At 37.4% G+C, this 72,089-nt stretch overlaps 3 protein-coding genes and 1 long non-coding RNA gene across 4 annotated transcripts in view; 3 read left to right on the plus strand and 1 right to left on the minus strand.

Moving 5' to 3' along the window:
- Positions 1-3,913: 3,913 nt before the first annotated feature.
- Positions 3,914-10,991, minus strand: hormad1 (HORMA domain containing 1). Its single transcript, XM_008430876.3, has 16 exons — positions 10,696-10,991; positions 10,395-10,455; positions 9,444-9,588; positions 9,283-9,346; positions 8,979-9,015; positions 8,796-8,816; positions 8,609-8,635; positions 8,463-8,530; positions 7,970-8,124; positions 6,774-6,931; positions 6,559-6,627; positions 6,388-6,448; positions 5,972-6,024; positions 5,625-5,702; positions 4,423-4,476; positions 3,914-4,336 (listed from the first exon to the last, which is right to left on the minus strand). The coding sequence occupies exons 2-16, from the start codon at positions 10,425-10,427 to the stop codon at positions 4,241-4,243; spliced, it is 1,119 nt and encodes a 372-aa protein (XP_008429098.1). The 5' UTR covers positions 10,428-10,455; positions 10,696-10,991; the 3' UTR covers positions 3,914-4,240.
- Positions 10,992-11,152: 161 nt separating this feature from the next.
- Positions 11,153-18,680, plus strand: ensab (endosulfine alpha b). Its single transcript, XM_008430877.2, has 3 exons — positions 11,153-11,357; positions 14,437-14,559; positions 15,484-18,680. The coding sequence occupies exons 1-3, from the start codon at positions 11,301-11,303 to the stop codon at positions 15,655-15,657; spliced, it is 354 nt and encodes a 117-aa protein (XP_008429099.1). The 5' UTR covers positions 11,153-11,300; the 3' UTR covers positions 15,658-18,680.
- Positions 18,681-19,368: 688 nt separating this feature from the next.
- On the plus strand, positions 19,369-21,296 carry mcl1b (MCL1 apoptosis regulator, BCL2 family member b). Its single transcript, XM_008430879.3, has 3 exons — positions 19,369-19,980; positions 20,270-20,520; positions 20,605-21,296. The coding sequence occupies exons 1-3, from the start codon at positions 19,518-19,520 to the stop codon at positions 20,719-20,721; spliced, it is 831 nt and encodes a 276-aa protein (XP_008429101.2). The 5' UTR covers positions 19,369-19,517; the 3' UTR covers positions 20,722-21,296.
- A 50,079-nt stretch (positions 21,297-71,375) lies between these two features.
- The window catches only part of LOC145555341 (uncharacterized), a 1,698-nt gene continuing 984 nt past the window's right edge, over positions 71,376-72,089 (plus strand). Inside the window, exons 1-3 of the long non-coding RNA XR_014083858.1 lie at positions 71,376-71,463; positions 71,685-71,831; positions 72,075-72,089. The exon at positions 72,075-72,089 is cut by the window's right edge and continues 86 nt beyond it. This is a non-coding gene — a long non-coding RNA (uncharacterized LOC145555341). The remainder of the gene's footprint in view (positions 71,464-71,684; positions 71,832-72,074) is intronic.

A 72,089-nucleotide genomic window follows, 5' to 3' on the forward strand; every position in this document is an offset into this window, starting at 1 on the left:
CATGAGAAAGAAGATGCTTTATGGAGGAGGGCACATGATGTTATCTATGGAGTCCATCAGGCTGATGTATGGCTGCCTGTCGCCCCCTTGTGGTTACTTAAAGTATTTGACTTCCTCCATCATAGGATGACAGATTTTAATGTTCTTATCCTTATGTTTACAAGCAGCTTAATGTCCTGCTTACAGTCAGGTTTTATTTTGTATGAATTACAAGATTTTAACACAATAAAGCTTCTTTTATTGTCTTTTCACATTAAAGACTATGAACAAAATACCACTTTGTCTTATTATATCACATTTCTATTGCCTCTGGTGACATCCTATTCATTTTGTTTTGCTGTAATATTAGTTATGTGGTAAAAAAAAAAAATGCTGTCTTTTTGGTCAAACAAAACAAAAAAAGTAGAAAATATATGTGTATGTAGAAAATTACCTGTTTTCAAGATGTAAATGTCCTGATATGTAAATAGTTATGTCCTGGAAAAAGACACTGACGAAATGGTTGCTGCCATTACTATGCAATTGCTTAGAGTTGCTTTGGTACCATAATAAACGAAACACTATACCAGAATCTTGATGTGTAATAATGGCACTTGGAAAAATGTAATGGTTTAATGTTTGTGTTTGTATGATGTAAAGCACTTTGAACTGCCTTGTTGCTGAAAAGTGCAGTACAGATAAAATGTGACTGATTGATATGTTAAACTTCTTGTTTTCTTCTCACAGAGTTTAGTGCCTCAATGCTTCCCTGATTGCCTCCTTGATGGACCTCCTAACAGAGCTGCGGTCCTTTCATCTGGTCACTCCTTTTTGCTTTAACATAGAAAGTACTCTTGGATCAGTGTCTGTGTTTGCTCCTCTGTCTCTTTTCTGTCTTCTCAACCCCCAGTCAGTTGTGGCAGATGGTGGGTCGAACTCAGCCTGGTCCTGTTGAAGGCTTCTTCCCCTTGAAAGGCGGTGGTTCCCTTTCAGTGCCTCCACATGCTTGCTCATGATGGATGATTGCCACAAAGTTTACATCTTAATGCAGTCAGCCGTTCACTGTTGACATATGCTTGCTCAGGAGGAGAGATGACAAAAAGTCAACAAGCAATCGACTGGGCATTATATGATCAAGTGAATTTGATTATACCGTATTAATATTACAGTCAAATTTCACAGCATGTAACTGAATGTTAATGTGATATTATGACTTTAATGGAGTGAAAATAAACAAAGTTGCTCTGAATCTGGAGTGATATGAGATTCAAACTTGAGATTACAGATTAAATCTGTTGGAATTTGGTGCTATATAATTCTACATAAATGAAGTGAAATTAATACATTTATATTTATTGAAAATGTCCATTATCGAACAATAGCATAAGGACATATTATTCAAAAAATCTGCACAATCTTGAATAAAGTTGTGTTCTATTGCTGACTAAAATCCAGTAAAGAAGAAAGTTTACTCCAAAATGAAAAGAAGATTCTCTTAGTAAATGTTTGTTTTTGTTGCCGTTTACCATGTAAAGTTTAATAAAAGACACAAAAAAGTACATTTTAAGTGTAGTCTTCTTAGTTGCTCTAACTGCACAAAAACTAGATAAAATCAGAATTTCTTTTCTGCATTTTCTGCCCGCTATCTAATTCCAAAGGGTTAACAGCAAGTGGGATGCTCTGCTGGGGAAGCACTAATCAGCTCGGAAACATTTGCCAGCCTTCTGGCAAGGTCACGGGGTCACCGTCTTTGGGCTGGATGTCCACTCGGCTCCTCGTTCCTTCCCCCTCTCGCTGTACAGTCAAGCCTCCCCTTGGGCCCTATAGGCCCTGCAGGCACAATCATCTCATCGCCGCTATAGGCTCACAGAAGCAGGCTTTAATCTATACAGAGCCCTGGGATGGATTGCGGCTGTCTGTCTATCAGCCTGTCAGTGCGTCTTGCCTTAAAACGTACAGAGGTGGCCCCCAGACCAACGCAATTGACTCAGACGGGCCGGGACTCGGCTCGCTGATTGGTCTGCAGAGGTGTCCGGCAGGAGTCCCTCCTGATGTTTGACCAGCTGATTGATCTGTCAACAGCAGCCGTCCGATGTGTGTCCCTGAATTTAATTTTGGAATTCATTTCTGGGAGGCGTGTGTGAACAAAAATGATGGACAGTCCCAGGATCTGAGACAAGGATTGAGGGTGGAGGGGAAGCAAAATTTATATTTAGATTTCTTTCTACAGTTGCTATGGTGCTCTTGTTTTTCTTCTTACTTTAATTGAAATTTTAAAACTGTTAATGTTTGGTTTTAACTTTATTGCAGTCTCCGGTGCTGAACTGTTTTTCAGTATTTTTCATTCTTCTAAGCTGATGTGTGCATTGTGTTATTTCACAACTTGTATTATTCCGTCTGGTACAAACACATTTTTGACAAAAGAAAAAGAAAAATCATGACTAGACTTGCAAAGGGAACTTTTAATTTCCACATTTATCAATACCCTGATAACCCTCTGCTGTTAAATTAATAGAACGTGTTAAAAATGCCACTGGAGTCAGGCTGTGAGGTTGGGAAACCCTGATTCATTTCACAGCTCATAAAGAGCATCAATGCTCTGCTGAGTGGGGATTGTCCACTACAGATTTCCCCCACCGCTCTGCTTTATGCCCTTCTGTTATCCGAAATGCCCATAAAAAACACAGACTATGAAACAAATGTGAACACAACCGCTGCCAGGAAGTGAGGACTGATTTGATGGGAGTCTCTTTTTTTATTTTTTTTGGCCCCTCTGGCCTTCCGCTGCAGACATGTGGAAAGGAGGGGCTGCTTGGATATGCATCACAAAGGCTTCCTGTGGTATTGATCTGCAGTGGGTTAAGGCAGTCTATCAGCAAATGTCCCCCTCTCTGGGAAAAAACAATAGGAGATTAAAAACACACAGCTTGCCGGGCGGGAGGCTGCTGATGGGCCTTTATCTGGGCCCAAAGGTCACTGTGTACAGATTTAATCCACTTTCACTTAACAGCTTCATTTAAGGCACCTCTCATGCAAATCGTGACATTTGAGAAAAGGGGCTTTTTTTGGTTAAAACAGGAAGTTGAAACTAGCATCTATATTTAGTTTTTCTAAATAAATAACCAATTAAAGGCATACTGTTCTGCTCAACAACTAGACTGTAAATGAAGGTTTATCAGCTAGCTTTATTATAACACCAGGGTTGTTAAGTCAGTTAAGATTGTGTTTAGATGTAGAAATAAAATTCTGAAGTAAAAGATTCAAACAGTGTTCAATGCTTAAAAATAGAATCTTAAACCAATACTTTGCTGAACCACTTTTCACTTTCCACATCTGGAGACTGAATTTTCTGTCCACTCTTTGTGCAGAATGGTTCAAGTTCATTAATTTATTTGAAGAGCTTCAGTGAATTGCAATTTTTAACTCTTTCCACAGAAAGAAAAAATGTAAACCAGGATGTTATAACTTTGGCTGTGTGTTTATTGCTGCAGTTTTGCTAAAAGGTTAAGCTCCGCCCCAGTCTGAAGTCTCTTGCACTATCCAGTTCTATCCTGCCATTGATTCTGACCAGCTTCATTGTCCCAGTTGAAGAAGAGTGACCCAGTGAAATGTCTGGTGGGTTCCTCCATCCAACTGTTCACTAATCTTGTCTGCAATCTCTGCAAATGACTGTAACGCAAATTCTTCTTAACATGAACATTACATGCGCTTAATTGTAGCACAGTGCGCTACAATTGTAGCACAGTGCGCTACAATTAAGCGCACTGTGTGCATCATCTTCATCAAACTGTGACATAAACAGTGATTTCAGTCAGAGTCTTCTTCAGATTCGCTGTAATACAAACTGCTACAGGAGTTCCTTCCTGCATCCTTGTAAAAATGCATGGAACAATTTCCAAACTTATTTGTAAAATAAAACAGCAAACAAAGTAAAGCATCTTTATATAACACTTTTACATTTTATTAAAATTTGTAGCTCAATTCTACACAGAATTATTTGTTGCTTTAATAATTAAACACACAGTTCTTATAAAGTGGCTGCTGCACAGCTTTGTTGGTAAATAATCATGGATGCAACACATATGACAGTCAAAACAAATACTTTAACTGTTGTAGTCTTAACTTCAAAATGCTTCTAAAACATGTTCCTAAACAGATCAGTGTTCTTTTCTTTAAAAAAAACTAACTGCACAACTCATCACAGAAATGAAAAACATGACTTTAAATCAACAAAGTGCTTCAGTTGCACTGAGGTCAGAACTCAATAGTGATGTCTAGGCTCGCTGAACTTGCGCTTCTTTACGGCTGCGGAGGCAGATGATGATTCCTGGCTGCTGAGGACGTCATACTGAGAAACCTGAAATCAGCAGAAATTACTTTTTAAATGCCACATTCAAAGTTAATAGGTTGTACTTTAATAAAATGAATGATTGGGTTTCTCACTGTCTTTTCTTTTGCTGCTGTTGGCTGCGTATTCTTCACAGTCACATTTGTCTCCTGCCAACAGACACACACACGTTATTTATAAAAAACAGGTAAAAGTGTAAAAAAAAAAAATGTATTCCTGAAGCATAATCTTAAACCGAAAAATTCAACCTTTAAGAACTTGGATTCAGTGGGGGGCTGGGGGGAATACCACATAAAAGAATAACTGTTCTTAAAATCCTTTGTGCCACCCTCAACAATTTAAAAAAAATAAAGATGTTTATAATTTGATCAAAGGAAAATTTAATGGATAATTTACCACTTCCCGTTTCCCTTGGGTACAATTATAAGTTGACACAGCGGCCCTTTTCTTTATGGCCAGTCAGGAGGAGGATAATGAACCATTAGATCCTACAATTAAGCCGTCGTTCAGGAAAAGTGCCAAGAATCCCTGCACTCATATTCACTTTGTCTGATCCGTGTGCTATAGGATGTAGCTTTTCTACAACACTTCAGATTGATCTGACATGAAACAAAAGATGAATATATGGAAAAGCAACTCTGTTAAGTACAAAGGATGATCTGTGATGAAGTGGGACAGTTTGTCTTCCAAAGGCCTGGTAAACTATGGTTAAGTATTAATACTGGTTATGTTGCATCTAAATATTCTATTATAGACAGGCAGTGCTGCAAATGAATTCACTTTAATAAAACCACATCTTCAAACTTAATCAAGTTTTAAATATTCACTTTTGTGGCATACCTCCACACATCCAGGGGTTCACTTGGGATGTTAATGTAAAATAAGACAACAGCTGAGTTCAGAATAGTTTACAAGTGAATTGCAGAAGAAGAAAAGCAATATCACATTTGATGTAGCTAGTTAAGATAATCTTTCAAATGTTCAATGTAACAGAGCTCCAAAATCTAAATCATTCTTTATAAACACATTTATATTGTATTTGCAAAGTTACATATTAATACCATACATCAGCTATATCTACTTACCAAATATACAATCTACACTAATGAGGAATGAAATTTACCATCTTCATGGTCTAATGATCTAATCTAATGATGAGTTTTTTCCTGGTAATTCCTATAAATTCATCTGGGAGGTTTTTAACCCTGAGCATTTTTTTAATTTTCAAACTTTATCACTAGCTGGTAAAGAGCAACATGAAACCTGTCGGTTGATTAGTTGTAACTGGATGACCTACCGTAATGGACTTGATTATCCGTCCACTCCTGGTTCTCTTCACACCCAACTCCATGTCTGAGGCTTCCACTATCATAATCTGACACAGGGTTAACAAATGTTTAATGGCCTTCAAACAAAGATTTTTAAAACTATTCCCTAAAAGGCTAACATCACTGTGGACTTCTCACCATTTCAGCGATGTTTTTCTATCTCAGAGTTTCCACTTGGCAATAATGAAAGTGCATCAAATGGCACTATTGTGTTACACAATTAGTGCTTTTTACATGTGCAATTCTGACTGAAAGCAGCTCTGCATAATTAAACATGCATGATGTGTGGATTAAGTCTCAGGGAAAACAAACATACCTCTGGGACTTCTGCACTTCTCTCATTCTTCTCATGGATGTTCATCTGGATCTCTGGAGGTAAAAAAAAATTGAAGTTATTTTAACTACTTACAAATCAAACTATGTTTAACTTCAAAGTAAAATAAGTATTTCAAGTAAAAGTTAAAGGTTCTCACAAAAAAAACATGCTTATATAAATATAACTGAAGCATTTTATCCATCAAGGTGGAAGATAAACTTTATGCAATCAACCGTTCAGAAAAATAAATGTATTTGTTCTCTTATCTAGGTGCCTGCCCATTTTCATTTCAGTACTGTTGTATTTCAAAGCTATTTTACTGTCAAAGCACAGGATTTATTTTCAGCATAATACAGATTTTTTTTGAGACACAATCCAGACCAAGTTTGACTCTGTAGATGTAACTGAATTATTACCGGTGATATCGACGTCTGTAGCGTAGTTCTCCACCTCCTCCACTTGTTCCAACTCAGGACTCTAAAGGTTGAAACAAATTTTCTGAACACCGAGTTTAGAACTAATATTGCTAAAGCAATTGCAGCAGAAATCTTTGTCTCAATTGTTTTAAGAAATGGATGTGCTCAGACCAGTGGTTCGTCTACTTGTTCTTCTATCTTCACAATCCATTTCTCCTTCACAGAAGCACTCTCTTCCACCTGCAAACATAAAAAAATAAATAACACAACAGTCCACTGGAGGAAACCTTGACCATGAAACCACAATCCCAAAACAATGTTGCAAACATTAGCCTTTTCTGTTGAGAAAACGAATTTTCAATCTATCTATCTATCTATCAGTGCACCTGCTCCAGTCTGTGTCTCTCTGTGGCCATGTCGAACTTCACACAATGGTAGGGCGTGGCAACTTTGCCCATTGTCAGTTTGACTGGTTCCTGCACAAACTCTATTGTGTTTCCTACAGCCTCTCTGAAGCCTGGAGGCTGGTAGTCCTGAGGAGTGACTTCAAGAAAAAGGAACAAAATACATGAAAGTCAAACCTTTAAACCATAATCAAAAGAGAGTGAAAAAGAAAAGAAAACGGTTTTGGACATTTTTGCACGTAAATGCTGTTGGAATAAAGGATCTGGTGACATCTAGTGGGGCATTTGTATGTTGCAACCAAATAATTACTCATGTCCCTTGATTAAAAGCTGAAATGGTCATTAAAGGTCTGGTTAATAAAAAAAAAAAAAACTCAGTGTAAAAATGAAATATTTACATCTATTTGCACAGCACATTAATTTTGAAAAGTGCTTTTAGCATATAGTGTGGGGGATGGAACCTATATTCAGTGGTGGCGCTTAGCAGGTTCAGTCATTGTCAGTGACTTTGTCTTGTTCATTTCAGAGATCAGAAAGCAAACCTGTCAGTCAAAATCAAAAACTCATTATGCTCAAGAAGAAGAAATGCTGATTCAGCATCTGGGATTGAAAATCCAGGGCAGTGCCACTCTGCTGCCTACAGTAAAACACCACTGAGATTAGATGTGTCTAAATTCATCAGATCAGTTCAAAGTGCAGCAGCTGTAAGTTTTCAAACAGAACAGTGTATTTATGATCATGGAAAGAATTCTACTCAACTATATTTTAGTGCAACAAGAAAATTGTTTTCTTGGTGCACTAGAAAACAATTTTCTAGTGCAATTGTATTGATATTTAGAAAATACACTTATTATTCAATTTACTAACTTTAAATACATTGCAATGCACTAAATGCAGGAGTTCAAAAGGTTGCTGCTTAAGAGTCTAAATGCTTCATCAAGATCTGCAAAAATAATTGCTGAAAATCACATTCAAAAATAGAATATACATTTGGATACTACTAATGTAGGAACGCTGACATCAACAAATAAAAACATCAACATGCAGGCTACACAAATCAAAGCAAAAACCCTAAAACTTCATAAGATAAAGCTTAAGAAAACAACGCTTAAACCTGATGAGGTTTGCTACTTCCATGCTGAGCTGGAAGAATTTTTCCTTTCTTCAGCTTGTCTTACCTTCGTCATAGTAAGCCAGCTTCATGTTGAGGCAGACATTGTCTGGCAGAGGACCCAGACTCTGCATCAGGGTGTAAAGCTTCCTCACCAGCAAGATGCTCGCTTTCCTCGTGTTTCCGAAAGACGTCGTTGACAACTTCTGGTTGTTGTTTGTGCTAAAGAAAAAAGAGGAAAACACTAACAGAATGACCTAAATGTGCATGGCCTCTGAAATTTATAAGTGGGATGTTTGAACATGCACAAACCTTCATGCCGAGGTCACAGTGACTAGTCACTGTGCATGTTGGGAAACAATTTTCTAGTTCAATTGTATTGATATTTATGTACTAAATGAAAATACACTTATTATTCAATTTACTAACTTTAAATACATTGCAATGCACTAAATGCAGGAGTTCAAATTTTATTCCAACCAAAGATAAGAAGAGTTTGCAAAAAACTGACTTGAACATAAACTTTCAGAAATTTTGTGGACCCAGTTACTACAGTTTACCTTTCAAAATCCACTTGTGTTCCTTCTGTAGTGTACTGGATCTTAAACTGGTAATACTCAGTCACTTTCTAAAAGAGAAGAAAATATGAGTCCCAAAAAGTACAAAATACTGGTGATCAGTGGCAGGAAAACCTTTTGAGCAGTACCTGAGGGTTGCTTGGGTCAGTATAGATCTAGAAAAAGCCAAAAGAATAGAACATTTTAAAAATATAGATTTATTCGACTTTATTTGCAGAGAAAAAAGAACAAAATGAAACTTGATACAGTGGTGAAGTCGCATAATTTGATGTTCAAGTTCTCTAATGAGGAGGTTAAAATTTTCATTATACTTACAGACATTATGGCCGCTCGCAGCTAGTTGAAAACATAAATAGGAAAATATTTTGTCCACAGTAGTTTTGATATGAAAACATACTATGTTGGTAAAAATGAATTTATGTTTATGATCCAAAGCGACTGAACCAGATGAGCATTTCAAACAATCTCTCTGTGGGTAAAAGACTAAACGCGACTCACATATTTCTTCTGGATGGCATCAAAGCAACCCTGCATCCTGGAAGAATTGACAATCAATCTGTTATTCTTACTGCAAACATAAAAAGGTTGTAGTTTAAAGTCACAAGTTCTGTTTAGAAGCAAATCAGGAAGTATATTAAAAACTTGGAAATTATTTCTGCACTCATCTGCAAATAGTAAGCATTCTTAACTGTGCAGCATCAATGAGTTTTTATGACCCTGAGAGATTACAAAAATAAAATCTAAATTATTTAAATATGCTGCTCATCCTGGAGTGTTAATTTTTGCTTTGTGTATATTTTACCACTGATGTATCTGAGAAGTTCCAGGACAGTCAAGGTCCCCTTTCAGGATCATCACTTTCTGATCTGCAAAAACAGAAGTGAGAACTTGTAAACATGTCCATATAATAAACTGAAATGATTGATGCTGTGAATGGCAGAAACGTTTTCAATGTGGTCTAACCTTCGACATATTTGCTTCCATAGGCTCTCCCTGGGAATATGCCCCTGAGGTATGTGATGCCAGACACAGCGATGGCCAGAAGTCTCTTTACAGCAATAAGCGACTGTTCCTCAGAGGCAACCTCATCAGGGAGTGCCTGAGCAGCCTGCAGGAGCAAGACAAACAAGTTTGGCTTATTTATCAGAGGCAGTGATGCATTTGACATAATTGTATCAAGAACAAGTCAAAATTTTGACTAATTTTAATTTGCTATTGCAGATTTAACACTTACATATTTCAGGTTAAAATGTAAATGAAACATACCAAGAATATAGTTTGTTGTCTATTTTGTAATAGTGAAACTTCATAAATATATACTTCAAACAGTGTCTATTTTATTGAAAAATACCTATACCTATAATGATAAATTGTGCTACACATTTGTCCTATTCATTGCAGTTTACTAGCCAACTGTATTTGTAAAGGCCAACTGTACAAGAGTCTAGTAGTTTCTGAGTTGGACCCGTTTGTGGTCCAGTTGCAAAAAAAAAACCCACTATAACAGCGCTTGAATTTTTACAAATAAAATAAATGTTTCACAAACAATAAACTGAAATATCTTGCTAGCAATGTTGAATAATCTTGTCCAGGTTTGAAGAGTCTAATTGTTGTTCCTGAGAGTTCTAAAGTGGTCTAGGTGCAAAACCGTGCTAAATCGCACTTTATTGAACTTTCGCGAATCAAATAAAAGATTTCACAAATCACAAACTGAGCTTGAATGATTCTGCTTTTAATGTAGAATCATCCAATCCAAGTTAGAAGAGTCTTTAGTATTGTGGTTTTAAAATCAAAGCACATTTAAGATTTTCAGTATGTAAAAAAAAAAATAATAAAGAAAATGCCGTTTACGACTCAGAAGCTACAATGGGAAACACTAACATATTTATTAATTATAGTTAAAAGTAAAATTACCTGTGAAGGTCTCACTTGTTGAGCATATGCCATTTGGTAGAAATTATAAAACACAAAAAATCTGCAAAGATAAAATAAAAAATAAATACATTAGGGAAATATGAAACGAAATCTATTAATCTGTCATTGCTAAATGATAATTTAGCTAGCAGACATGTTAGCTAGCTAGTTATCAAGAAACAAAAAACTTAAATTATTTCAACATAGGTTGATGTGAATTTCTTACAAAATGATAACACTGAAGCTAAATTAAAACAAAAGTAGAGCTATGTCTTTTAAGATAAAAGGAGTAACAACTAACTTTTAAGTATTAGCTTCAGGGGTCATCAACGTTAAGAATACCCTCCAACGCTTTTTTTTTCTTTAATTAAAACTCAGCCAATCACAGAGCAGGAAGCAATGACTAAAAATTATGGCACAGACGGCTTTCTAACCAACGCTAATTTAATCACCAACAGATGTTGCGAAACTATTCAACAATTATTATTCATATGTTTAAGTTATTTTATAAAATTATTTTTAAAAACACTACACTTTTGTGTTTCTTATCTATACTTTGCGCTGATGCAGTGTAGCGCGCTCCCCCGCATTGCCCCTGGAGGCCAAATTGAAAACCCATTGGAGCGTTGGCTGTCAATCACAGCGCGTGAAGAAAATAGAGATAGTTCATTGGCTAAGAACAAAGCACTGTTAGCACCCTATTGGCTAAAGTGCGTGTCAACTTATAAACAGGACTAGCCTCAGGTAGTGACGTCACATCTCGTTACGCCATCTTTGTTGGGGAGCTGTCGTGTTTAGAAAATCAGGATTAGGTTCAGTGCAGGTTTATCTAACGCAGCCTGGTTTATTCAACCCCTTGTGTTGTGTGGCAGACGGGACTAACAGCTGGTCCACCGCACTCAGACAATGTCTTCGGAAAACCTCGACTCGGACACCCAGGTGGAGTACGAGGACGAAAAACAGGTGGGTTTTCACTGTTAACCGCGGAGGGTGCTAGCGAGACATGGCTAAGATAAAATAGCTCAAGTGAAGTGTTCAAAATGCTTAGTGCTGGATACGAAATAATAATACTACCAGAGGACACGTACAGCTGTTATAAGCGGTTTGCTGTGTTATAAGACAGCTATGTACATCAGCTGTCAAATGATTCGGTGCATCCAGCCTGTGTGTCACTTTGTTTTGTCCCGTTCTTGTGTTATTGGTTGAAGACTCCACAGTAGCTCAGGCCTCTTTGATTTGTGCTGCTAGTTATTCACGAAAAACCACAAAACTTGACTTTCTGCTGTCTGTAGTTATACATATAAACAATCAAATGACTGCAGTTTAAAGTAAATATCTTAAATGTGTCCAACGGACCACTGCTCCTCCTTAAAAATGCTGTGGTTTCCGGATTACGAATTTATTCCTAAACTTAACTTTGGCATCCAGTTATTGTTTTTCTTTCCATGTGTGTGCTATCCCACAACAAATTTGTCAACCCATGGGTATGTAAGCAAAAAATTCAATTTAGAAATGTATGTGTCAAAGCAAATGACATCAGTATTTTGTATTCAAGTTATAAATTAATTGTAATGGTTGAGAAGGTCTTGGAGTATTTATCTCCCTCGATTTACATTGAAACTAGTGAAAATGCTTCCAAACATAAGCATACCACAATAAAATGTTCCCATAAATCTTTGATGAATTTATTACTGTTTACTGGTTTGAATAAGGCAGTTAACTGTATTGTTTGTTATTCATCCTAAAGGACATGTTTGTTACTGCTGAATATGATTCTGGCACTGTTAAAGCAATTACAGAGAATAGTCAACCTTTAAACACAAGACATTCTTTTTGTATTAGTTTTTAAATGAAACATGATAGCTAAATCCTAAAATCAAGACAATAATTGTTTAAATGTTTAATAGAATTTGTACCTTGTATGGACTAATCAAGCGTGTGTCTATATATGAAATTAGCTGAATTTAGGAATATAGTTGAAAACAAGACCTTACTCTTCTCATGTTCAGATAAAATCAATCAAGTTTTTATCTGACCAAAACATCAGCAATAAATACAGACTGAGAAATTCTCCAAACTGCCTCCTTCAAGCAGTATTTGAAGGGATGGTTAAGTCAATGCTTTAATTATTAATCCAACAGTTAGAGCACAAAGCAGCCTCAGATTTGCTGGTTCTAACAGAGCTGCTGAAGTGAGTGTTTTTGTGTTGTAGTATTGAGATGTTAGCTTCACTTGTCATAATCGTCAAATTTGTTTTTATGTTTGAAGGACTGAATGCTTGCAGTTTGAAATTGTTCTTTTTTTTATGCATAATAAAAGTCAAAGAAAGTGAAGGATATATACATATTCAAAGAGAAACATATGTTTGTGTCTATACGTATATTTCACCTATTTACAACTTGATTGGTGCATCATTGCCTAGCCAAACGTAGATAACCTAGGTGCAAGGTTCTCAAACCTGGTACCAGGGATGTCTCTAGTGGTGCTTTTAACATTTTGGTGTCAGCCGTTTACAAGATAAACACTTAGATAAACTGTATTGTAAAGCACAGACAGCCAAGGTGAGTTTTTTAAACACGTTGCTCTGTGTTTCAAACGGTCTACTCAAAAGAGAATTAGAGTGGGAAATGTTTTGAGAACTGGAGGATTACTTTAAAGGGAACAAGAGTAAATTATGCTGCACTCTATTTATTCTATAGTTATAGCATGAATCTGTAAATTAATTGCAAATTGGACAACCATAGCAATTTACTAATTCCTGTGCTTACGAATGGGAATGGGTTCCCATTTGGAAGTTTGAAATTAACCCTCATAACATAAAAAACAAATGGCATAGTATGTATTCTAAGGCCTTAAAATATGCTAAAACTTCTTGCCGTTTATTGTTTAACTCTGTGACACCAAATTCCCTGAGAATGATGCAGAGAGAAAAGCAGATGCCATGTTTAACAACTGCACGCTGTTAAATTGTCAAATCAAACTTGGGTGCTGGTCGAGTGGAATTTTACAGCTTTCCACATACAAATACAGAGCTGTAAAAGCAGTCTCACAGAATGTGGTGTGGAATATGACTGTTTCCCTGCATTGGGACCAAATATAGTAGCTCATAAATTTCTTTCCATGGACCCAAGTGAACCAGTATCCACTGAGTCACACTCCCACCCCTCCTCCTAAGGGAATCTGTTCATCGGCTTCAGCGTCCTGAGTCACATTTTATCCCTGGCCCAGCAAGCTTTGCAGACTGAATGCTCTATCTCATATCCATAGTTCAGGTAGAACCAGAATTTTCTGTAAGAGCGCCAGACACAGATTGCTTAAATGACTTTAGTCCTATTTACTTTTCAGAACTTTATAACTTCCCTTTTTTCTGTGGGGTTTGAGATCTAGGTCAAAGTTCTGCGCATTTCAGTCATAAAGGGTGAGGCATATTTTCATGGCCTCAATATTTTACCTTGACTGGCACTTGGATTATAGTCATCTTACCTGACGGACGTGTATAAGCCTGCAGAGACATCTCTGTTGTTTGCATTGTGTTTATTACGCGTTGTACTTATCTGTTCACTGTTCATAAAATATATATATAAAAAGAAGAAAAACATACTGATAATGCAAGAAGGTATAGTATAAGCTCCACAAAGTCCCTAAGTTTTCTCTTTAATGAAATGTTTGTGGAAATGTCTTCTTCAGCTGTTAATTCTTATGCATGTTGGTTATATGAGAAAGAGGACTAAGAGTTCATCCTGTGACTCACATTGTTATGAAGTATCTCCAGCTCCCACCAGGCTCTATCATAAATCTAAGCTCACTTTACAGAAAGTAGGTTACATTTTTCAGCAGCGGTTTTTAAGTTGGTTATTCAGGTGAACTTCTCCTTTTCAAAACATAATATTTTATTTCTTGCTTGGTACTTTTTTAAACCCAAAAATAAATAGAAATTGGAGTTTATACAATATTACTTGGTTTCATGGTTATGCTTCTTCTGTCCTGATGTTTTTTTATTGGGTGACATGGTTACAGTTTTTTTTTTTTTCTTTGTTCTCAGGACTTGCAGGAGAAAAATGCAAACCCAGTAAAGGCAGAGGAGGCCAAGCTGAAGGCTAAGTATCCTGCTCTGGGCCAGAAGCCTGGCGGGTCCGACTTCCTGATGAAGAGGCTACAGAAAGGGGTGGGTAGCCATCGGTTGTTAGTGTAAACTGGTCACGGCTTTACTGTCTGTCAATAAGAAAAACTGATTGTTTCGTCTTGGTGATGCTTTTACTGTAATCAATCCAGTCCCTTGCAAAATCAATTAAAATCTTGTTGTAACTAAATTTCCTAACATAACATTCAGCTGTTTAAAACAATGACAATACATCGATTTTCATTCATTCTTCCTTTCTTTTCTGTCTTCCTTTATCTGGGTCCTTTCTGTCTGTCTTTTATCCTTTTCTATTTCTGTTTTTATCTAGCTTGTGTCTTTTATATCACAAAATGTTTAGTGATGCGCCCACCTTGCTAATGTTTAATTGCAGCAATGTTTGCATGGTACCTGTATAAATCCTGACCGCTGTAGAAGTATCTGCAGTGGACAGGCTCATTCACTCTTAGATCTGTAATGTTGGTGACTGGAAATATAAGGAATTTGGAATTAAAGAATGATGTTAGAACCCTGGAGATGCATTTCTTTGCTGCCGAAACCTAAACTTGCGGTATATGAACGGATCACGTCTATCTGGGTCCTTTAATTTGTATTTTAAACAGCAAAGCTCTCAGGTTTTATTCCCTCTTTGCTATGACTTGGTAAGCTCTTACTCTTTCCACCTCCACATAATGTAAACCACAGAAAGCTCATACCTCTGGAGGTTGCTGCAGGTCATTCTGGGAGATGTGGGAAATCTCTGGCTAAGAGTGGGCGTAGCCAGGGCAGGCCATGGGAGAATGCAGCTATTTTCCATATTACAATTATGAACACCAACAGGGAATGATTCATAGATTAGTGTCTTTAAACCAGATTAAACAAATTCTAAACTTGATGCTTTTCAGAAGTATGAACCGAAGTGTTGCAGTTGCTCCAAATCTGATTCCAGGTCTGCTCTTTGATTTTACACAGCAAAAGTACTTTGACTCGGGAGACTACAACATGGCCAAAGCCAAGGTGAAGAACAAGCAGCTTCCTGTGGCCGGACCCGAGAAGAACCTGGTAACCGGTGACCATATCCCAACGCCGCAGGATCTACCGAGAACGAGGAAGTCATCCTTGGTGACCAGCAAGCTAGCTGGCTAGCCTTCGCCATCTGAGAGGCATCTTCGACACCATCCCCCCAGGACTCCACCTTACCCCGTGTTCCCAACATGTCCACTCCTCTCCCCTCTCTCTCTTCCTTTCTCATCCCGAGGCACCACTGGCTTTAACATATTGGGCAGAGTTGTATAAGTTAAAACTCCTGTTGTGCTTGTATGTGGGTGGTCTGGGCTTGGGCGGTGGTTCGGGTGGCCACAAAGCCGCAGCCCTCTCTGCCTTTGCACCACGCACAGCTCTGTTCTGTCTGCGCACTCTGCTCCACCGCCTCCCTTATATCTTGGTTTGTAGTGTTCCAAGATACATTACAGCAGGTGTGTGTCATCAGGCAGGGTTGGAGGGGCGGATTTAATGCACTTTGTATTCTGTATAGTATGTTTATTTCTCTTTTTATTGCATCCTGAACGACACCAAAACAATGTGTGTGAAGGCGTTAGGAGCCGTGGCTGCAGTTTGTTCTTTGATCTTTGCGTTTCTATCCTTTGCCGGTGGCTGATTTAAGCAGTGGGGAGGTGTCGGAAGAAGTATGTGAATAGTCGCTTGCATACCAAATCAATAAGAGGGGAAGGTAGTTTTAACTTTTGGGAAAAGAATGGAGCATATGAGGCATCTCACATGTCAGTCAGTTTTATCCAATGGAACCTGAGGTCATCCGCTGCAGCTCAGGCAAATGAGAACTGAAAACTTTAGATTTTTGTCTCTCTGCTGATGTTGTCCCACCCCCTCTGCTCTTGTTCTCGCTAAATATGCTGCATGATTGTTAAAAGACACGAAATCTAAGTATTTTTAACAGCAGAGGGGCATATGCTTATTGATTTAGGTGAAATATCAAAGCAAACCCTGTCCTGACAATCCATTTACATGCACACATATTTGCATCTAAACAAAGTGTTTACTATAACCTAAAAGATTTATGTGGGGGTGGGGGGAATAGAGAAGCTCTGTACAGAGTTTATGCTTCGGTAAATCAACCTTGCACAAGCACGTAATTTGCGTTAACCGTGGTGCTTTGAGGACTAGTCCAGATAGCATGCCTTAGAGAATCAGGAGCGCAGAATCAACTAATTTGGGATTGTATTGTTGAATTTTAGGCTCAAAGTTGCTTTGCTTTAAAAATAATAATAAAAAAAACAACATAATAAAGATCCATACTTTAGCTGACCAAGCTAAGCCTTGAATAGACTCTCAAAAGTGATGTTTAATTATCTGTCTTGACACTGCATCATGATGGGGCAGAACTTCAAAAGAATTAGAATTTTTTGCGACCAGCAAAAAATTCTAATTTTGAAATATTTGATCTGGATTTTTTTCTCTTATTTATCCATAAAAGTCATTTTTGAAGTGACAAAAGTAAGTCATTAGTTTCCAACTGATGATGTGGAGCGGCTCCCGTGCTTCATTGGACTGACGAGAGTGATTTTGAAGGCCATTCGTAACACTTTCAAAACGTGTGTCATGCTCATTCATCGCAGGCTAACAAACTACCAACAGAAAACACTAATAAATAAACTATTTTGTTTACTTTCCTACATTGTTGCTGGAATATAGATCTACTACCTGCACCTTGCAGATTTTTCTTCCCAAACTGACTCGATTATTGTTATCAGGGCGTCTGTGTTCAAACAGCAAGTAACCTGATAGGCGAAGCTTCAGAAAGCATTGCCGGCTTTTTCAAGTGGCTTGCTCCGTGTCTACAAGAGCACATAGCTAAGCAGAGAGGTTTTATAACACATGATGAGGGGGCAAAGTGTGAGCATGAACAATGTGCCACGTCTATCTGGGATACAGCCTGTAAAACAGGTTAATAGAGCGATTGCAACATCTCCAGACTTTGAATGTGCACCCTTACACGCAAGTCAAGAATTTAAACTGGATATGTGCACTTAATCAAGGAAAAATAGTATATATTACTGCTTCAGGGAACTTTCACCAACTTACACTACTCCATCATGTAGGCGAAACCCACCACATCTGCAACCTCACTTTTTAAATGTGTCAAATTTGCAGTGTGTGAAAGAGAAGTGACCTGTGCATATGATCTTGTTATGGTGCTGTATGAATGCAACACTTTTCTTCGTCTCATCTATTGTAAATAGACTTCAACAGGATTTGACTTTTGTTGTTTCCCACCTGCTTTTTGGTCTTTTTGTAGCCTGAGCTATTTCTGATTCAGTGGTTCCTCTCTCCTCTCAGTTTTAACACTACTTCTGCTGTATATCGGTGTTTTGCGGAGGCTCCATGAATCTGTTTGATAATGTGTGTAAATGCTGCTGATTCAAGGACAAATCTGAGGTGATACGCTGTAAAGAATGCCTGTCCTTCTAAGTTTGCGTAATTTTTTTTCTCTCTCGCAGTATTTCCGTTTCATAATTGTTTAGCTTCTGAGGTAAAATCTACTGGATATAAGACTGTTTTTAATTACCAATGATTAGTGCTGAAAAGTTTTTTTTGTTTTTTTTTGCCACGTTGATTAGCAAGAACTCACGATTTAGCATTACTTGGTTTTAAATTTAACGTTTTGTGCTTTCAGAAAAAAAAAAAAGACTTGTTGAAAATCAAATTAAAATCCATAAATGTTGATGCACAGAGCAAACCAGAGGAAATTGACTAGGTATGTTTTAAACCTCACAAACAGGGTGTGTCATTCAGAAGAGAAATACATGCCAGAATGTATAAACAAATGACAGGCTATGTATTCTGATACATTTGTGCTGCTTTTATCTTTGTGTTTTTCTTGTTTTGCAAGCAGATGTTTCCCATTTTTTGTTGTGCTCTTTTATTGCATAATTGGTGTATTTCATCCTATTTCTGGCCCAAGATAGCTGCAAGGAGGTCAGAAGGACCCTTCCTTCTTTAAAGAAGGGGGGGTTTACATGATGAGGATCACTGGAGAACAAAGGAAACATTTTGACACTTCAGAAAGTACAGGGCTATTTGGAATGTTTGTTGTGTGGAAGATGAGAGGATTTTTGTCAGTATTTGAAATAAACTTTTACATTAATAAAATATATAGTTGGATTTTATTTTATTTTTTTTATTTTTTTGCAGTTGAGCAATAGATACAACCATAGGAGGTTCTATGCCTCAAACCTTAGAAGCACACGCACCTTTGTAAAAGAATCTCAAACAACACGTTCGAGAAAATTCACCAAGCCTTTAAAGGTGTATGAACGTATGCTGGCCAGTAGGGGGAGCCAGAGCAGTATATTGGCTGGTTACAAAACGGTGCACCCAGCCAATAACCCCTCCAGTTCCGGTGAAATTCCAGTGAATTCCAGTCTCTGCCACAAGTGAATAGAAAGCGCATCCCGAAACTGAAGCAAATAAAATATAGTATGGAAAATTCCAGATATTTGCACAAGTGTATAGAAAGTATATCCATAAACAGAAGCGAAACTATATAGAAATGAGATAATTATTTACTTTTTATATATAAAACAAAGGCTACGTTTTGATTGTATTGGTTTTTACTCGATTGTATTGATTTTCGCTGAGAAGATTGAAACTGCTAATATCAGTCAGAACACAGCTGAGTTTTAAGTGAATATCTAGTTTCATGAAATAGCTCTCAACTACAAATTATTAGTTTGTGAGCACAAACTCGGGAGTAAAGCAATTTTTTTAAACGAGTGTTTCCTTTGGAGGGGCGTGTCAAGTGACGTCAGAAGGGGGCAGGGCGTAGAGTTCATATACTGGCTGCATTTCCTTGTATTTCTTCTCGAGGACCTGAATCTGGCAGAATGAGTGGAATATAGTGAAAGGCTGGCTTATTTTACTAATTACCTAGCCTTTTCTATTAGCTGAGTCTTCTTTGTTAATCAGTTAATCCCAATTCAAAGGAAAATATGACGGCTAATTCGACAACCGCGTTAAACTATCTAATTTTTTCACAAAATGGAGTCGGGAATGGACAAACACACTACGACCAGGGGCTCGTTGTGCCTGAAGTCGCAATGAGCTCCCGTGTAGAATCTCTTCATTCGCCTATGGATCCCTTCAAGAAACGCCCGACGAATCTTGCAGTGACTGCATCGAATGGATATGTTGCAAAAAGCCTCCCGGAGAGCAGCGACGACAGCGACGAAGGCTCTCTGCCATGCACCCCGGCGCAGCAAGACGGTGAAACCGACGCGTCTGCTGTACGTGCGAGCAACCAAGTGCTGGATAACGACACAACGGAGCTTATTAGCAGTTTTCTAAGAAATTTTACTGGACTTTCAAAGTGTCGGTGGAGTCAAAATAAAGCTCTATCTACGATGAAAAGGGTGGTGGAGGACGTTTTGTCGAAGCACAGATATGCATACAATGGTAAGTAGGCGCCATTGTAGGATTTTTCCACAGTTGAGTCATAGCCTGCCTCACCCACAGGAAATATTTAAAGTGTGTATTTCATAAAACAGGATGCATGCTTAAAACGGCTGCTTTGGCCATTGTTGGCCTTTGTAGCCCTTATAGACGTTCAAGGAAGTGATACTTCATTTAAAATGTACCCCTTCTACTTGTTATGCAATTAAGCGGAAGTAAAAAGTAACGACATAAATGCTTCTCTGGACGTAATCGAAATGGTTCTGACTCCCAAGTTATTTCTCTTCCTCAGGTATGCTCAGCAAGCTTGCTCTGGATAACCAGCCGGACAATATGGGGTTTGTTACGGAAGTAGCAGAGAGTCTCTTTTCAGACGGGACCACCAACTGGGGTCGGATCGTCAGCCTGGTGGCGTTCGGGGCTGTAGTGTGTCAGCACCTGAAGGAGAGGGGCAGAGAGCACTGCGTGGATCTGGTGAGCCAGGAAATATCCACGTATCTCCTGGCAAAGCAGCGGGACTGGCTAGCAAAAAACAACTCATGGGTAAGTTATTGCAACAGTCTGCTGGCTCGCTTTGAGAACCTTCTGTGGATTTGAAACTAATGTATTTTTTGGTTTTGTTTTCAGGAGGGCTTTGTGGAGTTCTTTAGAGTATCAGACCCTGAGTCTACAGTGAGGAACACGCTGATGGCGTTTGTTGGGGTCGCTGGTATTGGGGCAACATTAGCCTTTCTCATCAGGTGAATTTGTTGGACTTTGAGACCTTAATGGACTCTCCCGTCACCAATTTCTGTTTTGGACTCTGAAATGGAAGTTAAACTTTGTGAATGTCATGTTTGTTTTTTTTCTTTTTCTTTTTTTTTTTTTTTTTTTTTTTTTTTGTAAAATATTTTTGAAACTTATTTAAATATGAATAAATTTATTTTTCTAATGAATATATTGTATGTAAAATTAATGATTATGCTACTGTTTAGCAAATTTTTTAATTTAAATCTTTTTTTGGGGGGGTGGGGGTGGGGCAATCTGTTTACAACTAGAATTATTTGTGATTTTATTAAACCTTTTTAATGAAACCACAGGCCAAACCAATAGAAACTAGCCATTTATCCATAACATTTTGCAGGAATGACACCCATTCCTTGAAAACTTTTATGACCATTTGGACTTTTGTCTGGATAGTTCACAAACGTTCGGGGTAGAGGGATTGATTTGCACATAGTATGTCATTGTTCAAATTGCTGTGTCCAAGAGGCACCAATGGCTACGTTCACATTTAAGCTAAAAGCATATGTACAGATCAATAAAGCAAATTAAACTAATTGTTTGAACTTTTGATATAATGTCTTTCTGAACAGGGAGTCTTGCTTGATCACATTAAACAACCAATAGGATATGTGCTGTAAATTTCTGACTTAATGGATCAGAAACCTCTGTTTATTCACACCACAACCAATATAGCGCTTGCTTCAGTTTCCTCGAAATTTGAGCACCTCCTATTTGACTGAGCTCAGGGTTGCATCTGCAGTTTTGCACGTTGCAGAGTTTTTCATGCAAAGCTGGTGCACAAGCTCAAAGTGCTGAACTGGGGTCAAAGGGGTTCAAAACATCTTCAGAGTTGCATAACATCCACATCCTGATTCAGACAGGCTTCAGCTACCTAGAAACCGATGACTTAAACATGTTTTATTGGTTCCAACCAACGATTGACATTCTGTATGGCACTGTTAAGGCCATAAATATTTAGTTTCATCCACATCAAGCCTCTAGCAGGGAAAACCATGGTGATTATTTGGGACTTCACCTTGTTTTCAGATCCTGCTGTAGTCTATGGTTACAGAACAAACATGACTGAGGAGGATATGAAGGGGAGACTCTCCATGGAGACAATTCGCAGCTGGCCTTCTCTGGTTTACTCCTGTGAATAATGTTGGTTACGTTCTTAGTTACCTGTACATGGCTCATTGAAGAATAGGCTGTTTTGCTCAGGGGAGATCTAAAGGCTGAGGCACATTCAAATTGTTGTTTGCAGCATTTACCAGGAGGATTGGTCGTACAGAAAGCAGGGAGTGCCATAAAGGAACAGGAAGTTATCCAGGAAGTTAACTCTTTATTTTTGTTTGCTTGTTTGTAAATTAAATTTCTTCTGTGAAATTCTTACAGAAGTAAAAAAAGAAGTTTATCTAGATATTGTCTCAACTTCAGAAGATAATTTTGCTCTAGTAACTCATAGTGAAAGAAGACGAAACTCAAACTGGTTTGGTCACAGATTAAATCTTTTGTTTCCAAACCTGAAATCCAACTAATTGGAAAATCTTCTGGGAAACCTCTTTAAGCAAATCAGCATAATCAAGGATCTTTTTTGTGCAGTTTGTTTTAAATGTTAGTTGCTTGCTTTAAAAGTGTACATCTGTTGTGGTTTACCAGACTTATTGAATTGAACTTTGCAGCTTCTGAACTATGAGAGAGGTGCAGCTGCAAACCGAAAGGCTTTAAAGCAGGTAACTGCATTCCTTTCACGGGATGGTTTAAAGGGAGTGGTTTTAAAACTGCTCTCTGCATACAAAAGGCATATCTGCACAGATAAAGTAGCCCAAGACTAAATTGGCCTTTAAGAGTACAGAGTTTCTTTGAGAATTTTTAAACATTTTTAGTAGTTTTGACTTTTTCTTTGCTTCATTTGTGTCCTGATGCATGAGAAAATATCTGCAGGAACTAGAGTCACTCTGTTAAACGAATGGCTCCATTTCACCATTCTATTGCTCAAATGTTCAGTTCAACAGCTTCTTTCTCAGAACTGAAACCTGATACCGGGGAGGAACCGCCTTTTGAGCGTGGGTATTGGTTGCGAGCAAGTCTGCCTCCCTGTAGCAACAGCACGCCCTTCTGTTTAAAAAAAGCACCAGTTTCTGGGAAGTCAGCTGACGCACGAGTTAATAGTTAAACAGAAGTAATCTATAAGTTTGGTGTCAAAGGCGTCCAATACTGAGAACTGTGGTGCTGAGATGAATAGATAGGGCTAAGTTTTCACAACTTTTAGCTGTGCTGTGTGAAGAAGAGACAGAGCTGAATGTCAAAACTTTTTGCAGCCGCTTTACAGAAGTAGACTTCAAACCTCGTATTTAAACACTGACTCACAGTCGCAGCTGTTTTGTTTATATAATCATGCAGAGCTCTGAATATACCTGCTTATTCCAGTTAACAAAGGTGCCTTTTAGTAAAATGTTGAAATGTTTTAAGGCATGCATGTGCTCAGTGTTTAGTGTTACTGTCTCTGTGTGGGGCAAACAGTAATTACTGTGACTTCTAATCTATTTTGCACTTTCAAGTCTTGTTTTGCAGACATTGCAGCTCAACTCCAGCTTTTGTTCACATCTTTGCAAACCCAAATGTATTTTTGGATAAACATCTGCAGGGGCTTGCTTGTAATATATTTGTCCACTTCAGAAGCTGCATATTTTATAATTTATGCAAATTTCAGGCTTGAACAAAAAGAGTACCTCAGTCAATGGAAATCCAACCAACATAACGGTTATTGTTGGGGCTGCTGCATTTTTTTATGAAGGGGTTTTCAACAGTCTGGCACTGACTCAAGGCCAGGACCAAAGATCAGATAAGCCCTTAACTTTGAAATTCATGACGTCAAGTTGAAGATATGACGCGTTTTACTCAAATTCTACTGACTGAATTCATAGAATTCAGTCAGTAGAATTTGTAGATATTGTAGAAAGTCGTCAAAATCTATTTTCCCTCCAATATAGAGGGATGAATAGTTGGCACCACACCAACTATTCATCTATAAAACATAACATTTAGGCATCGGTTGATAAAATGTTAATTTTATGTTTTTGCAGTTTTGGTATTTATACACTGGCTTGAGCAAACCTCCAGAACCAAGTCAAAAATGTTGCACTAGTTTTCAAGTGCTTGATGCGTAGTATATCTTTGCTAAGCTTTTCCCATGTTACTCTTAATGTAGCATAACTTTCAAATTAGCATGGGTTGCCTGCCTACAATCGGCTGCAGATATCTTGATACTAGATATCTTGCAAGCAGGTTATGAACTGTAGCATTTAAACTGAAACCATAATAACTAGAGCTGTCACAATCACACTTGAGTACCATATTTGGTAGCATATATTGTATAGATGTCATTCATAGCTTCATATCCATATTTGACCAGTCTTGATGTATATTTTTAATACTAGAACGCAGTGTGATGCGTTCTAGTATAAGAAAGTGTTGGTTAGTTGTATTAAAATATGCAATTTTCAGCGATACTATCACAATTCCATACTTTAATATGATGCAGCCCTTTTAATAGTATTTATGCATGACAGCCCAATTAATTAGCATACATCCCAGGATAATTCAGCTTTATTTCCACACAACAAAATTTTGTCTTTCTATTAAGCAAGGAAAAAGACTATATTAGCCTTATTTCTGCCAGCCCATTCAGTTACAAGAATGAATTTATGACTGGGGTCTAAACAATAATCGGGTTTGGAGAAATGAGCAACAACATCATGCTTTTCTGATCATACTGAAGTTCTTTGTTGGGCACTGGACAGTCAGATGTCTTCAAATCCACAATCAAAGTGATCTTGAACAATAAAGTTCATTGTTGGTGTTCGCACCGCGAGAACAAAAGCCTTAAACATGAAGGCAAGAATAACTGGAGATCAGAGGTCAAATGACTCCCATTCATCTGCAGCTCAGGCTGAACTCTTGAACATTAGGCTCCTTTTGGTGAGTTGATACTTCAACTAGGATCAAATTCTAGGTGATGTGTCATGTTCCTGTCAAAGTGGAGTCATCGTGTCTCTTGAAACTTTATTCTTTGACTGATGACTATAGTGCCATATAACAGATTGTCTCTTCGTGTTGGAGGTTGTGACGTATTGGCTGGTCGTAATAACTACAGCATGAGATCTTTGATCAGTCTGACCATATCACTGGTTGGGTGATATATGAGTGATACATTTGTTACACCTACCATTTAAGCTGATTTTAGAGCTAAGCAATTAAGCAAAGTGATGCACAATGCAGTAAGTTTCAAACTTTGTTCAAAATAAGGACCAAGTTTGAAATATTCAAGTTTCAATGTTTTTCCCCTAACCTTATCTTGGAACTAGCTTCCGACTTCATGCAAACCTTATGCAAAAATCCTTTTGCCAATGAATGTTTCATTGAGTTCTTACCATGTTTGTAGATTTCGCTGAGAAAGCATCATAACTTTGCAGTGTTCTCATGATAAAAATGCAAACTTTCTTTTGGGTGAAGTTTGAAATATTTAGAGAAATACCTGGTCTTCACAGGTTATCTGGTTAATTTAAATAAGTGAACACAAACACACAGAACATTATAATTTATTATTATTATTATTATTATTATTATTATTATTATTAAACTAAGATGGGTCCTGAAAGATTACCCTGCGGCAGACTGGCAACCTGTCCAGGGTGTACTTGCCTCTCGCCTGAAACATTCTCTGGAGATGGGCACCAGCAACCCTCCCGACCCACTAAGGGACAGAAAATGGATGGATGGATCCTGAAATAGAAAAACCAAGGACTGTTCACAGTTCAATAGAGTGTAGGCTCACAGTTTGTGGCAGTATCTCGGGGCTCCTTTTCTTAGTAAGTTTATCACAATGTTGTGGAGGACTCTAAGCTTCTTGTCTTAATGGTGTTCTGTCAGTTCATGGAGGTTTTGGGCCATTTACTTCTCATGAACTCTCCACCACTGCTTTTCTATCAGATCAATGTCTAGACTTTGACAAGGCAGTTGCAAAACGTTCTTATCTATTTCTGCTTTTCTTTCTGTTCAGGATTATTGTTGTCCGGTAAGTTTGCCCCAGCCGTCGGACTGACTGCCTCATTTTTGACTCAAGAGTTGGGTGCCTACATCCAATTGTTGCAAAACGAGCCCAAATCATCAGCCTTCCACTGCCATGCTTGATGTTTTAGGTGTTGGTGCTAGTATGCTGCTCTTTGTTTTAATCCAAACTTGACTAGTAATATAATGACCAAAGTGGGGATATTGGAGCACAGGATGGAGTAGCTTCTTTTTATCAATGTCTCTTTTAACTTCATGGTTTAAATTTTGGGGTGAAATTTTTCACCATCTCTCAGACTGACTGCTGTGTATAGTCTTTGTCATTGGCGAGTACTGAACTTTTGGAACCTATGATACAATAGAACCCAATCTATTCACAGTTCAGTAGTCACAGATTTTTCTATGTAACATATCTCCATATTATTTGTAACATGTCTCTATTATTTGTGGAAAATTCAGTTTTCTCCATCATAGACTTTTAGTTACAGAATTTTTCAACGTGTTGCAGCAGCCATTTTTAAAACCATGTAAACATCATAAATTATTTCAGAGTGAATAATGCATGTCATGGCTGTGGCTGATAAGAACCAACAGTTTTCAATGTCTTCTTTCACTTTTTCTTTGCACTTAAACAAAGGTTGCTGTAGTTGTTCCCTAAATGTCAGCACACAGTGTTTGCTCCAGTAGGTCTTCTGACTCTGCTTTGGGACCTTGGATGCTTTCCATGTTTTGTTCAGTCTATTTAGTAACAAGGCCAGCCTTCTTACTGGAAGGGGCAGGATGTTCCCACCAGAAATTCCCAGTCAGTTACTAACAGGAAGGAAGCTGCAGAACATTTGAACTAAGAATACATGTCAGGCGCATAGCACTGTTTATTTTTGTGAAAATCCTCAGTTGGCTCATTACCAAACTAAACATGTGAATGGTTCTCTTTTTTTTTTTTTATTCCTCAGTTTTCTTCATTTATCAGAGGGACTCTAAAAGAAAAAAATGGAGAATGAAGAAATATTTGAGAGATTTTAGGAAAAAATAAAATTATACCACATGTTACTATTTAAACATAAAAAATATATCTTTGAGCTAATTGGTAAACATGCATTTAGATTTCATATGTAAAGCTCCATGTGTTATGTGTTCTTTTTTTTTTTTAAGTACACCCTTAAACTCTCACCTCCTATAAGCTGTACAGGTTGAAATGTGCTGATGGCAGGAGAACTGGTGGAACAATCCTGGAATATCGTCTTATTCCAATAATTTCTCTGAAAACTTTTTTTTTTCTTTTTGAGAAGCACAGGCGTATGCTGACACAGCCTAAATTTTAGCCAGAAAACAGAACTGATGTGAAAAATGTTACAGATGAAGTCAAAGGATTAAATCCAACTAAGTCATAATGAAACTAAAGGTGAAAATAGAAACTTATGAGAAATGTGTAGTCAGTCTCTGAAGGGATCGTGGTGCAGATGTTCACTAAAACAGCTTGACGTGTTCTCAGAAACCCCCTGAGTAGCTGGAGTATTTAACTGATTCCCAGTCCTGTTATTCCAAATCAAGCATTCCCTATGTCTGTTTTCTGATCGGCTCTCAGTTGTTCAGTTTTGTTTCTTAAAACAGGAGGAATACATTCAAGTTATAACTCATTGAAATAAGTAAAATGGAGCATAACAATTATTTTGAAAACATCAAAACAGAATACCAAAATCAGTTTCAATTTATCTTGTTTCCTTAGATCACACCAATTCACAACATGTTGTCTTGAAGCACTTTATAAAACAAAAAGATTCAAGTTGTATGCAGAAATATATAGTAAATTCAACTTAATCTTATAGAAAACTCACACATTCTGTATCCCAGTACAACTCCAGTTTTTATGCAGTATGGTTTTGTTTATTTTGCCAAATGGTTAAAAAAAAACATTTTCTAAGGAAACCCAACCAGTTTCACAAAGTCTTCCACCTAAATTCAAAAGTTGCAAAAGTGGACCGCTAATTGCACAAAGCCATGACCTTTGCAGCAATCCCACATATTAGGCATGCATGTGAGACAGTGGTAAGGAACAACATCCAAGAGGACAAAAGCTGCTATTAGACTAAATCAGTGTAGAAAATTGAGTTTTTAGTCCAATTTTAGTGCAGGTTGTCCCAGAGTCTGTTGGGATGCCAACACAAGCTTTAATTTTGATCTTTGCAGTGCTTGAAGCATCTTTTTAGATTATCAGCACTTTAAGTTACATGAATTGAGCAACTCAAATCCATTTAAATGAAGTAAAACTATATTCTTCACGGCCAATATAAAGTGAGGTGCAGTAGTTTAGTCTAGAGTCTACTGCTGACTTTTGTAACATTTTTCTCACATTTAACACAACACACACAAAAAGACAAATGCAGGCAGATAGCCATGTCAATTGTGGTTTAATTTTTACAGACAAATTTGGACTTTATCAGAGTAACAATGAATGTGAAATATCCATGAATATCGTAATGAAAAGAGAACAGGACCCAAAATGAACCCCTGAGGTATGTCGTAAGAAGTATGAGCCAGACGATAACCTTGTTCCTCAACAGACACACAAGAAAAGACCTAAAGTAGGGCAAGACTAAACCTGACCAACAACATGGTCATGGTGTTACAAGAGTCTGATGATCAGCTGCAAGAGGCTGCAGTTTGACCTAAAACAACAGAACACCTTGTGTCAACAGTTTAAAGAAGATCATGAAGATTGTCTAAGTGTTCAAATCCAACACAGTTTAATTCATTCGTTTCAAACTACAAATGTGTTTTTAGCATTTACCCAAAGTTGCCATAAATCTAAACCATTTAAGTTGGAGCTTACTTTACCACTACACTATAATTTTACCTACTTTCTGTAAAGCTGTCTAATCCACTTTACTGAGATGCCTGCACCTCATGCCTCAAAATCAGGTCATTTCAGCCTTATTTACTGAACTAAAGTGTTCAGTGTCACAGCTCCAACCCTGTCAATAATTATTCACAGAACACATTTTTGTCTAGTTTAGACCATATTAGGTCATTTTTGTCACATTTGTGGAAAGTTTGGTCCATGTAAAACCTAACTCCTGATCAGCTGTAGTCAACATGTTTTATTGTAGCCACTTTATTACAGTGGAATGTAAACCAAATGTTAGCTTTTTGTAAAGATGACCTTTATAAAACAAAGCACACAACAAGCCAGTATTATATTACAGTTTATGACTTCTGTTTGCATTTTCATGCTCTAGCACAGGGTGACACAGTTTATAGGAAACTATGAAAAAATAAAACAGTGTGACAAACATCTGAGAAGCGGGTCATCCGTGTCTATTTGAGTCACTGAACCTGCGAAGCATGACCGAAACAGAATTTGGGTTTTTGCCCCCCACGTTGTTTTCAGATTTAACTAGCATCCTTCTTTATTGACATCAGCTATTTCAGGGTCAAACTGCAGCAGGTCTGGGCTTGTTTGAGCCAACGGCTCCAAGGTGTGATGTTGTCTGGACAGGCCATCAGGTTTGTGGAGGGTCAAATGGTCAGTGTCATTTACAGCTTGTTGAGCCCCCACCGGTTTACCTTTCGCTTGGAAATGTCGTAATGGTGGATCCATAAGCGATTGTTTTCTGAAAGATTACGGACAAGCAACCTGTGAAGCTCAGTGGGTCAAAAGTCATTGAACTCAGGTCTCCCATTATCAGACGAATGGGAGATTTTGTGGGTTTTTTTTTTAAGAAAACCAACATTAATGTAGGTCATTGTCCTACGTTTATGTGGTCAATTTGAGAAGCAAAGTTTCTGATATAGCTGCACTTGGCTCATGTGACCACTTATTTTGTCATGGTCATCCTGGAATCACACAATTTTGGGTCGCATGATGTTTCCTGTCATACTTTTAGGGGAAAAAAGTAACTAAAATCTTTCTTTCCGTTTTCCGGTCAAAGTGCGCGGAGTTGAGCTCATTGTCAGCAGGGCTGTTACACAATCTCTTCTTTTGTTCTTTCCACAAAAAGCTACGATCAGCGCTTGGTCAGCAAAAACTAAACACAAGACTTTTTGGAAATGAGAGACTGCACAAGTCTGGAGCCAGGATAAAAAAAGATAGCACACAAGCACAACCTCACATTTTTAGAGGGTGAGCCAAAAATCTACCGTGCAAGGAAGAAGAAAAGGATCACCATTGATGTCATGTGCAATGCTGACCTGGAGATATCCAGTCATCATTCAGTCCTCTGAATCGGCATAATCCTGCGGTTTTTGTGGCTTCGGACTTGAATGTTAAACCCAGCTCTACTTTTTCAACAATCAAATGTAGCAAAAAAAAAACAAAAACTTTTTTTTGCTCTCATTGTAAATTTCTGAACCATAGTCGAAAACATTAAAAATCTGCATTTTATTCTTTACACCTTAATTATCATCTATGAAATCATATGAAAATTGGTGTCGTCGAGTAATTTTCAGGGATTCCCTGGGATCATAGAATGAAACCGAAATGTAATCCAATGCAAACAGAGATTAAAGAAACTGCTCACTATTGTTATCTGAAGTTAAGAGAGATTAAAGTTAAGTAATTCAAAATAAAGTATGCTGCAGAAGACAGATATGATTTGAAGAAAAAAATGTAATGATGCTTATTCAGTACTCGTTTCATCTCTGCTGCTTCTGTTGGTTTTGGGGTATGTAGTAGCCAGGCGCCGCTAATCAAAAGCACTTGATTGAATCATCATAAACAGATGTGACAGCCTTTATTACTTTGAATACTTTGGCATTTTTGCAAATCTGGGCATAGACGAATGTGAAAACACCCTACAAAGTGGAAAGTTGTCAGCAATGATTTCTGAGAAGCATTCATATCTGCCCGTCAGTCTGGGATGGGCTATTGGGTAGTTTCCAAAAAATGGTTCACGTAGCCAAAACATTTAAGACCGTTGCTGTTCTACCTGTCAGTGGACATCAGATTAAATTCATCCCAAAATCAGCCTCAGAGATATTATATAAAAAAAACTCAATTTCAGACACAACTGATCTAGGTTAGCTCAATCTTAAAGGTGTAGAGTGATTAGATATGAATTGTTTGGAAGGGCTACTGGAAAAATATCTCTACTTCCTTAAAAAAAAAAAAAAGAAAAAAAAAACATGACTTAGGTTCTCAAGTTTGGAACAATGTTCTTTAGGGAGAGGGGTTTGAATTAGACCTGTCCATTCTATGAGCAAAAACCAAGCAAAGCACATCAGCAAAAACATCACATACCAGCTGTCAGCCGTAGTGGTAGAGGGCTGATGGTTTGGTTTGTATGGCAGCTACACGACCTGGGCATCTTGCAGTCATATTGACTTGACCATAAACCTCTCCACATACCAAAGTATTCTAGAGCTGAATGTGAGGCAATCTGTCAGACAGATGTTATTACATGTCACTGAATGCTCATCAAGACAATAACCCCAAACGCTAGTCTGCCTCCACTATCCAGTTTATGTATTCATAGGTGACATGAACATCTTTGAGGAGCATTTATTAGACATGATGAGGAATTATGTACATTTGCATGATTCTTTGCAAAAATACCAAGAAGGATCGGCAAATGCCTAAAAACTCCTGAATGGAAATTGCAAAGTTATTATCCATAGAGGAAGCTGTCTGCAGAGACGTGCATGTTTAGGGCGTGACATATGCTGAATCTGGACGGGTGTCCCCCAGGTGCTCTGCGGTGTGTATGAAAGATGTGTGTAAATACAAACGTCCTGCAACAACTTGACCCCGCATCAGCATTTTTACTTTGTGTGAATTATGGGAGAACCTTTGGAACAAACAAAAATGCTTGCAATGCATAGTGAACTGAAGCAATGTTTAAATGAAGAGTTGGCAAAGGCAGTTTGACAACACACAGAATCATGAGCTGTTAATTTTTGGGAATTGATGAGTAAATGCACTTATTGATAAGATTTTTACTACCACATACTTATAGTTTCTTGGCAACTGATGATTAAACAAATGCAAGAAGGTTGATCCTTCTTTACTGTCAATGATAAATTAGTTATTGCTTTGCGTGGGCCAGGCAGATATCACTGCCATGCATCTTATCTGGCAGTGTTAAGAAGTTCTGCTCATATCAAGTCTTCTTTTAAATTGAGAATAGTTTTGGATGACTTACAAAAATAGAATCAAATATCTCATTTAGCCCCTGCTCCTCCACTGGATGTGAGTCTAATTTCTAACAAAAAAATATCTAAAGATGAAGTGTGTACAAGAGTTCAGATGCAATCTTACCTTCCCCCCTGAAGGTCTGAATTCTGGTGACCAGAATTTTTAAATATTACAAATTCAAACTTGGAAATTTTAACTTCTGTGTAAACAACAGTTTTTTTTTTTTATGACAGAATCTCCCAAACTGAAAATGTTCCAGTTTGATTAAATGGTGGTTCTTGGGAAATTAAATTAGGCCAAAAAGTTGAACAAAAACAAATCCCTTTAGTCTTAAGGTTGCAACCACTTGGGGATTTTTAAAAAGGGAAAATAGATTGACCACCATTGTCTTTCTGTTTCATATCATGTCAGCCTTTGTTGGCTTGCCGTTGAGCTCATAAGCTACAACCTGCTGTCATAATGGTGCCAGGCAGAGATAAGAGTTCGAAAGCACAAATCAGATCATTGTTTTCAGTTTGTGGTTCCCCAAAGCATCGCTGCTTGGTCATAAAAACAATAATTAGGGGATTCTCTATACAGTTTGCTTTTGTTTTGTCTCTAGGTCTGAGTATGAATTTGGGTCAGGACTAAAGTCTTTCATCCTCCCCCATAGATGACGATATGACGGATTACCACAGAGACAAAATAATAGCTAAGCTGATGGCCAAAGAAACAAAGAGGCCTGCCAGCTCAGGGCTTTGGTGCCTCTGTTTTACCAGAAAGAAACCCGCTTGGTAAACCGTTGACTCTTCTGCTGTTACTCCCTCATTTCATGGAGACAAAGAAAGGGCTGCTCATTGTTTTGCAGAAAATACAATTTGAAGGGATAATCCAATCAAATTCTACCATGAACGCAGATCATTTGTGTTTTAAAACATTATAAACCCGTGTATCGCTTTGTGCTTTCTGACAGTGGTTTAATCCAGTGTTGCGTTATCCTAATCCTTCTGGGACAGAAAAACATCAGACTACCTCCAAACCAGAAAAAGAGGTTTAACAAAGGATCATATGTGTCCAAAAAGAAAAAGAAAAAAATCCAATTTGAAGAGTAGAGCAGCTGATGTTTACCTTGGTAATCAGCAATTTTCTTGAAGATAAAAAAGTAGACATTAATCTCACATGTTTTGTCCAAACTTGGAACATTTTATTCCTCATTGCATAAAAACCTTAATATTTTAGGCTAATCTTGTGAGCTGGGTGACATATTGTTTCATTACCACAAAACACTTTGTAGTTTATCTAAACTCTATCCTTGCTGTTTACTGGGAGCAGAGTGTCCCGTGTGTGTAAATCCAGATTAATCCTCAACAAATGCTCTTCCTAAACTCTAGGATCAGCGTTTTAAGAAAATTAAGACTCTGTTTATACATTTCAATCTCTAGGACCTACTGGACAAGTTAATGCTTAAGAAAAACAAAATGAAAGTATAATATGTTGCAATATGTAACAAAAAACATATTTTGGTGGGTGAATTTGTTGTTTTAGTAGACGACCATGTAATTGTCTCTTTTTGATCAGAAAATAATCAACCATTTTATAACTGTTAAAAATTGCTTTATAATCTCTGGTCATTTAATGCTTTTGTAGTTTGGTAATTAAATTTCCAACTTTCTGATTTACCATCTGACAGCAGACATTTTTATCAATATATTCCAGTGTTTGGAAGTTTTCATTTAAAAACTAATTTTGGTTTGGGCCAAAATCATATTTTACTCTTGGAGCGAATTGACCTAAAAAGAGATCAAACAAAACATTGACTGAAATATGAAAATCTGAAAATTTTACACCAAAAATATTTTCATTTTCATGTTTGGTTTGTTTTAATATAGCAAGTAATGGAGTCTTGACAAAAGTTCAGACTGGAAGACTCTAGTCCAGGGGTGTCAAACTCCAGTCCTTGAGGGCCGGTGTCCTGCAACTTTTAGAAGTGCCTCTGCTGCACCACACCTGAATAGAATAATTAGGTCATTAGCAAGGCTCTGGAGAACTGAGGAGGTAATTAAGCCATTTGATTCAGGTGTTTTGTACCTGTGGCACATCTAAAAACTGCAGGACAGCGGCCCTTCAGGACTGGAGTTTGACACCCCTGCTCTAGTCGCACCTGCCTCATCAATCAGCGCCTCCCTCTCTGCAACCTGGACCTATCAGCGCCTGTCCAAGCCTCGCTCCAGCCAATCATTGCTTGGGCTCCAGTTCAAAAGGACCTTCACCCATGGCCTCCTCTGCTCACCAGCTGCGATTGACCCACCTCCACCCCATCTCCACCTTCTGCTCCCGGCTCAGGCCTCATCCTCCTCCGACCGCCGCCACCAGTACAGGCCCCGGGGGGTCTACATTCCTATGCTCATCAGGAATGTTTATCAAGCTTATTGAAGTCCCGCTCGACGTCGCCGGCTGGGGCCTGAACGCCAAAGACTTTGTTTATTTTCATGTTCATTTTGTCATTAAACTCCTTTAATCGCTTTCTTTCTCCGTTTGAGTCTCTCCAGATTGAAATACTTATACACAGTTGTTAGGTGCATAACGTTTTGTGTGCAGGTCTAAAACAGAAGAGAATGTGGATAAAATGACAAGACATGGGTTCAAGGAGTGAACTGACTACATTAACGCTGCTGTTTCACTATGTTTATTTGGTATTTTAAGTAACAAGGTTGTTTGCAAAGTTTCTAAAAAAATACAATGGTTCTTTATAAAACATTAAGGCGTATGGTGTGACAGGTTAAAAAGACTAAGTCTTGCATGCTAAAGGACAGTCATATAATGTTGTTAACATATCCACCCCACCCTGCTATTTAGACTTTACCTGCCAAAACTAGCTGTGTTGCAGATTTTGCAGCAACTCACAGCATTTTTATCTCATTAATGTTTTTCTCATGTAAAAGAGAAAAAAAAGATAAATTCAGTTGTGAAAATGTTTTGGTAAAATCCCACCTGTGATTAAGTAAACTCAAAAGGATATGGGAGTGTCTGGAAAAAAAGGGATTGTCAATGTTGGGAAAAGTGTCAGAAAACATTCCCGTTACAGATAATTTCCTAAAACCAGGAAAGGTGTAACCATAATCAAATTTCTTGCTTGAACCCGGTCACAACTTTACTATACCTATATTGACTTAAACATTGTTATAAGTTGCACTGCAATCACACTGTTCAGCTTGCAGATCATTAACAAGTTGCACGTTTTAGAAGCAGCTCTTCTCCTACGCTCTGGCAAAAAGCTTATCAAAGTTCATCACATCAATGGAACCGGTGTGGGAAGAAACTACCTGGGAAATTACTGCGGAGGCGTTTATCATATCAAGGAAACGTGTAAAGTTGACTGGGCATCAAATGCCAACTTGGACTGCTGCCACAGTTGAGATACTAGCAGCTTTCTTGCTTATTACATTCTGAGCTTTTCAGAAATTCAAGTTTTCATTTTAAACCTTTTGATGATAGAAATGTCTGCAATTAAAACAAGTCAGAAAGGTCCAACAGTTTCTGAAGAGCTGTTTTTAATCAAACAAAAGGTCAGCGCTGTTTCTGCGGTGTATTTGGGCGTAGCCATGGCAGCTGCTCTTTCATTGGAACACCTGCATAGTTCATTTAATTTCCTGCTTAATGAACAATAATGACTGTACTTTGAAAAGAACAAGAAAAAAGGCCGAGGTGCCAGGTGCTCTCAGATGCATGGAAGCATGAAATGAACATATAGTGACTGAATACATCGGCTTTGTTATGGCCTTTATAGTAGGTCATGTGATCCGGGTGCTTGTGTAAGAACATTTTGTTTGCTCATTGCCTGTTCCAACAACGAGACAGTGTGTTTAGTTGGTATTCCTCTTTTAAGGCATATGACACATATTTGATCTGGTGGTGGTGAATTGCTCCCATTTGATTATTTTTGTATATTGAATATCCAAAATAAAAACGTCAAGAAACTTGATTTTGAATCCAGGTTTCTTTGTAAAATGTTTTAAATATATTGCTGGTTATGTTTTATTTTCTCTCAATGACTTCATTTGTGCTTTTGGAACTATGAAGTTAGGAGAAATAATCTGAGCTAATAGGAAGTGGTGACACAAAATTTCCTTCTTAGAAAAAAAAAACTAACTCTGGAATGTGTGTCCGCATGACACCTCCATCTTTCCTGGTATCATTCACGTGTTTCAGGCCAAGATAGAAAAGAACAAATTCAACTATTTTCCTAAAATACTCCTGTATATCATACATACAATTCCACGTCATATTCAACTGTTCAACCATTTCACATTCTGTTTTTCATTAGCAGATAAATAGAAAAAGAGTGATTATGTATCCTGGAAAACTCAATCATCAGATAAATAGAAAAAGAGTGATTAAGTATCCTGGAAAACTCAATCATTCCGGTGAAAAATGAGTCAGTAATTAAATTTCTCATTTTGGGTCTCATTCTGTTGAAAAGATTTCTCTTGCCAATGTAAGCTTCTCTTTTCTTGTAAATGGACTGAACTTATGTAGTGCTTTTCCAGTCATTTCGACCACTTACAGCAATTTACACTAGAGTCACATTCAGCCATTCGCACTCATATTTATATAGCAACATGTGGCAGGAGGAAGCTGGAATCAAACCTACAACCTTCCGATCACAAGACAACGACTCTACCCACAAAGCCACAGTCACCCTAATAACCCCCAGCAGTTATTACAGCTATTTTCAGGAAAGGTTTAATAAAATAAACTAAAATATGATGTCCTGAATACCACTAGATATTTTCAGATTTTTTAAAACATGAATTATGGAATATATTTTTGGGAATCATGCAACATTTGCCTGTTGTTGGAAGTGTGGTGAGTTTAGTCTGAAGTAAGGTTTTTGGACACTCTTTGGTTTCAGGTGCAATCCTACAAACAACAACACATTTAATAATCTAATTAATATAGCTGTATCTTACTTATATATACATCTTCCCATCCATTCAACCATATATCCATCTATTATTTTCAGGTTATAAGAGAACAGGTGGCGGGGGAAACGGGTGCAGGAAAACCCAAAGTTCTGTTTCCCATTATTTTTGGCATTCTCAGGATATAAAAATAGCCCTTCCAGCAGGTTCTGACTGAATCCCAAACAAAAACTGACTGAAGAGCTAGCATGCTAAAGACAAACTACAATTGGCATTCAGGTCCTTTTAAAAGCTTGGTATTACTGTAGGTATTTTCCAGGCATATAGTGGCATTTTATAGCACAGTCAAGTCACTATGTTACTTTCAGTTCACTTTCAGCTTACTAGAAATGAACCCTAAATGCTCCTGTCCACCTCACACTCCTGGAGGTCATTTTAAAGGCCATTTGCTTCTCTGAGGTCATTGCTGTTGTCGCTCCTTCTTGGCGTTGAGTTAATGATCCAGATATCCAGATAGGAAAAAAAAACAACTTATGCTTATTAAAGACAGTCACTGAAACAAGATAATTTCATTAGTATTATGAGGCCCCTTCTGAAGAAAAAAAATGATGTTTTTTATTTTTACACAGATTCCTAAATATATAGTGACAATGAAATTTCTTATTATTTGCCAATGAGTCAAAGATTTCATGCAATTACTTGTGTGATAACATCATTAGATGTCATAAAACTTCCCTGACCTTAAGTTATCATAGTGAAATAACCTTCCACATGGCCATAGCACAGGAAGTCGTCACCACCTTTGTTTAAACTTAAATTAACGGAAGCCCAGTATAAACAGCTTCCCACTACCCATGACATCATACGGGTTGGGTAAACAATCGTATTCACCTCATCCTGTAGTTCCCACCGTCACAAAGGTTAGCGGTGTCACTACTTTTGTGAAACTGTTTAGTATTCAGAGAAGCTTCTGTTCATGTCGTCTGATGAAGCTGCATTGTGTTGTTTATTTGCGACTAACAGGAAATTTGTCTTTCAGATAAATCTGACATGATATTTGACCCCCGTGAGAACAACTTGCTGCTCTCAGGGTGTTTGATGTTGACTGCACTGTGTGTGCAGAGTTGTATGTGTGTGTGTGTGTTTCATTTGCCCTCAGAGGATCCAATCTTGGGTATAGTGGTTGTTCAATAAAGTCATTGATTACTTCCTGTTGTAGATAGATATTTACAGGTAGACATAGTTGGGGCCAATTTCCGCACAAAAGAGTTTAAAGAGGAAGCTACTAGAGCACTTTAAAGGAAATTTTCACTTTATTACAACTGGCATGATTACAGTGCCTAATGCACAACCTGGAAAAGGCTAATTCATTTACTAAAAATAACGTAATTCTTTATTGATGTCATAAAATGAAAGCAAACAAACACCAGTTGTGTGTGTCCTTCTGTACTGCTGGGTTATTGAAGGTAGGTCAGCAAATACACACGGCCTGTAGCCAAAAGGTTCGGTACAGAAACTGCTTGTCGTTAGGACAGTGAAACGCGAGAAGCGTGAGACACGACCGAAACAGTATGGACAGAGAACATTCCCACCTGAAGAGAAGGTGGAACGTTCATTGATTAATGATAGAGATAAGGTTCTAAGGTCAGCAACGTCTTCAGATCAAGGACGTTCAGATCAAGGAGAAACCTTGTGCAGATCACCTGCTGGCATGTTTACAGTTGACAGAGGAAGAATTATAGATTTAGACACTTAAATTAGTGTGAAGCACTGCCCCTTATTCTCCTCAGTTGTTGTACAGTGGATATTTAAAGTGCACATATTACTTTTAAAATGTCAGACTTTAGAGATATAATTTTTTTTTTAAGTTTACGGAAATATATTGTTGTCCTTTGCAATTCCAAAAAAAAAAAAAAAAAAGGAATCAGGTTGCATACCTGTGCACATCTTGATTTGTGGCATTCAGGTTACATTAGCTGTGTCTTTCGCATTTGTTATTGAATTTTAAAGTACTGCATTGGAAAAGGTTGAAGGTTTTTCCTTGCTTAAGGTAGTTTTTGTCAACATTTAACAAAATGATGCTCTGTGTAGCCTGGTTGTTTCACTCAAGACCTGTAGAGTTTGGAGTGAATCACATTTTCCTTATTTTTCTTTTTGTAACAGAATTTGCATGGTATTTGAATGGCAACATAGCTAAAGTCCACCACTTTCTTCAAGAGCTACAAATTTTGTTACCAAACTTAAATTTTCTTCTCGTGAAGTCGATCATTTCTTTATTCAGATACCCTTGAGCTCATTGTGATCCTGAAAACGACTAAACCTTCAGCTTTCCAGTTATCGGTGTTTGGAGCTGTTCACAGTTTTAACCACGTTGAAAGAAACCCTAGTTCCATCTGGAGATTAGTAACTTCAGAGGTTGCTGCCGCCACCACCATGTTTTACAGTTTATGCTTAATGCTTTGCAGAAGAAAATGCTTGTTTCATCCATTCCCTCTCAGAGTTATTTATGTCCCGTCTGGACAAACAACCTGAAACTTGCAGACATTGTAGGTGCTGCTTAGATCTGGACCCTGACAAGCTGAAATGATCACATCTTGGCTGCCTGAACTGCGTATGGGCTGGATGGATTAACTTCGTGGTTCAAGGCATTTTTCAGGCTTCTCTTACATCCAGAATTCCCCTCACCACCCACAAAAAAACAAAGGCTTAGTGTAAAGGAATGTGAAAAGCCCTTCAGTGGACCCTGAGGAGGCTCGCAGCAATGTCTCATTGCTCCTTCTCTTGCAACAAGAGGGAGCAGAGATGTGTATTCATCCAGGACTTTTAGTTGCCGATCATCTTTGCTACTGTGTGTAATTTTTTACAATTATACATAAATGATGGAAGCTCCGTTTTTACTTTAATTGCAAGGCAGGAGTTGGTGAGCTGGTGTGTGATCTGTTTGCCTGTGGCTACATATTATGCATCCTTTGCTGATTGGTTGCAGGTTTATCTAATGCCATGCAGGGGCGTTTTGGTTTGCACCCATTGATAACATTCCTTGGAAATCTAAAAACGAAGCTGAAATGTGCCAGACCAATTTGAATGTTTGATGTGATATGCTAACAAGCATCTGAAGTCTGAAGCATATGGCAGCCTCTTCAGGCGACTAACATGCAATAAACCCTCCCAAACTTTCCCTAAAACGGCCTGTCTCTCTGTGGTTTCTTGTTTTTCTAAATTAGTCATATCCTTACCACTGTCTCAACCAGAAAATACAAAATACTTTTCGACAGCTTAGCTTGGCCCTGCGCATGGAAACATTTCCCAGCTTTACCTGAACAAAGAAACAAAGCTGACACCTCCAGTGTTTCATGAGAAGTACTGCCCATTTTCTTCAACCCACATATATATGATGTCTGCTTCATTAAAGGTCCCGACACTACAGCCTGTGGATGGGGGAAATACACAAGGCTGTTTTGACTGCATTTGGCTGCCTCCTCTTACATTCTTTACACCACCCACACACTGACTGGTTTCATATTGCACTCCTACACAGTTTCTGTGTTGCCTGTGGTGGTAAGCTAGCTGATGTCACATGTATAAAACCCTATAAAACACAAAATCTGTGTTTTTTGAACTTCAAAGAACCCCCCTTGGGGAATTAAAAAGCCAATGAAGGGAATTTAGCTTCTGTTCCAGGAAAACAAAGTTTGATCAGTTCTGCTTACAAGTTTTCTCATTGAAATTCCACACAATAACCTCATAGATCTAAGCAGAGGAAGAAGTTTCTGCTCGCTTTCTTTGCCAGACTGGTCCATGTCAGTGACACTCGTGAGCCACTACACTGGGTACATCTGTCTTGTTCTAGGCAGGACCTTGTTTTGTCTCTAGAATTTATTTTTTCTTGGCATGGATTCAAAATGTTAAGAAGTTTCCTCAGAGAACTAAAATCTGTCAAATACACTGGACCTCTGCCTATTCATGGATTTACCTATGGAGATCAATGTGTGAAACGTAAATCCAAATTAGTTTGGGGAAATTTGTCTATTTGCAGATCATTTGATGGAGCATTTCTAAGAACCACTTTTCATTTGTTCTGTCAAGGCTCAAGTAAATATTGCAAATAAATTAATGAATAATGTCTGCAATCTGCAACCAAACTGAAACCTCCTTATGGACTTTGGTTATCACTGTGCCAGCAACATGAACAAAAACTGGTTCATGCATACTTATGAGTCTTAACCTAACAAGATTTTACATGTTAAATTTGCTTTATTTAAATTGCTGAGGTTTTTTTTTTTTCTTTGGAGCTGGTTTGTAAAGATTATCTTAGTTTATTTAACTTTTTGTCCGTAGAGAAAAGTCTAAATTAAATTCATTTTAACAATTAAAAGTGTAAATGTAATTTTCTAAGTCTATTATATTGGCATGATAAATAGCAGTTTGCTTCGGGGTCTTTCACCTGCCAAAAGTAATAAGTAGTGCTTTGGTTAAACAGTTGGATTAGTTTCATGGTTAATCATCCCAGAGTTTTTCTAATCCACTGTCAATGATTGAGATTAACCTTTAAAGGGGTATCTATCTATGCCATCTATTCATACACAGAAAAACCTTTTTAATAAGTGTTATTCATTTTTAAAAGCAATTATTCTCAGCTGTGTTACATTATTGGAATATTCTATCTCTCTTTATGTGCAAACTCAAATGAAGCTTTTAAGAAGCCAGCTCGTTTGCTTATTTTAAGATTTCTTCCTTGTTCCTGGTTGCTCACTTGAAGCACATGAATGAATGTTGCTTCCTATTATTATGGGATCCATTTTGAAATGCATATTTACTTCAGTTTCTAGTTCAACAGAACAAGCTGACAGATGTGCAATCATATGGCCTAATAAGAGTTGATGTCACAAGTCTGTCTGTGCAGAAACATGTCATCTTCCAAAGTGATGAAATTATTTGTCCACAGATGTCTTGTAACACATTCCTCCTCTATTTTTTTGTTCTAACCTGCCTATCAGCTGTTGTTTGCTCCTTCCTTAAACAAATTCAAACAATCTTTAAATGCCCCACTGCAAGAACAGACCTGCTGGAAGAGTCATAGATCTATTAGCACATCAGGAAACAGTTCGTAGTTACAGCTTAGTCCCTCTTATGGTTTCATTTTGAAAGTGCTCCACTAATTAATGTCACGCCTTTGATGTTCAGCTGAACTGCAGTTAAAACACAAGACATAATAGGAAGGATTTGGATTTAGACATCAACAAACCAGGCAGGTAGAGCATGAAAAAAGTCTTGAGATAATAGCATGCATGGTTAATTAGTATGCAGGAGGTTGTTTCCTTCACTGTAACCGAATGTTAAAGCTCTAATGAAAAGGCAAATTGTGTCGTGAGTACATTTGTGTGTTGGCTGTTTGAGCGCAGGTTGGTTAAACGGGAACAGAGGAAAGCCTTTGCTTCTTGTGGAGTGTGTTAAAGCTTTTCAGCCTTGGCCTTTGTCTGTGTTTTGAATAGTAAGATAGACTTTGAATCGCTGCCCAAATAACACCATTGGAGGCCACAAACCAACAGCTGGCAATGCAGCTGCTGTTAGTGTTTTCTTTAAATCATGGTACAATCTGCTTTCCTCATTAAGTTCAGTGTTCAATCTTTCCAGGTTTTGTTTTGTGCACACAGGAAGGTGTGTGTGCGTGCGTGTGTGTGTGTGTGCGCGCGCGTGTGCGCGTGTGCGTGTGTGTGTCTGTGTGTGTGTGCTGTTGTTGATTGTAGTTACTATTGATCAATTGCAGGTTATCTCTGGAGCTGCACTGAATAGTTTCCCACACATTTCTAAGTAACTGGCTGACAAGTTTTAACTGGATATCAACTGAATGTAAGTTTAAACAGCCGTACACCCTTCCGGATTCTAAAGAACCGGACTGAGCTGTGCAAGAGTGTTTACATCCAACTCTGAAAACATGCTGGAGGATCCAGATTTATTTGGTTGCATTTAGAGAAACAGTGATGCAACATTACTTTGATTGGGTTTCCCTTCGTGCATTACTTGAATTCGGTTGGGACCTTTTTGTTCTGCAGGCTGCTTTGATAAAAACAACTTTTGTTATTTTAGTGTAACTTCATGTGCTCTTTACACCTTGTCAAACTTGCTACCAGCAGTTGCTTATTTACATATTCAACCTTATGGGAATGCTTTCATTTTAAACTTCTGAGCACTAATCCAATATTTACTCTATTTTACTTCTGTTTTTTCTCTCAACAGACAATTGAAATAAATATCTGCTTAATCTGCTGATAAATGCTTTTCATGCTTTTGTCAGTTAGTTGCGCCCAGTCATGGTGCTACCTCAAAATTTTTGTCAACAGGCTGTGAGTGTAGCTGACACTCCGGGGCGCCGTACCATGAACATGCTGAGGAATCTTGAGATCCGGGCTTCTTGGTTTTTGTTCTTGCTGTTTTTGGTTCTGCAACTTTTCTACAAGCAGGATAACTTTGACTTAATGGAGAGGAAAATCTGAGTTATATTGAATAAATGGGGAACTGCAGGGATTGTCGACATTTTTCACACACTTAGCAATTTTTGATATATATTATGTATGACATCATTGCTGGACATTGTCTCCAATGCCAAGCACAATACGTGTAGTCATTGTCCATCTGCTATCTTGTCTGCATAATATTCGTTGGGGGGTAAGAAGTTTGGGGATCTGCTGTGCATCTCCAACATTGGAGGAATTCAAAAGCTGAAGAACTTCCTGCAGAGACCTTCAGTCCGTCACAGAAATCAAGTTGAGTAGAGCACAAGCTAACTATAACTCAATTTCACATTTAACACCAGACTCCATCACTCAGTCTACGTAAGCATAATACGAAGACGTGACTAAAATATAAATCTGAAACAAATCACTGGTCAGATAAACTTGGACTGCCTCATCTGGCTTTCATTTGCTCTGTGGAAAACTGAGTAAACGTGTCCCTGAAGATCTGAAGGGCGTCAAACTTGACAAATAACTGAGCTGCATCATCAGGAACATGCAGCATCTGTGTTTCACCGTGTCAATGTTGAGTTTCTATGCGTGAATAACAACAAACAAACCCAGTGAGAGAGGGGATACCCCTCTTGGAGGCCCACACCTACAGAGAATTTGCATCAATTCCTTTTTTTGAAAATGGGCACCCTGGGGGAATACTGATACAAACTGAACCTTCATTTCAAACATTATCAACCCAACAATAGTTCCTAAAAACTGGGAAATTACTTTCTTGATGCTTGGAAATGTCTTGCAGACTCACCAATGTCCTCAGAGTTTTTGACAGAATTAACTGCTGGTCTCCGGAGAATTGGTCAAACTTTAAAAGTAATTCAGAATAAACACTCCAAGTAAGATAGAAAAATAAAACTGTGTCTGATATTTCTGAATAAATACAGCTAACTGAAGCATAGTTAAGGCAAGACGTCTGTGACAGATGTTTCAACTTAAAAAGCCATTCGACAAGGACTTTGGTGAAACGCCTGGCTGGTTAGTAGGCTACGTCAGCGAGTTTTTTTTTTTCTCTAGTGGAAAGTACCTAAATTTTTTGTATCAGTTAATAAACCCTGTAGACTGAAAACTGCAACCAAAACACAATCAGGGACCTATTCTGACCTTGTTGAACTGGTAAATTTGACTGGATGGAACTGAAAATACCACAGCTGGGACATGAAAGACTTGGCAGAGCCGGGCACTGTTATTATTATCAAAGGTGTGCCTCTTCTTGTAAGTAAGCACAAACTGATCAAAATAAAAGAGCAGAAGGGGCAACCAGGTGTGCTTTTAAGGCTTCAGACGCAGCTTTGTTCTTCAATGTTTGATCTCTTTTTGTTCATACATAGTGTTTGGCTAGAGTGGAAAACTGCTGCAGTTAGTGTTTTTATTATTTAGCCTGGTAAAATATTAAACATAAAACATATTCCTGTCTGCATATCAGAAAGGAATAAAGTTTCTCTTTTTGAAAATCGGCAGTCATCTCTTTTTTTTAATTACTACACCTGCACAGTCCAAAATCCCATTCGCAGATTGCTGAGTGGACTATCCACAGGTGCAAACTGAAACTTGTTGACGATCAAAAATTCCCCTCACAAAAGCTCAACATTATGATCAAAATCCACGTCTCAGCAGAATTTGGAAAAGATGCATTTATACACCAGGAATAAAAGGCAACACAGGCAAAGCAAGCAATATTTTATGTCAATGGAAAAATGAAAGAACGACAGTCCAAATTTAGGAAATTCTGATCTGATCCCAAGTTTTAGAGCAGTCATGACATTTTAAAAAAGGAAAATTTTAAAGTTCGGACAAAAACTTAAAAAGTCTGATTTGATTTTTTGCCAGCTGTCTTTTAACTTTTACATTGATGTTCACCTGCCTGCTTATGTTGAGTAAACACTAATCATTCATTTTACAATGAAGAAATTAGACTTTTTGAAGCAAAAGAACAATATTTGTGGTAAGTTTGGCCATTTTGACACGACTAACTGGAATTCCACTCACATATGCAGTATAATAGCCAAAAATATCAACACGTTTTTCATTAGCTTAGCTCTTAAGCAAACTGCTTTGCAAGAAAGCATCACCTGCAAGATCCGTTACCTATGATAGCATGAGTGTGTTTTGAGTCAGATCTGTTTAGAAGCAAAGCAAAGGTTTGTCCAACAGAAAATTATGCAGGGGAAAAAAAACCAGTAGCTGCCAGGAAAACTGATGCTGCACAACCTAGAACATCCTTGGAGGGTGAGTTAATAGAGATGACATGTTTTGTGTTATTCTGTGACATATACACTCCTAAGAAATATCTTACAAAAGAGGTAGAAAGAGAGAGTGATTGAATATTGCATTTAAACTTAAACAGCCATGCTGGTCAGTTCACCACATATAGTAATTACACTTTGTATTATGATACCAAGATAGAAACTGTCTCGGTGCTACAGCAGAAGACTGCTTCCATGGTCTTATTTGTCTTCAATATTGAGTAAAAGTCAGTCAGTCTAAAGGAAAATCTATGCAGCTCCTGGATTGGCTGTTTTCCATAAGCCAACCAAAGCAGAACAGGGTCTGTACATTTCAGCTTTCCAAACTGCATTTACTCTATATAAAAATCCACGAGTTGGCAAATTTTCCTCAGAAAAATCCACAGCTATGAGAAAAGTAAAATCTGCACCGACATTTTGCCTTTATATAATTTTTTTTTTGTCATGAAAACTGATGATGTTAGATTTATAGCAGCCTCGTCTCCTCACTTCACAAACATGTCAGTTTGGATTGTGGAGGGCAAGATGGGGAAATTAAAGCTGGAAGCAAGTTTTGATCTGAGAAAAGAGAAAGATAAATCTGACATCTCACCTAACATGTTTTCTACAGATAGTGGTTATTTCTTAATGGACCAGTGGAGCTTTCGAGTGTCTAGGGGTGTCAAACCACAACTGGTTGCGTGGAGATTTTGCAGGCGACTGGACAACACCTATCTGACAAAGGACTTCTTCCAGAAGAATAAAATCCTTCCTATGAACCATCCTGAACAGTCTCAACATCCTAATCCAGATTGAAATGTTTGGGTTTGGATGAAAGGGAATTAATTGTTTTGTCTGAATGTCTCCAGTTCGAACTTTTCACTGTTTTCTGGTTTCTCTGGTTAACTGAGTTTTTCTTTCTTTGCAGTTAGCTTTGATCAGAGCCAGGTTTGATGGAGCGATGGAGGATACCTGGGCAGGTTGCAGTCAGTAAATTAAACCTGCAGCATCTTTTTTTCCCTCTTCTTCCTCATTTGGCTTCCAGACTTTGCGCTAAGCAACAGTTATGTTCTTTTTTCTGGCTCCCTTTTAAAGATAGCCAGGTAGCCTTTATTTTGGGTTAAATATAACCCAAAATAATGGGTTATATTTATAAAGGTGTTGACTGCAAACAAAAGTCTTGCTGAAGTAATCATAATTCCACACATTCCATCTCCCCTGTGGTAAACATGTGAGGTTTGTTTCTGCTGTGTGTCACTGCAGCTGATCCCAACAGCTGAGAGAGGATTAGGGCTTTGAAGAGCTGCATGACAGCATATGTTTTAAATAAAAGGCTCACTTCATGAGTAAGTGGGACTGCACAACAAGGTAAAGACCACTTGTGGAAATGATTAGCTGTCATGTCATATCCTTCAACCTGTATTTAGATACTGGGGCTTAGAGAGGGGTTTCGACTTGTATGTGAAATTCTTTCTGGTGTTTTTTTTTGGGGGGATTCTCATTTGAGTGCCGTAAATAGATTGTTGCTGGCCACCAAGTCCTGTGGTAAAAGCACAAGGTTTGTTTTGATAAGTTGCTCCATAACACAACAATACAAGTGAAAAAACAAGCTGTTTATCATTTTCTTTTGGCCCAAACACACACACACACACACACACACACATACACACACACACACACACACACGCACACGCACACACACACACACACACACATAACCAAAGGAAAACACCCCCTTTAGTAAGTTTTTTTTTTTTTTAATATTCATTAATCTGTCCTTCCAAATAAACTGTGATTCTCTCCATGAGATATGTTCCTACACCAGGAAGTTCCCATTTATTTGGGTGGAAATTATGAAACAAGGGTGCTCTAGGAATGGAAATATTTTATTTGCAGTGTTTAGAATGGGAAATTAGTTTCCCTGCTTAGGTAAAATAATACCTGCAATTGTGTTTATGTTGTTGCTATAAATTTACACAGCTGGATATATAAAGCAATGATTTTTAAGGTTTCACCAACATGGGTTGATTTTCTTCAATATGTTTAGTTTGGATTCTTTGTGATGCATCAAATCAAAGTGGTTCAGAATTCGAAAGCAGATTGAAATGGATACATGGCTTCAAACCTCTTTAGAAATAATCTGGAAACTGTAGTGAGTGCTTCTGTTGAGCTGATGCAATACTTTGTAGAATCACCTTTCACAGCATGTTCAAGTCTTTGGGGTTATATCTCTACTAGCTATGCAAGTTTAAAGACTGAGCCATTCTAAGACATGAAGAAATTTTGATCTGAACTATTTTATTGTTGCCCTGGGTGTACGATTACTGTTGTTGTCTTACTGCAGTTTTGTCTCAGCTTTTGGAGATTAGGTTCTTTGTAGATTGCCCTGTTTTGGCCTCCGTCCATCTTCCCATCAACTCTGAGCAGCTGCCATGTTCCTGCACGAAGCCCCACAGCATAATGTAACTGTTATCACATTTTATTTTGAGGATTGCAGTTTTGGTCCCGTATAGGACTCATTATCTGAGACTGTTAATTTTTAAAAACTGCCATGATAAACATCAGAGGAAGTCTGTATTTAATTTTACAGAAATTTTAATAGGTCTATTTTCTGTAGCTGCAGTTTTCACACGTTCTGCAAGGCAGCAGTTTCTCTGCAGGAGAATATTTTTCACAGCTGGAAATACAGTGGGTGGCTCAATGCTGGAACACAGAAAATCTAAAACATGATGCAAAAAGTGCACTGTGGAAAAAGTGTTTTCTTAAATGTTTGTAGCAGAGCAATAAAAACAGACGAGGCTGTTGGAGCCTGTTTTTGACTTTATCACAATGTGACACCTCCCTGACCTTTCGCGTAAATTGCCAGAATCTGCAATGCAACAAACATACATGAAATCAAAACCCTTCTAAGCATCTGATAAAGGTGTGGGATGTGGAAAATTATCTTCAGACATGGTCTTACTCAATCATTTTCCAGAGAACTTATGAACCCATTCTCCGGAATGGGTTCATAAGTTGCATATTGTCAAATAACTCATTATTATATCTGTACAACATACATCAAAAGCTGATTGACCTCAGTGTCCTAACCCGTATCGGCACAGCACCGCTAACCATATTTTGATTGACGTCTCGCCCGTATTTTAAAATTATTATTCTCTTGATTTATGTAATTCAATCAGTGTGTATTTGTTTCCAGCAAAACATAATGGTATCAGGTGAAATTGTTTTCTTACTCTTTTACCCCTGAAAGCTCATTAAAGGTTGTTCTTACAGAGGAAAACTTTTACAATGATGGTCAGCTAATATCTTCTGGTTCTCAAACTATGAGGTAAAAATAATAACAATAACAGTTGAGGATAAATCTTCTTTTTCATCATGACTTTGCGCTGATGCTTATCAAAGGTAAATGTGTGCAAAGGTCATGCCAAGGTAGAACAATGGGTATCAAATGAAAAAATAAAACAACTAAAAGCCAACCAAAAATGCTTCTTAGCACTAACTTACTAATAATGTCACCCTGTATATTAAACTGCTAAAACACAACAATTGATTAGATTTGTTTTCAACTTCCACAGTCTCATCACTTACGCACCTTCCTGTATACACAACACTGCCAAGTGCCTTTTGGCTGTACTACAGTTTGGCAGAACAAAGAACAACATGGTCAAGTGTAAAACTGCGCTGAGAAGCTGACAAAGTGTTTTCTATACTAAGGAGGATTTATTGCCAAGAATAGTGGCATAAATGCATGTTTACAGGCCCACACACCAGGGGAACCGATGGGCATACCTGCATTGAATCAATGCCAGTGTCAGAACTGAATAAAGATTTAAAAAGTTATTAGTGTGTCAATGTGATTGATAGCTAATTTGTTCAAGTGTTCATACTAAAATATGGGACTTGCACTTATAAAATGCCATCAAAGTAACAGAAAAAAAGCAAAGCAATTTATCAGAGAAATTAGACATTCCTGTCATTCTTTATGTAAAATAGACTTAGAGTACTTGCAGCAGAGTGTCAGTAACAGTTTTTGTTTTTGTCTTTTGCAGGAGATGCGAAGCAAGTATTGAGCTGGCTTCTGCTGGAATGAAAGCGACACCTTTAATGCGTAATGCACTGAAAAACAGACTGCAAAAACATCAGCCAGGTTTTCCCCTTTTCTCTGCAGCTTTCACTCACATCTGGGTTTTGGGTTTTGAAGAGTTTACTTTATTAACCACAGGGTAGCGTGGAGCTACTTTTACAGACAGGTGTTTTCGTAAACTTAGTATTTGCTCTGTTGGTAATCTTTTATGGAAGTTGGGTGGTGAAGAAACTAAAATACACCAGGTTGTCAAAAGTATTCACTCACACATCCAAATCAATGAATTCAGGTGTTCAGTTTCATGTCTAATAATAACCTGGGATAACAATAAAATGAACTGGAGTCCCAACAGACTCTACCTCCTGAGGACAGCGAGGTCTTTTGGATTGAAGGAGGAGCCACTGAAGACCTTTTTTGACTCTGTGACGGCATTCACTATGTTGTAGTAGCTACATGTTAGAGGAAGTGGTTAAATAAGCTCATCAAAAACATCAGCTCTGTCCTGGGATGCCCCCTCGGCCCAATGCAGGTGGTGCAAGACAGAAGGACTGTAGCTAAAATAACATCACTGGTGGAAATTGTCTCGCACCTCTTGGGAGATGCTGTTGCTGATGCTTTTTTGTGCATCCTAGGTGCACAAAGGAGTGTTATTGTAAATCCTTCCTCCCACAGACTTTATAACAATCAGTGCTTCAAACAAACTCAAGTTAACGTCTCTGTTTTTATTTTCACAGTCTAACAATTTCTTGTAAATAGTCTATTATTTTTTTATCTACAAATATGTATGAACATTTTCTATATTTGTTGAATTATTCTACTCAACAGCGCATTTCTTTGAAACCAAGTGTGCTATTTCTGATAACTTCACAGTATTTTCCTATTTTGTGAAGTTCTCCAGTCTCCTGTCTTTTTGATTTTTATATTTGTGTAAATTTACATGCTTTATGTTTCCTGGTACTTTATTGGTTTTTGGACTTATTCCATACATTCAAATGAAAATACTAAAGTTGCAGACATTTTGGAGTATTTTATTCACTGGACTCTGTAGGAACCGTCTCTGAGTCTTGATATTGACCCGATAAAGCAACTTTATGATGTAGATTGACAAGGTAATAGGGCCAAAAGTCTGCAAACATCAGACCCATTTTCCAAAAAAAAGAAGAAAATAAAACAAAGAAGCAAAAAAACCACCTATAAACCTTGTACATATGATGCAGCAGTACTCCAGTAATTTAAGGTGTGGCGGCTACAAAACTTGAAAAGTCACGTAAGCTAAGTTTTAGAACTCTTTAGTAAAAAAAACAACCTATCCAAAATTCACAAATTACAGCTTGTCTTGCTAAATTGCACAGCTATTTCCATTGTCTCTAAGGTGGATGTTTACATTCACCAAAGTTGCTCTCTGAATAGTTTGAACATTTCCAGAAGATTTCAACAGACAAAATTAAGCAATCTGTTCAAAGTTGTGGTGAAAAAAATAGACAACATAATCCCTCCATAAGCTCAGTCCACTACCCAGTGGAAATTTTTTGTTTATGTGAAAAAGCCTGTGTGAGCAGGGAGGCCCTATAGAAGACTGACACAGTTAGACCGGTTACGTCAGCAGAAGGGGCCAACCTGTCATGAGGCATCTGTGGAAGACTACCAGAAGCATGTGACCTAGTTTCAAGTTAAGACCACTAAACTTGTAAACATAAAACTCTGATCTGAAGGTGAAAGCTGAAAGAAAAAGGTGACATAAATGCATCACTTTCATCCTATTTACATAAATGTACACCTTTCTGTGGACTTTAAAATAAGAAAATGTGCCTTTAATAATTTAGCTTTATTGCGTGTAAGTTCTAACTTCAGCAGTGAAAAAGCTCAAATCACATTGGATAATGTTGATAGTGTAAACACTTATTTACATCCTTTACATTTACTTTGTTAAAAACATAGTAAACGTAAAGAAGTTTGGAAACATAAGCAGATGACTGCATATGTTTTCTGTATATATGATAAACATTGAAATGCTTTGCTGTTTGCACAAAACAACATATTCTGTGACCATGTTAGTTACGTTGTAGATGTATTTTTTCTTTTTGTTAGAGACATCTTTGTTTGCAGCATTGGATTAAACATGATTACAATGGTTTTTTTATTATATAAAACGTTAAACGATAACATAAAAAGTTTATTTTTTTATTTTGTACATGTTTGGATGTTGAGGAATATTTTGCTTGTGAAAAATAAGAAATAATAAAAAGCTTATTTATGCAAATTGCATCTTAAATTTCACATCTGCTTGGGTTGATGTTTTGTGCTGTAATAAAACTCGTGTGATGCTTGTTTTTCCTGTGGATACGTCCATTTAAATGCAAATGAGACAGTTTTCTTTCTTCCTTTTTACTTTGACATCTGCTGTGTTTTCATGCACTTCTCACAAACATTCACCTCTTTTTTTAAAACCTCTCGATCATTGCTAAGCTATGATTTTGGAATAAGATGTAATGCCCAGAAGCCCTTTGTGCAGCCACAGATGCTTTCAATGCAACCTAAATCTTGTGGGCGGGCATGTACGGCGGCCCCCACCCCCTCTACAGTTGTTGAATGTCCCTGGGGTGTCTGCTGGATTATGGAGGGGATTTCTGCTGGATTTCAGTGAAATAAAGACGACTGTTTTTTTAACCACTGCAGAGCTCTCCTGTTGCATCAACCAATCACAAAGCCGGCAAGCTCAATATGCCCGTAAGTGTTGTTTACATGCATTTTTTAACAGTACAGTCTCAGACTGAGAGCTTTGTATAATTGATGATTGCATCATTTAGGTGAAACCAGAACGTCTGTAAGGGAATCAGCAAGTTTAAACAGCACCGGCCCACTTTTTTGTTTTTTTTAACTAATTAACATACAGGTCTTTGTTGTCCAGATGAGACAATCTGAAAGTGCCAGATGACACTATCAGCTGATGACTTTCTCTGTACACAAATGACTGCATTTCACCACCTCCATCTTTGAAACCCCTGAAACTTGCTGATGACGGCACTGTCTTTAAGTCTGATCCAGGAAAATGATGAGTTCACATACTGACAGAAGGATGACTGTTCCAGCGGTGCAGTCAGAACCACCTGGAGTTCAACCCTCTAATGACAGTGGAGATGATGACGTACCTCTTCAAACCCACTCCTCCCTCAACATCCTCAACAACATTTGTCTCCTGTGGATCTTTGGGACTTGAAGTAATCCTCACACATAGACCTGCTCAGGAGAAGACCCAGCAAAAACTGCACTTTCTGCAGTAACTCAAGAAGTACTGCCTTCCACCAAAGCTGCTAATCATCTCTTAAACCACCATAATCAGACTGTCCAGTGTTCATTCATCACTGCATGGTTTGTCTCCACCATTAAACAAGATGGAGCCAAACTGCAACAAACAATGGCTCAAAGTCCCCTCATCCAGGAGTTGTAAAGTTTTCTGGTCAGGAAACAGGCAGCTAACATCTCTGCAGACTCCACACATCCTGGACACAGACTGTTTAGAGTTTTAGTTTAATCTTGATGCAGTCCTGAGTAATCAGCTGCTCATCTTTTGAAACAAAATAAGCAAATGTGCATGATAGTGGACCCTTGGTATTCACAAAGTCCTAGGTACTTCAACAACCCTATAAAAACTTCTTTAATGAGAACAGTGACTGTAGTAATAAGAATAATATTAATGGAGGAAGTTGGGTGCTGTCTAAGAGAGAAATTCAAATGATTGTTTTTTTCACTTGAGATACTCGAGACTCCCACCAAAAACATTTTAACTTTGTAGTTCAAACACCAACTATACCTTAATATGCATTAATATGCACAGTGAAAACCATCTTGGTATCACCAAGTAGAAGCTAACTTCTACACAATCTTAGGGTATAGACAGCCAACGCTTTAAAGTTTGTAATGTAGTGAACAGAGCAAATGTAAGAAGATGATCTGGAGCCAAACTAAGGTTGTTCAGCCTATAGATAAAACCATATGTGGTGGAAAACTAATACTATGCATCAACCTGACCAAAACATCCCCACTGTGAAATGCAATGGTGGCAGCATCATGCAATGGAGCTGGTCTGAATTAATGAGAAGACAGATGGAGGTAAGTGCAGTGAAAAGTCTATAAAAGACCTTTGAGACTGAGACCCAGGGTGGAGATTCACATTCCAACTGAAAAGTAGCATTGCCTATGATATGGTTTAGGTCAAAGTATAATTATGTATAAGAATAGCTCATAGCTAAATCTAGATGAGACTTTGTGGCAAGACTTGAAAATAGATGCTCACAGTTGACTAATCTCAAGCTGCTTTTCAACAAAGAACTGGAAGAGAAGTAACCTAAATGACCTGCAGCTGTGCTCACTGTAAATTATTCATTCGAGGGTACTGGAAACAAATGCATGCCACACTTTTCAGATTTAAATGAGTAAAAAAGAAAGGCTGTATCACTTCTCTTCAAACTCACAATTATATACCTGTATTTGTATATCCCCTACAAAACAGATCTGGTTAGTCATTACATGTACAAGACACATATAAGATAGAAATAGTTTGTTAGGGTTTTAGAGATGAGATCTTTCTTTCATGCTTTATTTAACCCATTTCTGATGTGCTTTGTTCAAACAAATAAGTACGATTTGTCTTTTCATTCATGTTTTTTGTTTGCTTTTTGTAATGATAAAATATATGCCTTTTGTCATAAATCTTTCACTCAGTGGTACATTGTGTTGAAATTGTTTTTGCTCTGAACTCTTGAATCTAATGACATGATCACCTAAACTTCTCTTTTAGACCCAACCACATTGTTCAAAGAAATTGCTCAATAAATTTCCATTTTAATATTGTGGATTAGATCAAACTTTCAGTACTTCTGAGGTTTCAAAAAGTATTCTTCCTTAAAGTTCTTTTAAAAAATGTTTTTTTGGTGAGAGTTTATTCATGGCCAATCGTTGAGCCGCCCATTCAAAATCAAGTTACATCACATCACATTTTAGTTGTTCCTTAGTTCTCTGAGATCATAAAGTACTGTCTGACCGTTCTGGCTGCAAATATCCTGTGGACCAGTCCCAGCTGAGCACATGCAGACCCACAGCTTGTTGTGCTTCTCCTTCACATTCCACATAAAATGCTGCGTCACTTGTTGGGAACATCTTGTTCAGTACAGCAGTGGGAAGGCAGATTCCTGGACCGAGCTAAAATGAATGGCGGAAGAACATGTCTGGACATGAATCGGGGTTACATAACATCTACATGAATCGGGGTTACATAACATCTTAATGTAATCCTATCAGGCGTGACTGGACCTTATAATAACAGGGAAGGGACAGGAGGCTCCATGAATCGATGCCAGGCTTCAGACACGTCACTGAAAGAATCTCTGCAAGCCATCATCATGTGAGACTCCCTGGTTCCGTTATACATCATTACATGTCTGATAGCTTCCCTGTTTTTACCGCTAATCTTTAGAGCTGACTCATACTTTTTAAGGGACATGCAAAGTTGGAAAGTGCATTTCTTTTTTCAGTCATCAAAAATGTTTAGTTATATAATCAGCTTTTTCAAGAACTGTGATAGAAAATGTCCTGAATATAAATTAGTGTCTCTTTATGTTTTGCAATAAATTGTTTGAGTATCTGTGAGTGACAATATTTTAAAATAAATATTAAAGTAATTCAAATATTGGCTAATGTTACACGTCAGAAAAAGTTATGTGACAACTATTTTCTCAAATGTTCATCTAGTTCAATAAAAACTAATTTGTAAATACGTTATAACTTTTTCATATTTTAAAAAAATTGCAACGAAGCAATTTAACTAAGCAAATAACAACATTATACCAATTCATTATTGAAACAATAGTAATTATGATTGTAAAGTATGTATTTTAGAAGTAGATTTGAAGTAAAAGTTTTGTGCCCTCTCTTAGCCTGAATGGCAGCAGACATCTCAACATGCTGCAGAAAATGCAGTTTTTTTTAAATAAATTCCTTTTCTTATTGTGCTTCCACTGAAAATGGCTGTGAGTGAGTCTTCCTCCCTCAGTAAGAAACATCAACATCAAAGAGTGTTTCTGTCAGAATGACCTGGCAGCACTTATCATGGACCAGTTACTGACTGGAAAAAGAAGAAATATTTGATGTTGTAACCAGTAGACAGATTAAACTGAATAATAATGAAATATCAGCTGATTTCTGTTGCTAATCATAAAACCTGCCATCTTTCTAAGTGAGCAATATCCCAGGAATTTAAATATATATGTCTTTAACATCAATAGATCCTTCAAAGTCTTTCAAGGCCATTAAAATAATAAAGTCTTCATGTTGAAACTGCTTCACACCTTGAAGATCTTGGAAGCAGAATTGCAGATCATTGAGGCGTGTAAATAAAAAGTTTTACTTTAGAACAGAGTGACTGGTTAAGAACAGAAGTGAATCATTGATTAGGACTTGGGTTAAAAATATTTTCTGAGAATAGGAGTTTTAAAAATAATCTCTAAAGAAAACTAAATAGGAGTCATTCAGATACATTCGTCAATCAGGCGTGGCTTTTATGAATCACCAGCCTGTAATCCATCTCGTTTTTGTGTCTTTAACTGTAAAAAGATTTATTTTAATCTGCTTGATAAAGATACAAAGAAACAGCACAGCTGAAAAGTGGGACAATGTGTTCAGTCTAGGTTTGGAGTCATAATGTTTTTATTTTGACTGCTTGGCGTCGCCACCTAGCAACCTTTCTTCCTCTGGTTTTAACCATTCCATTGGTTGGACGTCATCAAGTTTTCTATCAGAGGAAGGGTTACCAAAACAGAACTTCTGTTTCCAGATGTGATGTCATTGTGTTTCAGCTGCTGTATGTGGTATTTTGATTACATTTATCTGGATGACATCTTGATCTTTATTTTTATTTTTTTAGCAGGAGACCAAATGCGATGCATGACTCAAAACAGAGGGTGAGATCCTTGTTTCCCTTCAGCCTCCAGGGTGTTCCTGTTCTCATGAGCGTATTATATGAATTTGAAATCAAGAACATTTTATTCAGTTTCAAGTCTGTTATTAATGAGTTCCGCCTAAGGGGTTTGAAATGAGATCTATCCTTGATGTTCGTGTAGCGGTCCAATTCTTTTACCATCCTGTTCTCTTTCTCTTTTAATTTGACGTGATGCGCCATGTTTAGACTAGGCTTATCACAGAAATATGTACAAAGCCTCCCGATGTTTTTCTTCCTTATCTTATTTCCTTCCAGGAGGATAAAAAAAGATTATGAGATCAGACAGTTTTCCATTAAGTCCTCATTGAGAAACAGATTTTAGGAGTATATGACTAAAAATTATGCAACAAACATTTCCACCTGTGCTGCAGATCTGTAGCTCCTCTTGGCCATGTCACTTTATTTGGGTATTTATAGTGGTGGAGGTGCTTGCGCTGCCTATCAGCGGACCTGATAGATATTTTCAATTATCTAGTGAGCCCAATATAATTACAGGACACCGAGTTTGACACCTGTGAGTTTATTCATACGTAGGGAACAATTGTTAATTACAATGATTTCTGCCTTTCTGTTAAGTCAGTCTCAATTGTCCATTCATTGACACATTGTAGACACTTAATAATTATGAATGATTATTCACTTTTAACAAATAATTTGTGACAGCAAGTATCAATTTACTAAATGATTATGTTGCTTGCAAGTTAGTGGGCCAAAACTGGAATTCTTTTTGTTTTCTTTTTCCCCATATTTGACATTGTTTGCAGTCTTAGATGTGGTTTCAGAGTCTTCATCTGATACTATCCATTTCAGAGAAACAATGTTTGAAAACATTTTAGGTCTATTTTGATTAAAAGACTTTATCTGCATAAGAAATCTTTAAAAAATAAACAACATAGTTTTAGACCGCAGTCTTTGAAAAGTAGGACAGACCCATCTTATTTCCATCTGTCTGAACACCCTTAGATTTTCCTAGTTAGTGTGTTTTTCTCTGGACACACTATTTCTAGAGAAAAACACACTCTGGACTAGCTCCCCTCTGCTCCCCCCTGCCCCCACCCGGCCCCTTTCCTCCTCGCAGGGCTGCGTGTGTGGCATGTGTTCTGGATTCCTGCCCAGAACTATTCAGAGTGGAAGAACAAGGCCCCCCAGTGTGCTCTGTTTTCGACATTCCTCGGCCCTGACATCAGCCCGGCTGCAGGAAGATGGTAAAATGGCTGTGTGCGGGAAGGGGCCCCTCTTGACCTGAGCAGTCTGGTTGGCGGACCCCATCAGGGCGTGAGTTTACCCCACCCTTTTAAGCTGAAGCCTCCCAAAACAATGCAATCAAAGGGATGGTTTACATACCACGTGGTGTTTGGTGGTATAAATTAGATGGCAGTGGCAGTGTTTGTTAAGATGGATCACCCCCCTTTCATCGCTGCCACCTCCAGGAGATGGGCTGTATGGAAATTAAGGTCACATGCTGAATGTAAATATTATGGTTTGCAAAACTGCAGCCTGAAGCCCAACGAACACTTAGTTTCTAACCTTTGGAGCTCTTGTTCAACAGTGACATCATAATCTGCTGTTATCTTAGTAAATTGTTCCTTAGTAATATGTGGATTGCATCAGGTTGCACAAAACTCTTTTTCTTCCCCTCTGTTTGCTTTCCTGAAGGATCAGCTTCTACCTGTGGATATGTCAAAATCTCATTGGCTTTTCTCATGTTGACTCTTCATTTGAAGCAATCAAGTGTTGTTCTTTAGTTGAATGTTTGCTAAATGTGTTTGAATGGAAAGATGTTTCAGGCTCAACACAATAGTTTTATCTCATTACCTTGTAAAACTGACAATCAAACCCCGTAAGTGTTCAGATAAGTGATGACACTGCCATATAGTCTAATTTTGTATCAGACAGAGTCTATGGCGTCTTCAGTTTTGGACTCAGTTCTGTCTTAAATGTTTTCCACATGCGTTCATTCAGGGAGCTTATTCAAGCTCATGGCCAGTTTCCACCAAGCGATTGGGTTTCCCGTCAGCAGAAGGCCCATGTGTTTGTGTTTGTCTGGGTGGGAGGGCGAGAGGGTGCCTGAAAAGAAAGGAGGCGGGGAAGCGTGGGAGGAGGAGACATCAAAGACACGGGAAATCGGATCCCCTCTTTTCACCGAGCATGTGGGGCTCAGAGACAAAGGAAATGCAATCCGCCATGTGACCATGAACGGCACGGATGCCTCAGCCATCTGGCTCCATTCAGCTTTTCACTCATTCAACTTTATCAGGCCCCAATGCCACATCGTGCATTTGGCACAAGCTAAAGTCATTCCTTATTTTATTTTATTTCCTGAAATTTATTCTAAGTTTTAGAATAAACATACTTCCTGTATAATACTTGCATGGAAAATTTACAAAATTCAAGAAACTCCAATAAAGACACATAATCGTAAAATAAGTTACATCCACCCAAACCAAAATCTAAATGCTTAAAAAGTTTAGATAAATAACTGATTGTACATTATATTGAACAAAAACATTGAAAAGGGGAATGAATATAGCAAAGTTATCCTCATGAATGTTTGTCCTCAATACTGATCTGAGTTATATTGTACGTTTGTTACCAGTTTCAGTCCAAAATACTAGTTTAAGTGAATGTTTTGCTTTGTCATGGACAGCTGGGGTTATGTGAGCAAAGTGCAAGGAGTAAATCACATGACCAAGACAAACAGGAAGTCAGTTGGTAATATAATCTCACTTTTATTGTGAACATCATTACAAAGATAAAAAAAATACTTAGATTGTAAGCAAAATCCCAAATTTAGTAAAATAGCAAAATAAATTTTAAAAAAAGTGTTGGAAAAAGGCATGAATGTACAGCTGTGGGTGCAGAGGACATAAAATCTCAGTCAGGACAAAACAACAGGTATTGGGACTTGGTTTTCATTAGACATAGAATTGAGTCCCAATTAAATTTGTTTTAATTTGATTTTAGGCCTAAGTTACCAACACTTATATTCCTGTCATGCTTTATAAGATTAGCAGGCATGTTTCCTGTTCTTACATCTTTCTCTTGAGCAACCGCATATTTAAAACTGCTGTTGCTGTAACTAACTTGTACTTGTTGACATTCATCTCTCACTGAAGGTCTGTTAAAGATTCATAAGGAGTTAAAATTGGTAACAGAACTTTTGGAGGTCTGGATCAGCTGCCATTCATGCAAACAGAGATTTTGTACTGTTGCATCTTGATGATAATATTATCGTCACTGGAGCCTCTAAGCATAGTCTCACTATACCAGAAACATAACAATATATCAAAGGATCAACAGTCCGTCTATTTCTATTCCAGGTTGGAGAGACCGTCTTATATTACTGTGACTAAAACTGATGCAGCAGTTGTTTTGCTGCTCCAACATTAGCAGGGCGAGTACTACTCATTGCTCTGAAGCTGTTATTAATGTAAACAGAACTTAACTTTTAGTTCATCACAACATTCATGTTGAAGTTCATCATGTAAATGTGCCAGATTTAGTCACAAAGACTAATTTGCATCTGTAGCTCCTGGCAGAATGATGGTACAAAGGCAAAAATAAACATATTAAAACTATTAAACTAGGTAGGACGGATACCAGGGGCGGACTGGGATGAAGAAAACAAAAAACAGCCCTTTAAACCAGGCACCATTTCTGACAGAATGGCTCCTGATGTACATGAACAGACCTGTCTTCATATTGTCATGATCTCATGGTGATGAACCACAAAGTATTCAGAACAAGTGACCTAACAACAATGTTAGTGACTTGTTTGTTGCTTGTTGTAACAGGACAAATATGCCTGGCTATATGTTGACTATATTGTAGGATATTGCCAATATGTATCCTGCAAAGTAGAAAACAAATTGGCTATTGGTTAGTATTGGTTAGTACAGCTGCACTATGCTGTATTAGCACAATACAGTTTGGTGTGTTAATTTCTTTCAGTTTCTTTTGTTCCTTTAGATTATTTCTTATATATTTTTTTACATTCATTTATTTCTGCACTGGTGTGAAGAGTTTGCAGAGGTTCTCAGAACTGCTCAGCATCGTTTCATGTCCTCCTCCTTCCCCCAGCTAATATGTATGTTTTTTGCTGTGTTTTATTGGTTTGACACCCAGTAATTATCATAGTATTGTCTCCTACAGGTGTCGGCTGTTACTGTTGCTCAATCCGATGTTTCCGTTGATGAACAACAACGTGCATCATAACGTTGACTACATGACTACATCGTAAATTAATTCGGAACATCTTCATAGTGTGCGGATGACTAGTTCTCAGAACGACACTGATGTGACAGACTCCCTCCTAAAATGTAGATGTTCTCTGATAAGTCAACATGTTAATGCGGAGGTCTGTTATCTTCTGGGCCATGCCAGACTCAGAGGCATTCAAGAAACGTCTCCCACAGAATGTGTGTGTTCTAAGACATCCACGTGTTTTTTATCTGCTATCTGATGATAAATGCAATAAAAATGATCACTGAATCCGCTCCGTACCATGTCATTGGTTTAAAGTTAATAAAGAAAATGCAAGAAGAAGGGATGATTTTCCTTTTACAGAAGCAAACTTGCTTTAGTTGTGACCACATTCAATATGAAATTAACCTATCATTTATATAACTGCAAAAATCATATCCTACAGACCAAAAAGCTGTGCATTCTGAGTTAAAGAACAAGAGGACTGGTGCTTGTCCACATCCAATTCATTCAAATTCAAGACACAACACCATAAACTATTGCCTGCTTGTATCAACTTTTTTAAGTAATGAAAGCTGAGAATTGTTAGCACTAGCCTGTGCTAACTCTTTAGCATATGAGGAGAAGATGATCAATGAAGTTTGATCATCTGTTCAATCAGCTTTCTTCTTAGTCTTTCTTTCTAACCCCACAAGCTGGCTCACTATCATGAATCAGCATTTGGTTAAAAAAAAACCCATTTAAAGAAGAAACCAAGCATTTAGTGTGTAATGGTTATAAATTGTCCATTTTGAAATAAGAGATGAAATATAGTGGTTGAATCCATTCATTCTGACATGCTGCTGTAGTCTTTTGATTGCATGTCCTATTCCTTTTCATGCAAAGCTCCAAAATGCAAAGTTTTGCTAATGTGACCTGCATGCAGTCAAATTAAATGCCAGGCAACCAACTTAAAATCAGCTTAATCTGGAAACTGCGGCTCGAGAAAAAACCTTAACCGGAGACTTTCATTTTGCTCCGGACCTTTTTCTCAAAAGTAGAGGACACATCCACAAAAACTGGATGTACCGATAAGCATCATATCACGTTCTCACAACACTGGTGGGATCAGAATGTCTTCTTATATCCAAACATCACACATGAGTAAGCCTTTGTTTGGAAAACAGATGTGCTGTTGATGAAGGCAGTCGATAGTTGATAGAGGCGTTCTCAGAAGGTGTCTCAGTAAAAGGTGAAAAGATGGTTACATCTTTGTTTGGCATAAAACATCAGAGCCACCAGTGAGGGGGCTTCATGCAGTTGAGTTATGTCATGTGATCGGTGAGAAATGGAATTCCTAAATTTGATAAAATTCTGAAAAAAATGCAAAAAAAAAAAAAAGTTAGATAGGGAATGGCAGTCAGAAAAGGGGTGGAGCTTATGTTCAGTAGCAGCTCACAATCATTCATGTTTGGACATTTGAAACTCATCAAGTAAAAAAATGCAAATAAGGAGACATGACATTTTGAATGAAAGGAGGAAGCATGTAGGACTCTGATAAAACTTCTCTCTAACACTTTATATGCATAAAACTAATCTGTAACACAAGGTTTTAGAAAACTTTATGGAAATAAAAGTGCTGTTGGAAAGAAAGTCTACTAAAATATATATTTTGTTTTTCCTTTTTTTGATTATGAATCAAATTGGTACATCAGACGAAGAAAAATTGCGTGAATCCAAATAGCAGATGCACCATTTATTAAATAAAAAACATTACAAAACAATTTGCTTCCAAGTCGAAACATATATTTTAAATTGGGAGATAATGGTAGTTAACCTTTTTTTAGGTAGAATTTCACTGGCCACCTATTGAAAGAAGAAAAATGCAACCTTCGTGACAGCATGACATAAGCTAAGTACTCAACAAAAAAAAAATGCTCTTATGAAAATAAATTCTTCAGGAGATGAGAAACAAAGTCACTGGTATCTGTTACGTAAGGGTTGCAAAGCCATTCCTAATTCCTAAGGTATGTCTTACATTCAAAAATATCTTATGCGCCAAGAATTTTTAGAAAATATTCTATGAACAGATACAACAAAAGTGGAGCCTTTTGGAAACATGATCTAGTCCAAAACTAACTGCAATAAAAAAAAGAAATCACAATGGCAGTAAAACACAATGGCAGAATGTCTTCTGGTGCTTTCTAGAAGCAACTCAAGACTTTTTAGTTACACTTTAACAGCATTTAGAATTTGATTTTTATGATTGTTTTGTGTTTTGTGCATCATATTTTATTGGGTTACTTTCTGTGAAACACTTTGTTACCATTTTCTTTGAAAGTTCCTATATAAATAATCTAATTTGCTGACTACAAAAGAACATACATAATGGGGAAAATATGTTTAGAGTACTAACATTTTATCGTTGTCTTTGGATTGTCTTCTCTTTTGGGTATTTTATTGTAAATAATTCTATTTCATTTGACAATATATTTGGTACAAAATCTGCATGTGAAATCAAATTCATGTTTTCATAAATAAAATAAAAAAAATGGGCGGATCAAAATGATTCACAGCTTTCTGGAAATGTAACAAAGTGAAAGAACTTTTCGTTGTCCCAACTTGTTCTTTCTCCAGTTTCCCACATTGTCATTCCAGCCAACACACACCCCTGAATGAGTAATGTCAAAATATTTTCCAGATTTCTGAATGTCTTGAGTCTTCTGCCGTCTGCAGCCTTGGAGCAATCTTTATTTGTTGGGTCAAAACACTGCAAGGGCACCACACTGATACATACAACCCATTTCATTCTGGTCACTAATCTCCAAATATTATGTAGTGAACCTAAATACAGACAAGCATGCGTCAAGGAAAGAAAACGCTGTGGCTGAAAAAACGGATTTAAAAATTCCATAAAGCAGACTCTAAGCTAAAAGAAGGACATGAAACTAGTTGCACCACACAAAAGAAAAGACGAAACTTAGTAGACCTAAAAATTGTTCAAAAGGAGGATTTAGTGTGGAAAATGTTTGAAAAAAGGATTAAACTCATACACAGGCTTAAATGTTTCTCTCCAACCAGCCTTACATAATTTTCTAATATCTATCATCGCTCTTCCATCCATTAGATGGGTGATTGCTCTGGTTTCCGAAACAAAAGGGAAACAGCTACTTCTGCTTTACAGGAATTTTTGGTAAAGCTTATACGTCATTAGAAAGTGATACTAAATCATGCAAAGTTTCAAATCTCCCCCCCAAAACTACTAATAATTACATAAATGATAAGAGACCCAAACAATTCAGGATTCCCACCCTAGTTTTTGGAACCTCCTGCCCTCTAGATCTTAGTCATGGCACTGCACCAACAAACCTTTCTCAAAGGGTGATTTGTCTCATCAGTTTCTGCAATAGGCATCCGTTTAAACCAGGTGAGATGAAGAACTGTAAAACATTTCAAATGCAGTCATTTTTTTTGCTAAGAGCAAAAATGGTGATCAATGCACATCTTATTTTTGAGAGAAAACTTATATAGCAAACAGTTATGAGATTCTGCAGCTCACACATTGAAAGAAGCTCTTAAAGTGCTGTTGTGCAATAATAGCACATTATGTACAACCAGTACATAATGTGCTGATTGTACACATTATGTACTGATTGCACATTATGTACAATCAAGCTGTTTCACGCTTGAGAAAAGCGAACATCTTTTCATCATGGTCACCGCACGTACAAAATGAAAGGAAAAATAGTGGGAGTGGTTAAGCACATACCTGGGTGTGACTATAAAGATGTCGGTTAACAGCTGTTTGAAGTTTGAAGTTTAAATCTGAAGGAGCAGCATCATGATCAGCACATTAAAGACACACACAGCCATGTGTTGTGAGGATCCAATATTAATGGAGTGACAGAGTTACTTTGTCACCTATTGGTCACAGCGGCTTTCAAATTGCACAGATTTAATCAGATTACGCAAACAATGCTCCTTTATTTCAGTCAGCAGAGCAGGTTTGACCTAACGAAGTATCTCTGACACCAAGCCAAAGCAATTTGTTTTTAATATTCTAATTTTTCTTTCTTATCTTTTGGCTCCATATATTCAGAAAGAACAACGGGAAACTCAGTCAAACGTTTTCTCAACTAAATTGAGAGTGGAATCCCATCTCTGTTTGTCCTGAATGTTTTACATGCTGATCAGTTCTTTGCACCACAGAAACCTGCCTTAGTCATTCTTTTCCCCACTTTACCTGTTCTACCTGTTGCTTTCTGACCTTTGAACAAAGTCCATTATTGTTTCATACTGTTCTATGTTTTATAGTAAACTCCAGACTGAAATGACTGTGTGAATTCAGTGACAGTAAGGACTAATTAGGCTGTACCATAAATGAATGCTTAGAGTCGTAAAGGAAATGGAAATGTTGGACTTTTATTATCTGACATCTGCAGTCATGTGGAAAAGGCTGTTGCTCAGGAAGGACATATATGGGCATTCCGCCTCTTTATACTAGTTAGGTTATCTACTGTCAAGGCCACAAAAATGTTAAGATGTGATAAGACATTAAGACCCATAAAATGCTTCGTGAAATGGATTATATGGCTTTAGGTGTAAACAGGGAGGGTAAGGGATGATCGTAGATGACCAGTCATGGCAACCGTCATAAATATGATGTTTAGTCAGATTGATGCAAAGATTCACCCAACCCATTAAATTCCTTTTTGACTATTCATGTAGACCAAACCAAGGAGTGTTACCATGTGATTACAATTAGCAAACCCAATTTGGAGTTGAGTTAGTTGAATGATAAAGCAGCATCCTTGTGGTATTTACCACCAAACACAGACTCAACACAGACATGGCAAAATGAATCACCAGCAGCTTCAGCTCCACCTTCTGCCCCGAAGGGTTAGAAAGGAAACAATGACCCATGAATGACCGGCTCCTCATGTGCTCCAAATCCTAGATCCCTGATTTGAGTGAACTTGCTTGTTGGTCTGGGATTGAAGTGATTCCTTAGCAGATCACAGCATCATCAATGGTAATTCTAACTAGATTAAGTGATTTAATGTTATTCAGAACATTGAACAATTCACAAGAACAAATTAAATAAATTATTTTTTGTCATTATGACCTCTTTCTAAATCCATCACACAGAATTGTTCATTTACTGATTGTTAAATTTCTGGGTGTTTGATGTTCTGTAAATTAACAAAATCATCCTTCTTTAATTTTACAGATTTGTTTCAGATTAAAATACTTACAAAATGAACTACTGCCGATTTTCTAACATGAAAAAATGTTGGCTAACTACATTAAATAATAACAAATCAGATAGACGTCCATGTCAGATTTTACATACTGTAATGTAATGTAATGTAATGTTTTAAATAAATCACAGGTTCCTTTATTGAATCATGCCGTCCTTTTGCCCTATCAGGTGTTGCTCTATAGCTCCATATTTTACTTGAACTGGATGAATACATATTCAAGATCAAAGTTGAACCTTTCCCACTTTTCAACTTTTATCTAATTACTTTACAGCCTTGCATGCAGAATGTTGAATGACACATCATCTTGAACATGCGGTGCATTTATGTAATGACTAAGCAGACATACTTCTTCCTATGATTTTTCTTCCTCGCATTCTTTTCATCGTGGTTTTAAACATGGTCGTACACTTACAGTCAAGCCTGCCTTTTATTTAGTCTAGCACATTGCTCTCTTCCTCTTGCGTGTTTAATGCATCTTCAATTCTGCTCCTTTCATTCATAAGGAACCTTCTCAGGTAAAACGAGCACCCTATCAATCTTGCATAGAAAGACCCAAATCCTGACTAAAACAGAAGAAATATTTGAAGACACAGAGGAATGGAGATACGTGCAGGGCATGCAGTGTGTGTGTGAGATTCATAAACAGCGTTTCTAGGCTCAAGCACGCAGTGCACGTATCACACACTCTAGAGGGGAAGACGGAACAGCCCGTCTCCAGTTCAGTCATGTGATAAAAACTCCACCTAGTGGTCGTTACGAAACTTAATGACAGAAAGCGTTTCAAAAATTGATGCCATGCACTTCCCTTTTCAGACAAAGGCAAATGTGTTGGTTCCTCAGTGGCGTAATAGAGGGCATCATGGAAAATTATCTGAAAAAAAAAAAAAGACGTAAGTTAAACTGTGATCGGGAAACCAAAGGGGAGAGCCTCGTGTTTCTGTGAGAACCACTCGTCACCGTGGTATTAAATTTCCACAGATTATTTTGAGAAATTATGATCAAAAATAACCTTTCTGAGAATGTAATAATCATTCATATCATTCATATTACCAAATGTAATTTTACTTTTTTAGTAGAAAGCAAGTTAGTAAGTGAACAGCTGGACTTATATAGCTTCAGACTCTGATCTGCCTTGAGAAAGGCATTGCTCAATTTGTTCCTGTGTTTTATGCTAATGATAATAACATCAAACATGTAGTGGTATTGTACAATAGATCCCTCCTACTGAGGTTCAATACTCTCAGAATTTTATTTGGTATATAACTCCACATCATTTACAGATAATCAGCCTATTCACAGATTTTCAAACATTCCAAAGAAAATGCAGTTTGAAAGGTTGATAAACCAAAACGCTGCGTTACTTCACTCAGTGTTTGCAAAGCAGCCAGTCCAGGAGTGCCATTTATTCACCTTGCTGCTGATTGGCTTTACCCCTAAACATGTCCACTGTAAATACTTTGTGTACAAGCTGTTTAGAACGGTGCTTCCAATGTCATGGTTCTGACACCACTGAATGTCCACAAATTCTGTGGAATTCATTTATTTATTTAATGCAATAAATAAATTGAAATGTATTTATTTCAATTTATTTAATTGAAATAAATACATTTCAATTATTTATTTTATAAATAATTGAAATGTGCATGGCTTGTGAAGGTAGTCCTTCAATTTCTTTTTAATACTTTTGTTATTATTTTTCAAAATCCATCATGAAGTGATATGGTCACAAGGTTTTAGTACTTTCTCGTTTTTGGGGTAAAGGTTATAAACTGAGGAATGTCTTGCTTAGTAAAACATTGTAATCAGGTCTCTATGCTGACCAGTACTGGTTTTATCTTGCTTAAATGTTTCCCACACTAAGTCATAAATAGTCACGTTGTCCACAGCCTGAGTTCTTGATGAGTCGTCATTAGTGTGACATCAGTAAATTATAAGTATCCTGTTTCAGGGTGACACAGGAAAACCAGTTCTTGCTCAGTTACTCCAGGTGCGTTACACTGTTGAAGTACTTTTTTTTTTTTTAAGAAAGCTCAAATTGAGTAAAAAAAAAAGACGCTTCGATCTTTCCAAAGTAATGCAATGTAAATTCTGTCTCAACAGATGACCAGTCTCACTGAAGATGTTAAAGGTAGATGTTCCTTTCTACTATTACCCAACAGTTGATCACATGAAAGGATTGCAGTGAAGTGAATGACTCAGTGCGATTGGCTATTCTTTCAGAGAAAACCTAAAACAACTGGACTCACTGTGCTATAAAACAACTAGGATCCAACTGGAATACATGTCATTTATTGAGAATCCAAGGATTGGATTAATTTACTCCTGTGTAGAAACTAACTGCAAAGTGTTCTGAAATAACTGTTGCCTGAAATTAGTGTTAGGTAAATTAAAAGACCTGAATTTAAACTAAATTTGACTCATAATCTATATAGTGGATGCCCAGAGGTCATTTTCTCAGTCTATATTTGCTGTTTAGTTCAAGCCGACTACGTTTAGGTAAAGTACCTTGGGGTTTTTTTTGTCTTTCACTTCCTGTCCTCCTCCTCCTTCCTGATTTGCCAAATGATTGACTGGAAGTACTTTTCTCACACACACCCACATATTTTTTGAAGTTGAAGCCCACATTGTCTTAAAATCTAAGTTCAATTTATGTGAAATCCAGTCACCCATAAAAACCATGCAACCGTGCATTTTTAAATCTAAATGAACCTGTTTTGTGTCTAAGTGTCTAAAAATGAGGAAGTTACCTACAGGTAACCACTTTACATGGTAGGTATTTGTAGGTTTACACCAAGTAAAGTTCAAAACATTCCCAGGGTTTTTTTTATTTAAATACTGGCCATAAAATCTTCTGATGGAAATTGTGAAAGTTTTCCAAGGTGTAAACAGTTTTCTTCTTTATTGGGTCATGCTAATAAAGTATTGTGGGAAGCAGGTGGAGATAATGATCCTATATTTGGTTTCCCTGGATTCAGTTGGAAATATTTCATTCACTGCTGTCAAGATCATGTTTTATTATACAGCAATGAATCTTAATATAGGTTTATATCAACCTGGTTTGTTCAGGTCACAGTTTGTTTCCCATGGAAAGAAATGTGTCTGCTTTAGACACAGGTATAAAATAAAAATAAAAAATAGGATTTTTTTTTTTTTTTGCTACTGAGATGTGGAAAAAACAATCTCCAGTGTTTTGGTTATGCAGGGGTTTTCAGAAACAATCACTAATATTTATAATATTTAGGGAGACTTGATTTTTTCAAATATCTTTCATTTGTTAATGGGTTTGCAGAACAAAGCTGAGGCAAGTTTTCAGCACAAGACAACGCGAGGATATGAGCTCATTTTATCAGAGTCCATTTAAAGCCCACTACTGTGTGTGTTTTCAGATATCTTACTAATTTCATTAAACAAAATACAAACTGGCGTCAGAATAGCTAAAAGTCTACATGTTTCACATGCTGGCTCTTACAACAGATGATCACAAAATGCTGGAAACAATCTACGGAATTTCAAGACGTTAAACAATGCTTGGAACGTCATCAGCCCACATTTTTGAAACGTGTAGAAAGAACACAGACAATGAGTACAGTATCAATGCGATGACACTGTCATCTTTAGAACAAAGTTAAAGCTTAGTCATTGGTGTTAGCATTTAATCAGTGTCACTTTGGCAACAGGTTATTGTGGCATATAAATAAGTCCATGAAATTATTTTTAAACATTACAGCAGTGATTATTCAGTTATCTGCCTGCATTGTTCTACAGTGCAAAAGCTACGATGTACACTGAAAAAAGTGTGATCAGGGTTAAGTAATATTTACTAAATAAATAAGAGCAAACTATACATAATAAAAAAGACTGTGTGCAGTTTTGAATCTCACTGAGCTGAATTAACCAAATTTGAATATTTTTTTAATTGCATTTTACTCTGTTTTTATTTAAATATAATCAGCAAAAAAACAATAAGTATTATTTATTTATTTTCATTGGTAAAGTCCAAAATGCAGAAAATTGATACATTTTACTCATTTGGGAGGCCTTGACTTTTTCCCGCCCAAGGCATTTTCATCACAGGAACATCGCGTCTGCTCAGCATTTCGTGGACTACCGTTTGCTTAAAGGTAAGACATGTTTTAAGTGTTTTTAGTTAAACAATTCAAGTGTCTGTAGCAGTTAAACATTGTCTTAAGTTACTGCAAATTAGCAAACATGGCAACTTTACTGTACAGCAAGTCAATTAAGTTATATTGTGAAGGATTCGAAGTCAGTCTAGTCATCTTTGATTTGACTAAATGCATTGCAATGATTGAAAAAGTAGTCTCAATGTCACAATTTAATGTGACTAACGTAACACCGTTATATAGTGGCCGTAGAATACAAGCTACTCTTTTATTTAATTTAGTTTCTTGGTCTCAGCCCAAGCTTCCCCTCCCCCACCTTAACAAGCTAGCTAGCATGTTTGGGCACCATAATGGAGGAACAGACTTTCAACGGTGAGATAATCAATGAGCTAATCAACTCAGGAGTTTCGTTTAAAGTTACTGCATGTAGTTTTTACAATTAAAATGTACTCAAGTAACATTTTACTCAAGTAGCATGTTAAAAGCAGATTTCTAATCAGTTTTTATAACGGTACACATTTCGAAAGAAAAATCAGCCGTTTTGCATAGTTACATTTTCAGACAAAGTGCGCTGTTTCTTCTTTCTTCTTTTAATTTGGCGTGTTTTGAGCGCAATGGCTGGTGTTTTGCTAAACCCCAGTTCACCGGCTCTCACTGAGGCTCTCCATTAACATTACGTTAGTTACATTCAGTTGGCACAAACGGCTTCCTCATTTTTCCCGTTTTCTCGGAAAAACGTTATGCTTTCAAACTGTGGCTGCAGCTCACACTGACAGATAAACAGTTACAGTGAGATGCGTCTATGAATGTTGGGTTGAAATCAGTATGTAGCTTCGTACTGACTGAGCTGCGACAGAGAGAGTGAGAGAAATGTTTCCTTAGTCCGTTTTGGGCATCTTTGATTTAATATTTATTTTTTGGCATTTGTTGATGTGCATATTACCTTAAATCTGTTTCATATTTTTGTCTTAACATCTTAAAACGATAGTTCATTTTTTTAAGTAGGATTGGATGAGGTATTCATCCATAGTTGACATATTATAGAGCTGGATGATTTAAAAAAAAAAAAAAAACTTAATTGTGATGATCTTTTCAGTGACATTACAGTTGCGAAATGATTTGGCCAAAATGGCCAAACATTTGCACACAGAAGAAACAAAATCATCAACCAATCACACAGTATAGAGGACATCAAAGCCAGATGGCCCGCTCTATTTGAGACATCTCACGTGAGTTCTAAGTGCATGCCAATCAGAATATTCCTAGTCAATGTGAAGGATTGCATTTGTGATTCTGCATTTAGCAATTTGATACAAAATGTGTTACGTTACTGTCATCTTTTTTATAGATCAAATTGATCCATCTTCTTGCTTTTGAAAATGTCGTAAGAACAGTATGTATGTTTGTAATATTTGATGCTTTAAAACTGGTTTCATGATTTGTCTTTCAGATCCAGGATGAGTTTCACAGAATCACAATGGTGCATCTTGAATCAAAGTTCATGTCCAAACTGGATGAATATACTCCTCGACTTGTGAACCTCTTCCACTCGAAGGGCGGAAGCATGGGGTTGAGATTGCAGGCTATCCTACTCAAGGTATCTTTCATTGAGCATTATCGGTGCTAATATTTTATTCTCAAAGTTTTGTGTTTAAACTTCTGGAATATCATTACTTACATTTACTGGAGGTTAGCCTGTGATTGTCTTTATAATGGAATATGAAATAATCGCATGAGAATTTGTATGAGTAGTGTTTTATTACACTGGTCCCCAAGACGGCACAGGAACTCAATATTAACAGTAATATAAACCACCTGGTGTTTCTTTTTTTCGTTTCAGACTCCAAGCAATCCT

Source organism: Poecilia reticulata, chromosome 16, assembly GCF_904066995.2.
Source record: "Poecilia reticulata chromosome 16, P_reticulata-male-v2, whole genome shotgun sequence".
NCBI lineage: Eukaryota > Metazoa > Chordata > Actinopteri > Cyprinodontiformes > Poeciliidae > Poecilia > Poecilia reticulata.

Coding starts and splice junctions, on each gene's coding strand:
- mcl1b (XM_008430879.3), top strand. CDS start 19,518: ATGACGGCTAATTCGACAACCGCGTTAAACTATCTAATTTTTTCACAA. Junction 19,981..20,269: donor GCACAGATATGCATACAATG/GTAAGTAGGCGC, acceptor TCTCTTCCTCAG/GTATGCTCAGCAAGCTTGCT. Junction 20,521..20,604: donor TAGCAAAAAACAACTCATGG/GTAAGTTATTGC, acceptor TTTTGTTTTCAG/GAGGGCTTTGTGGAGTTCTT.
- hormad1 (XM_008430876.3), bottom strand. CDS start 10,427: ATGGCATATGCTCAACAAGTGAGACCTTCACAG. Junction 6,932..7,969: donor GCTGGCTTACTATGACGAAG/GTAAGACAAGCT, acceptor TTTTTCTTGAAG/TCACTCCTCAGGACTACCAG. Junction 6,628..6,773: donor AGAGACACAGACTGGAGCAG/GTGCACTGATAG, acceptor TTATGTTTGCAG/GTGGAAGAGAGTGCTTCTGT.
- ensab (XM_008430877.2), top strand. CDS start 11,301: ATGTCTTCGGAAAACCTCGACTCGGACACCCAGGTGGAGTACGAGGAC. Junction 11,358..14,436: donor AGTACGAGGACGAAAAACAG/GTGGGTTTTCAC, acceptor CTTTGTTCTCAG/GACTTGCAGGAGAAAAATGC. Junction 14,560..15,483: donor TGAAGAGGCTACAGAAAGGG/GTGGGTAGCCAT, acceptor GATTTTACACAG/CAAAAGTACTTTGACTCGGG.